Genomic DNA, 72089 nt, shown 5'->3' on the forward strand with positions numbered 1-72089 from the left:
TCACTGTTTGAGTTCAAGCTCTGATATAAAACCCCATGTCATATATCATACTTTATCAATCTATGATCCCATCAGCTAAAAAGCACATGTTCAGTTTGATAAATCTAGTTAAAAATAGTCCTCCATTTAGAGGTAAACTCCCTGTTTGGCAACATATAATTATCACATTCTTGATTGACTAGATTAGTTTGATGTTGAAAGCTAGACATGATAACACACTATAAATATTCAGAGGTTTTTATGACTGAGTTAAGTATCTTCAAGAAGAATTCATATGATAAACTTAACACAGAGTCTGTTTCCCCTTTTTGTTGTTTTAATCCAGTACTAGAGGACTCACCATGTGGCTAAAAGGTCACCATGTGGCTGAAGCCAGGACAGGAGTGATGTGGTCCCATTTCCTGGTTCTGGTCAGTACACGAGCTGCAGCGTTCTGGACCAGTTGAAGAGTCTTTAGGGACTTGCCAGAGCACCCTGACAAAAGAGAGTTACAATAATCCAGTCTTGAGGTAACAAATGCATGAACTAGTTTTTCTGCATCATTTTGCGACAGGATATTCCTGATCTTGGATATATTACGAAGGTGAAAATAGGCTGTTCTTGAAACTTGTCTGATGTGAGAGCTCAAAGACATATCTTGATCAAAAAGAACTCCTAGATTCCTTACAGTGGTGCTAGATGTCAGTCTGATGTCATTAAGGACAGTCAAATCACTAGAAAAAGTCTCTCTGAGGTTCTTAGGGCCTAGCACAATAACTTCAGTCTTGTCTGAGTTAAGTAGCAAAACATTTCTGGTCATCCAGGTCCTAACGTCCTTAAGGCACGTTTCTAGCTGACATAACTGACTGGTGCCATCGGGCTTCATTGATACATACAGCTGAGTATCATCTGCATAACCATGAAACTGTATGGAGTGTTTCCTCATAATATTTCCCAGAGGAAGCATATATAATGTAAAGAGAATTGGTCCAAGCACTGAACTTTGTGGGACTCCATGGCAAACTTTAGTGTGCATAGAGGACTCATCATTAACATGTACAAACTGAGATCGGTCTGATAAGTAGGATTCAAACCAACTTAAAGCAGTCCCTGTAATTCCAAGCAAATGCTCCAGTCTATACAACAGGATCCGATGGTCAATGGTGTCAAAGGCAGCACTTAGACCTAACAAGACGAGCACAGACAGAAGTCCCCTGTCTGAAGCTAGAAGTAGATCGTTTGTAACTCTAACTAGTGCAGTCTCAGTGCTATGGTGGACTCTAAATCCTGACTGAAACTCCTCAAATAAACTGTTGTCATGGAGAAAGTCACACAGCTGTTTAGCTACCACCTTCTCCAGGATCTTCGAGAGAAAAGGAAGGTTGGATATAGGCCTGTAGTTAGCCAGAGTTCCTGAATCCAGAGTAGGCTTTTTAAGTAGAGGTTTGATTACCGTTACTTTAAATGCCTGGGGTACATAGCCTGCCAGTAAAGACGAATTGATCATAACTAATATAGAGTTGTTAACTAAGGGAAAAACTTCCTTAAACAGCTTGGTTGGGATTGGGTCCAAAAGACAGGTTGACGGTTTTGACGCAGAAAAAATGGAATATAGCTCTGAAAGGTCGATTGGAGAAAAACAGTTGAGACTAATATCTGGTCCTGGAACTGTCTCTACTGTATCAGATGTATCCGCACCAGGTAAGGGCAGGAGGTTACCAATTTTGTCTCTGATGTCTAGAATTTTGTTGTTGAAAAAGCTCAGGAAGTCATTACTGCTGAGGGCTAGAGGAATACAAGGTTCAATGGAGCCATGACTCTCTGTCAGCCTGGCTACAGTGCTGAAAAGGTATCTAGGATTGCCTTTGTTTTCCTCGATTAGAGAGGAGTAGTAGGCAGCTCGAGCGTGACGTAGAGCCTTCATATATCTTCTATGACTATCCTGCCAGAAAAAAACGAGATTCTACCATTTTGGTCGAGCGCCATATTCTTTCAAAATTCCGCGACGATTGTTTTAGAGTACAGGTTTCTGATTTGAACCATGGAGCCACTCTCCGCCGCTTGACAACCTTGTGTTTCAGGGGTGCAATCGAATCAAGAGTAACTCTCAGTGAATCCATTGCACTTTCAACAAACTGATCTAGCTGAGAGGGACTAAAGCTATCATAAGAGTTTCCAACTGGGTTGAAACACGGTACTGAATCAAAAACAGCTAAAATAGCTTCCTTAAATCTAGCCACAGCACTATCCGACAAACTTCTAGAGAGCACACCTCTTCCGAGCAGAGGTAATTCTGGTAGGACAAAGTCGAATGTAATAAAAAAAAATGGTCTGATAGAAGAGGATTTTCTAGGAAAACTGTAAGGTTATGGATTTCAATGCCATAAGCTAAAACAAGATCCAAAGTGTGGTTGAAATGATGAGTAAGTTCGTTTCCACCCTGTGTGAAACCAATAGAGTCTAATAGTGACATGAAAGCTGTGCTCAGGCTATCATTATCAACATCCACATGGATATTGAAGTCACCTACAACAATTATTCTATCACTGCTAAGGACTAAATCTGATAAAGATTCTGCAAATTCTGATAGAAGCTCAGAGGAGGACGGTAAACTACAACAACTAGAACTGGCTGAAAGGTTCTTGAGACTGGATGTGAAAAACTAAGAACAAGGCTTTCAAAAGAAGAAAAATTCAGCTTTGGTCGAGGGTTAACTGGAAGTCCAGAATTAAAAATAGCTGCTACTCCACCACCTCGTCCGGTGTCTCGAGGTATATGAGTACAAAAATGACTGGGAGGAGTGGATTCATTGAAACTAACATATTAATCTTGACACAGCCAGGTATCAAATCATTCACTAAAAGAGATTTGGATGCTAAGGACCTAATGTTCAAAAGTCCGCAGTGAATCTTCTGGTTTTTTAGCAAAATCATATTCGTAGTCTTGATTCTGATGAGATTTTGACGATTTACGCCGTTTGGATGACTTATAAAAACGGGTCTGGGCCGGGGGACAGACACAGTACCTATAGTATAACTACAGTTCGATTCAGAATTACAGCTATAGTGACTGGGAGACAGATCTAAGGGAGGCGCAGAGAAGCGTGTAAGACTGCAGCTCTGCCTCCTGGTCTGAACTCTATCATCTGCATGTATCTTTTGCCTAACACTTACACCAAAAATGGATAAAAATGGTGACCAAGTCCTCTACCTAGCCAAGAAGAGTCAACACCTTCTCTTCACAAGACGACTGGACAATGGACGTGCAAGGCCACCCTCAGGTAAACATGAACAGTTGAACAAACCTAAACCTTTCTTGGGAATTGTACATCTTCTGATAATACTGCTCCTGGCTGGTGATGTTGAAATAAATCCTGGACCTTCAATGAACTTAAACCACCTGGATGCTAAACCTTCACAGCTAACTGGGCTACAACCACAGCTAGCAGGGCTACAACCACAGCCAGCCTGGCTACAATCACATCTAATTGGGCTACAACGACAGCCAGCTGGGCTACAACCACAGCTAACTGGGCTACAACCACAGCTAGCAGGGCTACAACCAAAGCTAGCCGGGCTACAACAACAGCTAGCCGGGCTACAACCACAGCTAACTGGGCTACAACCTCAGCCAGCCAGGCTTCAACCACAGCTAATTGGGCTACAACCACAGCTAATTGGGCTACAACCTCAGCCAGCCAGGCTTCAACCACAGCTAATTGGGCTACAACCACAGCTAATTGGGCTACAACCACAGCCAGCCGGGCTTCAACCACAGCTAATTGGGCTACCACCACAGCTAATTGGGCTACAACTACAGCTAACTGGGCTACAACCACAGCTAGCAGGGCTACAACCACAGTTAGCAGGGCTACATCCACAGTTAGCATGGCTACAACCACAGCTAGCAGGGCTGCATCCACAGCTAGCAGGGCTACAACCACAGCTTACTGGGCAACAACCTCAGCCAGCCAGGCTACAACCACAGCCAGCCGGGCTACAACCACAACTGGCAGGGCTGCAACCACAGCTAGCAGATTCACGCCACCAGCAGTGCAAGGATATCAAACTGAGGAACCCAGTAATGAAACAGCATCGCGCTACAAAATTATTTCAAACACTCTATCAAGCTAAAACAGTCTGGGATCCAAAGTGCAAGCCCGTGGCTTATTTGGGGGACACTTAAACATCAGGAGCATGACTCAAAAACGGGAACAACTACAACATATATTAGGCAATTCTAATGTTGACTTTTTAGGACTGACAGAAACATGGCTCACTCGCTCCTCTCCAGAAGCTGTAATAAATATACCTGGATACAACACCTTTAGAAGAGACAGGGTTAAGGGCAGGGGTGGGGGGTTCTCTTATACATTAAAAACACCTTAAAATGTGAGCAAATTGAATGGCCTAGTGAAGTTGGACTTGAATGTATGTGTGTGACTATTTCTCTTTCATATGAAAAGTCATTTATTGTAATTTGTATTTACTGGAAGCCATCTGCAAAGATAGATTTTTATGATCAACTGGAACTTCTTCTGGACTATTGTAACTTAGACAAAGAGTTGATTATCATGGGTGACTTAAATATTAACTGGGATGATAAGAAGGATAGAACAAATCTCAAGCAAATTACTGGCCAATTTAATCTTAAACAAATAATAGATAAACCCACCAGAATAACTCCTCGTTCCTCAACCAGAATAGACTTATTATTTACAAATCATCTTGAAAGAATTAAAAAAAAACTACAATCTACTAACAGGAATCTCAGATCATAATATAATTTTGTTCTCACGAAAACTCTCAAAAACAAGATTTCCCAACTCATACACAACTAGAAGTTGTCATGAGTTCATTCCACAAAACCAAATTCTTCCAAAGTCTGGACGCAGCTCTCAAAGAGAGTGACTGGAGTGAAACTCTCATGAGTGAAAATATAGAAAATGGTTGTGATGTATATTTGGTTTAAAACTAAATTAAATAATGTCACCATTTCTGAGAAAGGGAAAACAAAAAATAAATAAAAGGAATCCACTGCCCTGGATAGATGAAGAATGCATACAACTAATGAAAGACAGAGATATGTTGCTTAAAAAAGCATTAAAATCAGGTCTGACCACAGACAAACAGAGATTTACTTCAATTAGAAATAAAGTAATAAGCACAATGCGGAGGGCGAAGGCAAATTTCTTCATGACCATTATTGAAGATGCAAAAGGAAATAACAAAGTTATATGGCAAAATATTAATAAACTAATTGGTAGGTAACCTAAAAATGGCACTGATAATTTTGAAATAGAACTTAACGTACCTGTGCAAAATCCCTTAACTATAGCCACTGAAATGAACAAATACTTTATAAATTCAGTTAACGAGATAACACAACAGTTCACCCCCCCCAACTGTATACATAGCCTTCCTAATTCCAATCATGCGGCTTTTAAGATAGCGGAAATATCTGAAGTAGAGGTGATGAATATTATTAAATCCCTCAAACGGTCAAAATCCAAAGATGTGTCTGGACTCGACACACATTTTTTTAAATTGTATAAAGAATCATTAATTTTACCAATTACACATTTGCTTAATTTATCCTTTAAACAAAGTGTAGTGCCCTCAGCGTGGAAGCTTGCTGTTATCATCCCAATTTTTAAATCTGGTGATAAAACAGAAATGGCAAATTACCGACCTATCAGTATTCTACCTGTAATCTCCAAAATAGCAGAGAAGTGGCCACACCCCCCTGCATCCGATGCGGTTTGGTTTTCGTAACCAACATTCTATAGAGTCTGCAAACTGCATTTTTGTTGAAAAAAATCAAAAGCCTTCTTGATAGGAATGTCCGTGTAGGTGCTGTATTCCTGGACCTCAAGAAGCTTTTGATACCGTCAACCATAGTGTTCTTATGTCAAAATTAACTTGTTACAATTTTTCCCAGGAAGCTCTACTCTGGTTTGAATCATACTTATCAATTAGAAAACAATGCGTGTCCATCTCTGGCACCAAATCCTCTTACCTTGACTGTCCAACAGGGGTCCCACAAGGCAGTATTTTGGGACCTATTTTATTTACTATTTATATAAATGACCTTCCGGAAGTGTGTAAAAATGTAAACATTCAAATATATGCTGACGATGCCGTTGTTTTTACATAGGGCAGAAATACCCATGAAGTTTCACAAATTTTAACAACAGCCATGACCCAAATGCAAAGCTGGGTCAAAGATTCATGTCTTCAATTAAACGCAAAGAAAACGGTCTGCATGATGTTCACTAAACAGCCAACCAGCCTTCAGCAGTCCGGCGTTTACCTGGAAGGTGTAGAGCTTAGTCTAGCTCATGAGTTGAAATATTTAGGCCTAACATTGGACCCAACATTAACATTTAAAAAACACATCAAACAATTAACAAAGACGGTAAATTTTAATATAAACAGTTTTAGACAGATAAGATCCTTCATGACTATCAATGCTGCTCGAATGTTTTTACACTCAATGATTTTTTCACATATTGAATACTGTATAACCGCATGGTCACTTTCTGCTGGCACAACATTTAAACCAATACAATCTCTTTTTAAAAAGGCCATAAAAATCTTTGACAAAAAGCCATTTTCATTTCACCATTGCACTGTTTTAGATAAACATAATTTACTAAATTTTCATGATTTTGTCCATTTTAAAAATGCATGTTTTATATATAAAACTTTGCACGGACTTGCTCCTCTTCCTTTGAAGGACTTTATAAAGCTGAAGTCTGCCAGTGGGATCGGCAACAGGGCCACAGCCCGAGGAGACTGTGAGGTCCCATACAGACGCACTACATTCGGACAAACTGTTCTGTCAGTCAAAGGAACTGAATATTGGAATATTCTCCCACTCACAATAAGAGACTCACAAACATATGCAACCTTCAAAACGCAACTCAAACAGTGGATAAAAGAAAACCAAATCTGTGACCACCTTTAAACTCTATTATTGTCTTGTGTCACTCGTGCCTTTGTATTTGTATTTTATCTTTCTCTGTTACCTGCCTAGGGACAACAGATGGAAACTAGCACTTCTGCTATAATTTTTTACAGCTGTAATTGTTACAGCTGTTTAATAATATGCACTGTCCCTAACAAATACATTTAAAAAAAATATATTCCTTAAAGATTCAAACTGGGAAAACTTGTGTTTTCCGTGTAAGTCTTTAAAGTTATGACATTTTCACAGAAAATAACATCTTAATGATACTTTATTGCTAGTAGTAATTAAATAAATACTCATTGGAGACAGCAGGGAAAATGCATACATGACATGCACACAAACTTGATGCCATCCCTGCATGCAATAAAAAAAAAGAATCACAGGTATTTACATGATTAAGCAGTTAAAAGGTCAAATGTGATTTAGTTAGACTTTAAATACTCTTAAAATGTGACAATTGATTCTGCACTGTGACTTCTTAAGACATGAAATGTTGAATATGTTTTTTTAATTTTGTTAATAATAGTAATTCTGAAGTTACAGAAGTGTCCACTAGAGTGGACATCATGCAACTCTATAATGCAAAACATTTTTATTTATTTATCTTGTAGTGCATAAACAACGATCAGAATTCTTCCCCTTTCAAAATCACATTTCCTGTTTTCACATGTCAATTGGGGTGGAGAGATCCATTTAAATTTAAGTTTTGAATATAATAATATAAAGTCTTTGAGTTTTTGAGTGTTCCTGTTGAAAAAAGGAAAAACATGTTTGATGAGCTAAAACTGATTGATGAGCTCAGTTTTTTCCTAAAGGATGCCTGAACAGCATTTAATGGGAGGAAATCAATTCATGAAGAGTACCAAAACCATCACAACATCAGTTAGTTTCATGTTTCTGTTTATGATGCTATAAACAGAAACTCCTCAATTCAAGTGGGTATAAGACTTTATTCCATTCTTTATGCTTAGTGGAGAATGTCCTGAACTGTAAATATATAAAGAAATCAGTGTTAGGAAGTGTGAATTCCTATTTAACTGTTCAAATTTTAGACTTCTATCCCTGTGGAGTTGCTGTAGCTTAGTGAGTTCATATTCTGATCATTTCCTAAATCCTGCATCTGTATGGAAGGGAGTAAAACCCTTTATAAATTCAATGCAAGTTAGTTCCGAGATTGCAAACCAAAAGATGCTTTTACTTTCGTCCACATATTTGGTGTGACTCTGGTCCATTTAACCATTTGAATGTCCCCTAATGGGACGTCTATGAAGCTAAGGCCTGTTGGGGAGTAACAAAAACTTTTTTCAATGCTGAGCCAGAGTGTGTCTGACGGCCAAATTCCACCAGCTTCCACTGTCTCAGCTCGGCCAGTCCGGAGCAATCCGTAGCAGTTACACAAGGCTTCTATTTTTGCCAGATGCCGGAGCACGGTGCATCAATTATCCACAGAAAAGACTGGGAGGGGAAGTCATTTTCCATTTAATAATAAATTGTAGTTAAATTTGATGGTGAAGACATGTTTGAAACAGTTGGGACAGTGGCAACAAAATAGTATAAAAGTTGTAAAATGCTTTAAATAACAGCTGATGGAAGAGCATTGCAGAGTGGCTTGTCTTTGTGAAGTCAAGATGCGGTCGATGTTTTCTTGTCCACTGACATCCACATATTAAATCCCTTGCAATCCTGTAACTTCTTTTCTTGTGTAGAGATCATGGCAGTGTATTTGAAAAATCTTCCATCCTCTTTTAGTTTAAATTAGTCCATTTGTTTGATACATCGTTGTAACCATCCTCCTTTTTTTCGACCCCTTGTCAGATTAATTTTTCATCTTCCTCAAGAAAGTGTTGGGGTTGTATCAAGTCAACTTTGGTTATATTCTTTAATACTTATATAGAATTATTAATAATTAAATAACAATATCATTAAACTATGTTTAATCTCGTTTGGGGCACCACCCTGTAATCAGGGAAATATAACCAAAATATCACTCAGATCAGTCTCAAATTAGTTACTTAATTACTAATATTATTAATAACTATATTTAATAAATTGAAGGCGTGAAATCCGTACACAAAGCCCTCGCACCCAGCTTATATCACAATGTAAATACACCAGTAATCACAAACAACTGCTCTCTTAAAATTATAACAGAATTTATTTAAACAAAGCAACATCAATCCAAAATTGATGAACTTTATAAAAAAAAAGAACTATTATAAACTAATCTAAGCAAACAAACATTATCATGCAAGGCTTGTGGAAGAAGTGTAAAAGTGTAGTTGTGTGTGTGTGTGTGTGTGTGTGTGTGTGAGAGAGAGAGAGAGTTAGAGTGAGAGAATGAGAAAAAGCCATGTGGTGATGTCACATGGGGATAAAATGGTGGACAAAGAACAGGGAGCCGTGTGGCTCGGCCTTCTTGAACTCTCCGAGATAAGTTCAGTAACTATAACTTACACACTAGAAAGCCAGTGGCCGGACTTTGATTCAGCGGCGGGTACACTGGTCGTTCTGATGGGAAGCTAGCACAGCGGTGAATAAAACACACAGTTAGGCGAACACAGCAGTTCAGCAACAATAAAAGAAATGTAGCAGCTAACAACAGATAACAGGACAATTATCAGTTGTTACCATAACAAACACTTCCTAAAACTATTTCTGCCCCAACAAAAGCCTCTTAACACTGGGATCACTTTCCTGGTGATTGTTGCAAGGTTGATCTTCAATGGTAAGATGAGCTTATATAGCACTTTTCTAGTCTTCCGACTACACTACACTTTTACACCACCTAATCCCATTCATACACCGCCGCTGAAGCAGCAGGAGCAATTCAGGGTTAAGTGTCTTGCCCAAGGACACATCAAACATGTTGCTCAACCCTCGACCTTCCGGTTGAGAGGCGACGACTCTACCAACTGAGCCACAGCTGCCCTGGCTATTCTGTTCAACAGATTTGGGCAGCTTTTCCGTGGCAGATGAAGAGGGAAATGGCAGCAGGAGTCAATGCAATATTGTATTTCTGGTTTCAGGAGGCGATTTCCTTGTGTTTTCTTGTGATGGATTAATACTGGGTCTTTTGAGATAACAAAGAGCAAGGCCTTTAACCTACTATTTGGTAAATTGTCTTGAGATAACATTTGGTATGAATTAGCTCTATACAAATAAAGATTAATTGATTGAGATATTAACTCTCTCTCTGAACAAATGCACATCTATTAGCCCTATTTGGTGCATATGTAGGACAAGAGAATGTCAATCATATTCTTAACAATAGGACGGCCTGGGTGAATGTTGTGAGGCAGGTGGTGGGCCAGAGTCATCTCCCAAGCGTCCACTAGTCGAACATTAAATCCTTTGAACACAGCTCTGAGCACCTTGTCCAGCTGTAGTGTGTACCAGTCACTGTAGTTTAACGATTCAGAAGGTGTTAAACCTCTGAGGTTTGCAGTCCTGATGACCACCAGCGTGTCTGGAGCCCTGTTCAACAGACGAATCACCGCCCTGCGGATGCTCTGAAGTCGTCTGATGTAGAGCTCAATTGGGAAAGGGCTGAAGTGGGCCCAGACGCTAAAAACTACAACTGTGTTGGTGCCACCTACCAACCCGTCAATTTCATTTGCAATGTAACGCAGCTCACTGGTTGGGATGTAGATAAAACTAAGAGGAGGACCATGGACACGGTATGTTACCAAGATGTTTTTTGCATTGTCCCATATCATGTAAGGTCCAGTTTGCTTCGGACTATTCTGGTTAATCTCCTTAGCATCTGAAAGTATGACAGAAGGAACAAGTTTAGCTGTTATATAAATAATAAACTTTCACCTGAAATTACTGTGAATCAACTACCTGGAAGTGAAGCATCAAAGTACTCAAACCACTGCCTGACGGTGGAGTCTCCATACATGTGGACCACCTTTCCTTTCAGACACTGACTGATGGCAGAGGAGTTGTTGAATTGGTGGACTTTGGTGCCACCTAGTGATCGCCACACACCCTGGTAGTAATACCCAGAGAGTCCAGACTTCCCACTGCCTTGATCGACCTCAGGTTGCCCTAAGACATATTGATCAAGCTTTTGGTTATTAAAGTCATTGTTTTGTCATGTAACAGATCCCATAAAAAGACCAAAACATGGTCTCTCCTTTACCTTGCTTATTTCACTTGAGACAACATCATAATATAACACAAAAAAGTATTCATTCAAATTTTTACCCAAGACTCAGTTTTAGCTTTTTTCCAGTGCAGATAAGTGTATTTATTGGATTTGTCTGAGCAGCAGAAAAATATGCATTAAAGTGCTCAGCAGGACAGTGTATGTCTCGAATGCACATGTTTATTGTGGTTAAGGTAAATGATACCAAATTCATTTTATAAGAAAATGTTGATTATTGAAAGCTAAATATTTACAGATGTTAATTAGTTTAGTATTTTTAAAGGGGACATTTTATGACAAATCCACTTGTACAGTGTTTTTGAACATATATTTGGGTAACCTGAGAGTCTACTGACCCACAAAATATGAAACAAATCCATCCCGTCCTTTGTTTGTAGTTTGCATAAGTCTTACAAGACAGAGAATAATGCTCCGTTTCAAATTTTCTCAGCTTGTGATGTCAAAAGCTGGATTCTGGTAAAAAAAAAAAGAATACCCTCCCTACCCCTGATATCTCCACCCATGGACTCCATCCCCAGCCTAGAACAAAACCTTTGCGCAGGTCTGCCATTTTAAGTCTTTCTACAGAGGATTGATGTCTACCAGGAAAACTCAAGGCGGCTCATTGCATTTAAAGAGACACACACACCAAACCGGAGCGTTCTGAGAGAGCTGGTTTCTACAGGATCACAAACCTCCTCTGGTGCTTGATTCATGTTATATTTTGACCGAAGCACAGCACAGATGTTTCATTTAGACCACAGAGGACTGTTTGAAAAGGGCTATAATATGTCCTCTTTAATAGTACTTAAAATAAATCCTGTTTTGAGCGTAAATGAAATAAATGCTTGCAGCTCTATCTCAGTTTTGTAGATAGAATCTGGTTAGTTTATTTATTTTTTCTTTATATGGGATATCTTTTCTACAAGGCAAAGAGATAAACAGCTATTGTCACTTTATTTTTTTATTGTGTAGTACTTCATTCCGCCAATGCTCTGGCTGGAATACAAAGAGGAAGGTTTTATTTATTTTTACCAAACCATTTTTCTTCTCAAGTTCACATGGATATCTTTAAAATATCTCTCTGGTGAAAGTCGAAAAGTTGTGCTTTACCTTTCATTGGAGGCAGCACCATGACATTGGCCGGTCCTGAAGAGTGAATGAAGACTTTCAGGTTGACTTTGCTGGGGGGAAAAAACTCCCATTATTAAGAATCTTCTAAACACACTACATTATGTAAATGTCAAACGTGATTTAACAAATGGTAACACTTTAGTTTTATTAAATTACTCTGCCTCCATATTTGGACTGAAAATATACACTTCATAGTTTTGTTGATGAGTGTCAACTTTAATTGTTCAGATTAAGTATTTTGGTAGGTATTATCTTACACTATTAACATCTTCAGATTTCATCTTTCCCACCTGTAGTTACAAACACAATATTTTCCAGCAGGTGACACATACTATATACTTACAGTCATTACAAAACTAGATGCAGCTTTTCTACTGCTGTGCTCCCTCACCTTTGGAAAAGCTTCTCCTCTTTGTCCTTGAGTCTTACATTGAATCCGTCTCTCATGTGGTTAATCCTGTCATCACAGCTCAGCTTCTTTGGCTTGTAGCAGAACCAAGGCTCGCCTGTACGGAGGTCAGAGTAGTTGCACTGTGGCTGGTTGGTTTGACGTAGGCAAACATTACAGGAGGTAGTTTCAGAGCTTGAACCTGAGCGGAAGAGGCTTTTAAAGAGAACCCTTTCAGGATGTTCTCTATTCAGCCTGTGCAGAACTGTGACAGCCTCGCTTGAGTGGACAAGCGTCACCTGATAAAACAAAACACAAGAGCTTTAAAGGTATAGCATATACCCTTTGCATGCTATTTTTTATGTGTATAATTTGATTGTTAAAACAATGTTTTCAAGATAATTAATTTCTATTTTTGGTGTCAGCTGACTGAAGTTAATAATTTATTTAATGTAAACGATAAGATTGAAGGAAATGGTAAACTCTCTACTAGCTGGAAAGTTGAACTTAAAGTCATATTTTTTCACCTGTCTCGCCTTTAGTAGATAGGACAGATGACAACAGACAGGAAATGTTGGGAGGATGTAGAGGGGGATGACATTCGGCAATGAGCCAAGGTCACATTCCCCCCCAGGCTGCTACAAAGAGGACCATCTCCTCTGTAAAGGGGGCATGTGTATAACTGCTCGGCTATCAGGAGCCCGGTATAACTTTTTTTTCTTACCACTGTAGGCAGCCATCTTCTCAAACAATAGATTTGCCTGTTTTCTATCAAACAATTCACAATCTACCTTAGTATCAACTTCAACTTATTAGTACTTTTAATGCAGTTCTGAAAGCGTCTTGTACTTTAAATCAATATCCTGAGTGTGTGCATAAATAAATCACCCTGACGTATTGCCAGTCAGTGTTTCGCCTTACTATGGTAGTATTTTCTCTTCTTTGTCACTATGTCCACGTCCGTCATGTTTGCCTGTTTAAAATCGCGTCCAATCACTGAATTCCTTTCCATTCCTAAACACCTAATTCCTACACCCTGACATTGACTTGGGGAAACCCCCCCCCCCCCCCAAAAAAAAACCATTAAAATACAGGCATAGGACAGGGTCTCTGCAGGCACAGTCACCACCACACATGTATGCAGGTGGCAAGTATATATATTTATTTTTTAGAAAAAAGCTAGACTATCTTTGAGGAGTTAATACATGTAACTCTTATGGTGAATACATTCCCTCAATGTAAAGTAGTCCAGAAATGAGGAATACCATTTTGTACAAAACTGGTAAAGATGGGCATTTTAACACAGGAATCAATGGGGATTAAGTCATTAGAGTGTGTGACTAAACACACACACACACACACACACAGTCAAAGGCACAAATACACTCATACACATGCAACACTATAAAATAATAAATGACACTTTTTTTTCATTATTAGAATATTTAATTGCTTATAATTACTTTTCATTACTATTATTATAGTATTATGTGTTGTTATATGCTTTGGTAATATATTTTACACATTAATGCCAATAAAGCTATTTTAATTTAATTGACTGCCTCAAGAGGTAACTGGAGGAACTGCAGTTTTTAAAACTTCCACAATGTCTTTTTTTTTTTACTTTTTATGTTGTTGTTTGTTGGCAAAAGTAAGTCAGGGAAAATGGTTTCGATTCCATTAATTAAATGACCTACAGGACAATCACATTGCAATAGGTGATTCCTTTACCATCACTTGTTTTACAATACCATTTTAGTAGAAAGCCTTGAACTATACCTCAACATGTGCACTTCCTTCCCAGAGTAAAGGGAATACAGCAGAGTAGGAGCCATTAAGGTGATCCACCACTCGTCCAGCCACACCTGCTTCAAGTGCCCTGTTGTGCAACCGAGCAAGTAAGACATCTCCTCCAGACTTCTTGGGGTTACCTTGGAAGTCGTATATTTGTACCATAACTTCCAGCTGGTCTCCTACATGCCGGTCTACTCCACCCCTCCCTGGGAGAATGGTGAAAATGCTGTGGGCGGGATCACTTGTCTGGTCAAATAAAAAAGGAGCTTGCAGAAGAGGAGTTTCAGGCCAAGCAATGGAGTCTAATAACATGCGTTCCTCCTTAGCATCTGCCAAGGACAGCGGCTCGAAGGTGCAGAAGTTGTCAGTGTGAGGAGCAGTGCGAGGAACAGTGCGAGGAGCAGAGGTCACTTTCTTGAGGACGATGCCAAAGTTTTCTTCATAATTTAGCTGGCAAGGGGTTAAAAAAAGAGAGATGGTGACAGAGAGGCATCAAACAAATTTCGTAAGATAAAATAAACTGAAGAAAGATGAGGGTAGTTTACATTTTTTGATCTTAAGTGCATGATTGACACGGCCTGCTCCATTCCACTTTTTCTAAGTTCCATTGCATAATGGTGGCACAACCAAATAACATGTTTTTTTTTTCTTCAACTAGATTGTCTACCTCTGGCCACATTGCTAATTTGATGGAAGACATTTAGATAAACCAGGCCCTGGTTGGACACTCTTCACACTCCACTCTTCAAATGTGATTCTGTATGACATCTTTCTATCAAACAAGGTATGCTTTAAAAATATAACACTGCACTATTGACTTTAGACCAGGTTTATATAAGTGATGGGTTAATCATGCACCAGAAATGGGCTTTAAACACAAATTCCAATATTTAAATTTCAAGAGGAACAGGGGTGAAGAAATTGGCCCGAGTACCTTGTTCAGTGTTTCCCCTAGGTTTACAGCGTTGGGGGGGTGGGGACAAGTCGACATGCCGACACAAACACTTGAAGGAATCTTGGTGTTCATGGGTTACTTTTAATGACAGCTTTCCTTTTCTATCGGAAAGGTCCTTAAATTACTTCTCTGATTTCCGACTCTATCCACTATCCTACAATAAAGGCACAGAAAGCCCAAAAATAAATCTTCAAAAACAAAAAAAAATGTTTTTAAAGATTGGGCTACTCTGCGATGTTCTTTTTGTACCCAATCATGTTACTCACTTTTGAATCTGAAATGGTGTTTCAACCTTTAACAAATCATCATCAGAAGAAGGCCGGAACAGAACAGCATCTGCCCCCGGACCTAGCGGTATACCCTACAAAGTATGTAATTAGTGCGAGATGCTCCTTACAAGGCTATGGAAGCTGTTGTGAGGATCTGGAAAAAAGGCAGTATTCCATCATGCTTGAAGAAAGCTGAGGGAACGCCCAAATTTCCCCTCTGGGAATCAATAAAGTACTATCCTAGCCTATCTATACAGAAAGGTGGGATACCAGGTGTCTGTGGATGCAGGTGCCTGGAACACACATCAGTCAAAATGATCCCGGAGGCCAAAGCAGGCAAGGACAACCTGACAGTGGTGTGGTATGATTTGGCAAACGCATATACGGATCATTTCATCATGCCTTCATCTACGCAGCATTAGACCACAACCACATCCCCGAGCACATCAATGAAATTATCACCAGCTACTTTGAGACATCCAGTTACGGTTCCGAACAGACCAGTTGACAACTCTGTGATAAGACTTGGAAAAGGGTATTTTTACTGGCTGCACAACCTCCCTATAACAGCTGCAGGGAAAGATGTTTGAGGGCCAAGAATGGAGTTGGACATATGACAACCCCCAAAAAGAGGTTTTATGGATGACCTCCCAGTGACCACCACAACCCAAACAGATGGCGCCATGACAAGGTGCTCATGACACTAGCTAACACCTTGGAGCAGGAGAGACTCAAGAGACGCCATATTCAAAAGAAGCCAACATTGGGAAGAAGTCTACGACCTTGCCTTTGAAACAAAGAGCGCAAAATACCAAGACCTTTTGCAAGACTGTTGGGGAAAAGGTTGGCAGGCGTGGCTATTCCCAATCGAAGTCAGATGTAGAGGATTCCTGGCTCAGTCAGTGTAGAGGATTATCACAGCCATGGGTGTGACAGGAAAGGAGAGGAAGACTGCAGACCGCAGGATGGGGGAGGTGGCTGAGAGAGCCTCTTGTTTGTTGGAGAGAGGAGACAGTCAGGAGGAAGAGGGTAGAAACACCTGATGAAAGTTAGCCACAGTCTGTTGACATCAACTCTTCCTGACCGAGGCTACACTTACCACAGGTGAGTGAAGGACTTAAGATCTGACCTCTATAATCACCTATTTTTATTTCCATTTTACACAGTGTCCCAACTTTTAGGAATCAGGGTTGTAATAATTAACAATATGAAAACTCGACTTGAAAAGTTATTTGCATGATTCGTTATGCGGGACTATGCACCCCAAAAGAAAGACTGGGCCCTAAATCTTTTCTGAAGATCAGTTGAACATTAAAAAAGTCATGATACCTCCCTGATATCATCAGGTCCCGGTAGTAAAGTAATCCAACAGGATTAAAGCTATTGATATGATCATATTTTGTTGTTGTTTAAAAAAACAACAACAAGAACTGTGCTCAGATAATTCTTGAACTCAGGCGCCCCTAAAATAAATGTTACACATAGCACCCAATGTCCAAAAATTGGACACAGAAATTAAACAGCTAAAAATGATTACATGCTTTTATCAATTTCTAATCAAAGTTACTTCAATCTATTAACTAGCTTCTGCCCTAACCATAACTCTCATTTTCATTCATTTTCACACTTATAACCCTTTCACTACCACTTTGTATACACACCATCACCGATTTTTCAAAGGTAAATAAAAATTATTTCCTGCACAATAAGTGCCAGATGGGAAATTATTTTCTGGATGCCAGTCTGGGACATGTCATTGATAACCAAAATGCGACACATAGCACCCAATGTCCAAAAAGTTGACACAATAATAAAATGATGAATAAATACTTTAAGCAATTTCTAATCAAAGTGACTTCAAGGTATGTAAAAAGACCATTGTTGTTTCGATATGATCACCAATATGTTAGTCATTATTATGATCCTATAAAGTCTCCCCCCCATCTAATTCCCAAACAAATAATATAGGATAACTTTGAACAAGAAATAAATCTGCGATCTTATTCTGACGTTCACATTTGGAAACCCTCTTCCCCTCGGCTGCACATTGAGATCCTGTCCATGAAAACCGCAAACATAAGCAGTGACAAGAGGCAACCCTGGCAAAGGCCAACGACCAGCATCATTCGCTCCAAAGCTTCCTGTGTTGTATATGTTTTCATGGTTTCAGGAGTGAAATGACCAGTACCACAAGGTGCATGTATTTATGTGGCTGCAACTGAATCTGCATAAACATGTAGAGGTTGTTTTCAAAACAAATTTTGCCTTTTCACGGTTTGCTCTGCAGGTGCATCTTTGATGCATTGTACATCTAAAAATCTGTGTTTAGTTCCCCATTCACAGAGTCCTTGACTGTATATTACATCACAAATATTTGTCGATTGTTTTAGAGTTGAGATCAAAGTCAAGGTGTCAAGGTTGCCTCTCTAAACTAAAATAAGGCTGGAGGAGAAACTCCGGGTGAAGTATGAGTGAAAATTTTTGCAGTTTTGCAGAAGTGTGAAAGCACTATAAGAAACATAATTCAGATTGAAAGTGAAAAAACAACCTGAGAAACATGACCCCTCCCACACACACAGGCACACAATACACACACACAAACATACACGCACACACACCACAGACACACAAACTACTTCAAAGAATTGGCAATATCATTTTTTTTACTCCATTTGCACACATGCATACACACATATGCACAGACAATAACTTAATTTTACACACATACATCACTCTGACAACCACATTTACATTCACATATCATTTTAGTCCAACTCATTTATTATTATGGGCTGTATGAGCTTCAACACTGTTCCTTGTGGTTACTAGAAAAAATGCATGTATTTGTGCTGTTGGGCTAAAATTTAAAAATGTGATAAAAAAATGGTAAAATCTACAAATTTGAAGTATGGTCTACAGATTGATTGCCTATAACAACAAAACTTACGTTTCTATGCTACTATGGCCATAAGTTCAAAAATAATTATTGTAGTGGGTTTAAATGGGTCCAAAAAGTGGACAGGGGTGACTAATGTTGCTTTTTTTGTTCTACAGAGCATTATAGACCTTTTATAACTGACCTTACATTTGACCTTTTAACTACTCAATAAAGTAAAACATTTTCTGTTTCTTGAAGTTGATGTCTTTTGTTAGCAAGGTCGTGTTCAGACTTTTTGTGACAGGTGGCCCAAGGTGCAAATTATGCAGGGATGGCATCAAGTATGTGTGTATGTCATTAATGCATTCACAGCTTTTCACCCCATTACCCCATCCTCCAGTGATTCAGAGAATCACTGAGCAAAATGTTTTAAGCAACATAACCTTGAAATTGTGTTTATTTGCAAATAAAAACCATGAATGTTGTGAAGAGTACATTGAAAGACACTGTTGAAAATAATCCCCTGTAATCATCAGTCCATCTTCAAAGTGTTGCCACTAATCCCAGTTCTCACCTGCAGCAGGTCCATGTTTCTTAGTACAAAGAACAACACAGTCAGAAGGAGAAGGATGACACAGGTCTTCAGAAGTTTCATGTTGACATGGTTACTCATAAATCCTTTTAGGCACATGGTGAGTCCTCCTCTGGTACTGGATGAAAACAACAAAAAGGGGAAACAGACTCTGTTAGGTTTATCATGAATCCTTCTTGAAGACACTGAAGTTAGTCACAGATTATTAACAGAAGTTTTATTTATTTTAAATGTTTGTACTGTCTTAAGTTGAGAGTACTTGCTGTTTGAATTCGACCCTGCTTTTATTTTGGTATAAAGTAAGGATCACCTTGTGGATCAGAAAAAGCCAACTCGTTACAGGTCAAAAACCAAATATAACAGCTAAAATGAACAGTAAGAATAGTGAAATGTTGATGTCAAACGGTGGATATTACATTTGACTTTTAAACTGAGCTGTCTACAATTGAAATGAGACATTCAAAGACGCAGCTGTGTTGTTCTTTCCATCACTGTGCCTACAGAGAGACAACGACGGAGGCTTATCCAGTGTGACCAAAGGGACAAAATATCATCAGATTGCATTAATTTGGGACCTCGGTTAATCTAAAACAATTCACTTCTGCTGACAGCCCTAGTTCACACTAAGCGTCAAATTGTCACAGTCAGGTGTGCTAATGTTACATTATCATGAAATCTGATCTCATGAAGTAGTGAAGTAATTTGTGGAAAATAGGTTGCATGCAAGGTAGGGTTAGTTTCCCTTCAGGCACACAGTAATGCTTGCATGAAGGAAACATACATTTAGCCTAACTAAAGATTATTTTTAAATTAACTTTTTAAATTGGTTCTATTTTGTTACTTTATACTTTAACACAATCACATTTCAGATTCTAATTCTGTTCCATTTATTCCTCAATGTTTTTTCTTCAGTTTCACTTGTTACTTTGTTGATTAAAAAAAATCATGATGTGTAATTTTAGATATTATATATTTAATTAACCTGATCAACTCTGTGACTCACATGTGTACGGTGGCCGGTAGGGGTCAAACAATCAGCAACTGATGAAACGACATACATTTAGAAAAACGTGCAGCATCTACAGAAACGCTGCACATTCAAAAGCAAATGCAAACTACCACAACAAATGCAAAGGCTGAAACGCGCTGCAAAGACACAAATGTGCTGCAAATAGGCAAAACAACTGCATAATCATCAAACACGCTGCAAACACAGAAACGCTGTAAGTTCAGCCTTAAACAGAAGCGCTCCAGGCCTGTAGGGGCGCTGTGGAACTGTTTATTTATGGGAGAGAGTCAGAGAGACAGCTAGGATCAGAAAGTTATCTTTAGATAGGGGAAGTTGTATCGTTAAAACACACGATAACTTCAATGTTACTGAATAAAGAACATCATGTCTTACCTCAGTAGAGATCAATATGGAGAGAACACAGTGGTGAAATCTTAATGTGATGGTGATCAAATGATAAAAAGAAGTTCATCTCTGTGAGTTTTAGTACAATGATAGAATCCTTCACTAACATACAGACACTAACAGACAACCTGTCCTAACAAGAAGCATCAAGACGACACAAAAAGTCATTGGGTTTTCAGAGGGAGGGTTTCACTGCCATGAATGTTGCCGAAGATACAGGAACAGGAAGATACAGTTACTGATAGGAACATACACTAGCTATATATATTCTCAAACCCTGCAGGCGGTATCCTGAATCAAACCAGTTTTACAGGTTTTTTTGTTCTCTAAAAGGTTAGCATTGTTCTCGCCCAGGTTGCTACGCTGAGTTTCAACTGAATTTTCCAAACTGGACTCACTGAATGTGAAAAAAGAACAAACTCCATCCAAGAGGAAAGAGCCTTCAACTAGATTGGTAGTTGTTGTAGTTACTGTAACATCCCTCCTAGATGCTCTGACAACAAGATACAAATTGTCATGACTGGTTGGAAAACAAGGAGAGGTGGACCCAAGTGCAGAATAAACTAAAAGTATTTAATAATCAAAAAAGGCAAACAAAAACTTGCTAGCAAAATCCAAAACAAAAAAACAAGGAGACACTAGTAGACTGACAACTACCATGAATCAATGAACTGACATGGAAGGGAAGAAACACAGAGACGAAATAGACACAGTGGTAATCAAACACAGGTGAGACTAATGACACAGGTGAAGACAATGAGGGCAATCACACTGGAGGGAAACACACAGAGGAAGGAATGAACACAAGACAAGAAACACTGAGGACAACTACAAAATAAATACATGAAACACTGAAGACACTGTAGAATGAAAAATTAAGAAACACTAGAACATAGAGGGAAACACCAGGGAAGAATGAGACCTAAAAGATAAAAACTATCTGAACTGTGAAAAACTAAACTAAACAGAACAAATCATGATACAAATGTGTTTTTGAGTAAAATTGCAAATACCTTTAATTATAAATATATATATATATATGTATATCATATAATTGTGGATTTCTATTACATATATATATATATATATATAACAATAATATTTGTGTGTGAAATATGTTTGTGAATCTTACTTTTTTGTATTTGTGGATTTGTTTTACATTTATATAGAACTATAAATATTTTGTGTGTGCATTGAAATACATTTGTGAATCTTTATGTGTGCAATCATGAATATTGAGACTGATCTAACTCCATACTCATCTCTCTCTCTCTCTCTCTCTTCTCTCTCTCTCTCTCTCTCTCTCTCTCTCTCTCTCTCTCTCTCTCTCTGAAGTTGATGTGATACTGCTTTCTTGATATTGCTGTGTCTTTTCTCTCCTCAGGAGTCGAGAGGGATTTCTTTTTCAAACAGGAGTTTTGTTATGTTGCACTGATGCACTCTCTTTTGCGCTCTCTCTCTCCCGTTTTGTCTCTCTCTCTCTCTCTTGTGCGTGCAGCAAATACATTTAAATAAAAACAGGTTGGAAATGTACTTGGATGTCCATAAATATACTTGGGCGCTGGTTCGTTTAACTGTAGTGAAAGGTGAGACTGTTCAGAGCGGTGCTTGTTCATTGTTCAGGTGTTCTTGTATGAGTAGTTGAAGTTATGCAGATGACTGCACCACAGTCATTTGAAACATCTGTAATTAAACCTCTTCTTAAAAAGCCTGCTCTTGATTCAATAACATTAGCTAACTATAGACATATATCTAGCCTTCCTTTAATCTCAATTAAATGACTTTACATCTACTGGAATGTTTGTGATTTTGCGTTTGGATCATCATTTATTTTTTGGGCCCTTAAGTGTCCCCTGAACTGGAGATTATGAATTGATATGTGTGCTGGAAATTTCTGTAATGAGAGATTGTTTAATAAAAGATCTTTGAGTCATTCAGTTGTGTTTGTTGCCATTTTATTATTCCTTTTGCAAATAGGAAGAGCAAATGTACAGATTGAAAGATAAGTCTGCAGCAAAGCCCAGAGAAGGGCAGTCCAACTCCACACTATATAGACATTCAGTTACAAAGTTATGACGCACTCACTGTGGCTATGCTAAGATAAAAAAGAAACCTGATAAGGACAGTTCTCGGTGCGGATCCAGGGAGGATCTGTAATTATAATCTTCGTGTGCATCACTAACAGTCTAGCAACATTTCCAGGAGGCACATAAATTTCCTGTTACATTTGTTTTTTAGAATTGCATGTTTAGGCTTTTGTTGTTTTGGAACTTGATGTTTATTTGTTGATTCAGAGCTCACGTCATAATGATGATTGGTTGCAGGCTTGTAGCCACTGATACTGGGTGCAGCACAACTCAAATAGTGGGTTTACACTTTTCTCTTGAAGCAAAGAAATCAAAATAAACCCTTAAATTAACCTCAGATCATTTACTAAACCAAATTAACTTTCAACAATTAAGTGATATTGCACCAGTAACTTAAATATAAAAGAAACAATTAGAAAGAAAACATTTCTCAGAATTAAAACCCCTTCAGTTGGTCTGCCCCAGTGATGTCAGCGATGATATCATCAATCAGAAATTGTCGACTCCCTATTGGAAAAAGAGGTCAAAGAAGGATTCATGATCAGTCCATTTGACAATCCCCCATTTCCAGTATTCAGAGTCAGTCATAGCCACCAAGAAATACTATGTAAAATAGAGGCCCACAAAGCTCACACATTCCATCAACAGTGTCATTTCTTGTCCTGACTTCTCTATTCAATATGCATCTTTTATCACACCCCCTCAAACACGGAAATCCAGTTGGAAAGTCAATATGAAATGTTCAGTCTACATGGTACTATGCAACCCTGCTGGATTTCCACCTACCTGGGCTTCTCCACCGAACCCTGCGGGGGGTCTTTTCCCGTCCCACTATGCACCGTTTGAAGCTGAACTACACTCTGGCTTTGCGGCGATCTGCAGCAAATCATCCTCCCTCACCTGCTTCCTTGCAGCGAGCGGATCCTGCATCGCTAGCGATGGAGCCGAACACCTTGGTTATTGGTGATTCCATAGTGGGGCATGTCAGGAGAAGATCAGCGGTGACATACTGTTTTCAAGGCGCTATGGTCTTGGACATATTGGATAGGATCCCCAGTCTCTTGACAAAACACCCACGCGTTACTAACATCATCTTACAGATCGGCTGCAATGATGTTTCGATCTTCAATATTAAAATATGACTTTAGCAGACTCCTTTGCTCGCTGGATTCATGTGGCAGGCGTGTTTTTGTCTCCGGCCCTATTCCTCCACTAGGCCGAGGTGCCGGTCGTTTTTGCCGCATCCTCAGTCTCCACACATGGCTGCAGTCTACCTGGGCAGTCCATAATAGTCCTGCTTTCATTGATCATTTTAACCTCTTTTGGAATCGCCCCTCCTTTTATGGGAGAGATGGAATACATCCTAGCAGTTTGGGTGTACATACTTTGACACACATGTTTTTTATAGTCACAACCCCATCCTGAAAAATACTCACCACCTCCCTCATGTGGCATTCTCTGTCAACTACCAGCTGTTAGCCCTATACTCCCTTAAGTCTAAATACAACGACATTTGATACACATGTTGTAATCAACAATAGGCCTTAAGAAATAACATCAATATGCCTACAGCCCCTAGGATCTGTAACTTAGTCCCTATAGAGACCACCCCCTCTGGCCACCAAAGTATCCCTGTGGAATTGGCTCTCTTGAATGTAAGGTCTCTCTCCAAAAAAGGTTTCATTCTGAACGATTTTATTTCCTCCAAGAATCTAGACTTTTTATTTTTAACTGAGACCTGGCTGTTACCTGCATGGCAACCACAGCCAGATGCTTGAGCTATACTTGCTGCACTTCACCCGTCCTCTGTTTAATGATCTTCTGCCCGCCTGGACACAATGGTAGTTTTTTTTTTTGTTTTTTTTTACTTGAGCTTTCTTTCAAAGTTGCTTTGCTCATTTCAATCATATCAAAATACATACATGTACAAAAACAAACAAAATATGGGTCATACAGCAGGTGAAAAAACAAAACATAAGACACTGATAATCTTTTATCTGGTCAGTCCATAAATGTACCACATGCACAGGTATCTCTCAAAACTTCAATTCAGCCAATACTTAATACCCCAAATGTTTAAGCATATGTATCCTCATATTCTTGACTTCCTCCGTCCAACACCTATTGCATGTAGAAAGTACATTATGCATTTGTGATCTTAATCTATCTTGGAAAATGAAGTAGTACCAGTTCCCATTTATTTTTGAAAACATCTGTCTTTAGTTGAAGTCAGGCTGTTATGCTCTCCATCTCATAAACACTTTTGAACCTTTCCCTCCATTGTTGTACAGTAGGTGGCTTTACATTTCTCCACAACACCGTAATCACTTTTTGCGATCAACAGCAACACTCAGTAAATATGTCTGTTTTTTTTGTGTTTATTTCTTCTTGAGTGTTCCTAAGTATAAAAAAATGCTGGTTCTAATGACAAATCAAGCCCCAGAATTTTCTTGATCTCTGCCTGAATATGTCTCCAGTATTTATTCAATTTGGGACAATCCCAGATTTTATGAGTATGGTCTCCTATCTTCCTGCACTCTCTCCAGCAAAGCTCAGATGTGTTGCTGTATCTCACCATCAAAGGAGGGGTTTTAAATATTCTCCTTCAGACTCCCTCCAGGTAGGACTACTTGTTAGTTTATGCACAGAAAGACATGTTTTTTTTTCCACATTTCATCAGTAATAATAGTATTCATTTCTAATGCCCATTTCTGTTTCGTTTGTAAAGTGTCTCCTGTGTCCTTACCCTGAAACCATCTGTAGAGATGGGAAATCAGATTCTTTTTCAACACTCCCTCCACAGTCAACATAAAGATTCTTTCTAAACTCGATGGTAACTTAGGGCGCGGTCACACTGGCCATCTGTAGCGTGCTGTACTCAAGGACGATTGGCCCCCCGCTGTGCCATACCCACACTGGCCGGCACAGCCCGCGGTCACACTGGCCAGGACTAACCGTGCCTAAAAGCACGATTACCTCTTGTACATAACATCGTAATACAACACATGCACGCTTTATGTTATTATGAAGCGTGCTCAGTTTAAAAACAGGCGGACGAGAGAGAGAGAGAGAGAGAGAGAGAGAGAGAGAGAGAGAGAGAAAAAGAGACGCGCAGTCGAGTCCGTGTCTGCACCTCAGAGAAAAACACAGAGAGCATGACAGCTACTTTACTGACTTTGCAGCTCATTTTAAAGAGCCCATATTATGCCCTTTTTGGGGTTCATATATTTAATCTATGTACCTACTAAAGTATGTTCACAATAGCTAAAGTTCTAAAAAAGTGTCAGTTTTCATGTTCTGTCGCTCCATGCACCGGCTCACTTCTGACTCTCTCTCTAAGGCTCTGAAGTGCCCACGTTCAGAGTCCCCACGTGTGCCAAGTCTGATCTGATTGGTCGGCCTGTCGGCTCTGCCGTAATTGGTCAGTCGCTCAGCACGGTTCTCGGAAATGTCCCGCCTCTTTTACCATATTGGGAATGCAGCCACTGGCTCCGTCCGAGGGGAGCATAAACATTAGCACCTTAGCGCTACGGCATATCGTGGGCGTGCTACAGAAGTTAACGGGCGTGCAACATGAGCTGCTGGGCTTGCCACAACGAGCCAATGGGCTTAGATCAGTGATCTCACACTGACAAGACGTCACACTGGCAAATGTTTTCCGAGGGGGGCTAGAACCGAGCATTACATGCAGCTAATGCTACAGCTAACAGGAGGACAAGGGAGAAGCCACGTTTCTGCGGACTTTGAATTTTTGCAAATAGATGTGCCTAAACATGCACAGGACACTTGGAAAACACACTAAAGAGCATATAAAACCAGAAAAAGCATAATATGGGCCCTTTAAGCCATTTTAATCAGACACAGCCATAAATGAATAAAAAAATAAAATATACGCGCGGCCGAGTCCACAGGCGAGTCCACGTACGCACATTGGAGAAGAACAAAGAGAACATGACAGCTACTTTACTGACTTTGCGGCTATTTTTAAGCCATTTTAATCAGACACAGCCATAAATAATTACACAGCCATTAAATAATGAACAACACAGAGAACATGACAGCTTCTTTGTGTCTTATATTGTTTCATGTTAGTCAGATACAGACATGAAACTCTGGATTTCTCCATAATGAAGGCTGTCAGCGTTGTGTACCCGCGTGCTTGTGCTCGTGCATGAAGTGTACCGTGCTGAAGCACACCTCTCCAAAGTGTGCCAAAGCCAAGGAAGTGTACCGTGCCTGAGTAAGATATGGAGCGGTCACACTGGTCAAAAAAACTGTAATAGCTACAATTTTAAATGTCCTGGATATAGAAGTAAAAAGATGAAAAAAAAATGTTAATACCCAGCTAAGTCTTCATCGTGAATTTTATCCATTCATTCTCTATTTTTAACTTCGGTAACTCACCGGAACTGCACTCAGATGGTTTGGGTCATACCTGTCAAATAGAGGATTCTCTGTCTCAATTGGTCATTTGTTTCTTCCTCGGCCCGCATGACGTACGGTCTGCCACAGGACTCAATTCTTGGTCCAGTCTTGTTTTCCCTTCATATGCTCCCACTTGGAAATATTATGAATTACTTTGAGGGGGTCTCCTATCACTGTTATGCTGATAATGCACAAATATATCTGACAATCAGACAATATCAGCTGCTTAAACAATTTAGTAGAGTGCATGGCCCCCATTGAGAAATGGATGAGCTGTCATTGTCTGCAGCTTAATACAGGGAAGACAGAGGTCATTTTCTTTGGCCCCTGATCATATAGCAAGCAAATTGAAGCTGCTCTTTGGTCCTCTAACACCCAATATAAAATCTACAGGTAGAACTGCAGGTATTACATTTGATTCACAGCTTAACTTCACTCTGCACATCAATAATCTCATTAAATCCTGTTACTACCAGCTAAGAAACATTAGTAAATTAAATCAACTCTGTCTTTCCCTGATCTAGAGAAGCTTATTCATGCCTTTGTCTTTTCACGTTTGGGCTACTGCAACTCGCTTTTCACTTGCCTGAGTCAGTCCTCAATGGCCAGACTCCAACAAGTGCAGAATGCTGCTGCTCGGATTTTAACAAATGCAAACTGCAGGTCCAACATTACCCCAATCCTTTCCTCCCTCCATTTGCGGCCCGTTACTTACAGGGTTGATTTAAAAATGAGTTTAAAAACTTTTAAAACACAACACGGTCTAGCCCCCCCCCCCCCCCCCCCCCTTACATTAAAGAACGTTTAACCCCTTATGCTCCGAGCCAAATCTTAGATCATCAAGAGTCGTTCCTAGATCTAGGCTGGTTACCAAGGGCGACCGGGCATTTGCCATCAGAGCACTTAAACTCTGGAACTCCTTACCCGTAGAGGCTGGCAAACTGTTCCTATTTTTAAATCCTTGCTCCAAACACATTTTTATAAGAAGGCCTTTTTAACGATTTATTAGTAATTAATGTCCTGCTTTAATTAATTTAATCAATTTTTATAACTCACCAAGGTTTTATCCTGATTCTTTTGTGAAGCACTTTTCATGTATGTTTCATTTTGTTTGATTGACTGCATTCTGTAAAGCACTTTGTAACCTTGTTTAGATAAGTGCTATATCAATAAAGTTATTATTATTATTAAATGCACTATTGGGGGCACATGTGGGACAATATAATGTTAATTATATTCTTAATGATGGGAGGAGGTGGGTGAATGTAGTGAGGCAGGTGGTGGGCCAGAACCATCTCCCAGGCATCCACCAGCTGAACATTAAGTCCTTTGAACACAGCTCTGACCACCTTGTCCTGTTGAATAGCATACCAGTCATTAAAGGCAAATATATAGGGGTTTGTACCTCTGAGGTTTGGAGTCCTGATGACCACCAGCGTGTCTGGAGCCCTGTTTAACAGACGAATCACCGCCCTGCGGATGCCGTAAAGCCTTCTGATGTAGAATTGCATTGGGAAAGGAGTGAGGTGGGCCCAGATGCCAAAAATTACAACTGTGTTGGTGCCACCAACTACATCATCTATTTCATTGGCAATGTAACGCAGCTCACTGGTTGGGATATGGACGGAAACACTAAGAGGAGGACCGTGGAAGTGGAACTTCACCAAGATGTTTTTTGCATTGTCCCATATCATGAAAGGTCCTGATTTCTTCGGATTATTCCGGTTAATCTCTTTAGCATCTGAAAGTATGAAAAAAGGAGCAGATTAAGCTGTGATATAAATACAATTAAACTGTTGCCTGAAATCACTGTGAATCAACTACCTGGAAGTGAAGCATCAAGGTACTCAAACCACTGCCTGACGGTGGAGTCTCCATACATGTGGACCACCTTTCCTTTCAGACACTGACTGATGGCAGAGGAGTTGTTGAATTGGTGGACTTTGGTGCCACCTAGTGATCGCCACACACCCTGGTAGTAATACCCAGAGAGTCCAGACTTCCCACTGCCCAGACTATCCATGGGTTGCTCTGAGAATTGTTGATCAAAATAAGCATTTGGTTATTAAACGATTGTTGTATCATTTGTCAACAGATCCCCTAAAAAGACCAAAACAAGGTCTCTGCTTTACCTTACTCATTTTACTTTACACTAATGAGGACATTATACATATGTCACAAAAGCATTTGTAGTGGCAACTTTCATAAACAGTTTTTTATCACTTAGTAGGAGCCAATCTGTTACTTGATTCTGAAATATTTACTGTAAATGATATTCTTATTTCTTATGATCTAAATGTTGTGTTTTACTAACATGAACTGAAATCAAAATTCTTAAATTAAATGGACCATGATTAAAATGGCTTCTACAGAGTTCTTTGATGTTTTTAAAAAGATTAAGTTTATGCTTTACTACAATATAGTGAGTGTATGTCTCGAATGCACATGTTTATTGTGGTTAAGGAAAATGCTACCAAATGCTTTTTATTTGACAATGTTAATTATTTAAAGTAAATTATTTACACATGTTAAGTGATTTGAGTTTTTTGTCAGTACACTGGTACTGTTTTTTTATTTTTTATTTTTTTAGCGTAAATGAGATAAGCACTTGCAGCTCTTCCTCAGTTTTATAGATAGAAGCTGGTTTATTTTTATTTATTTTTTGCCTTATATGTATATCTGCTTGAATACAGAGAGTTAGGTTGTATACATTTTTATTTTCAAGGTCACATGGAGATTGTTTTTTAGTTGAAAGTAGAAAAGTTGTGCTTTACCTTTCCTTTGAGGCAGCACAGTAACATTGGCCGGTCCTGAAGCCTGAATGAAGACTTGCATGTTGACATTGCTGGGGGGAAAAAGCTCCCATGATTAAGAATCTCTTAAACACACTACAATATGTAAATGTCAAATGTGATTTAGTCACCATAAATGACTTTGCCTACATATTTGGACTCCATGGATACACTTAGTTTTGTTAATGAGAGAGACTTTAATTGTGTTTTGATAGGTATTATCTTACACTATAAACATCTTAAGATTTCATCTTTGCCTCCTGTAGTTACAAACATGACATTTCCCCCCAGGAGATACATACTTTACACTTTGATTATAGTCATTACATGTAAAACTAGATGCATCGTTTCTATTGCTGTGCTCCCTCACCTTTTGAAAAGGTTCGCCTCATTAGCCTTGAGTTTTATACGCATTCCTCCGTTTATGTGGTTCATCCTGTCATCACAGCTCAGTTTCTTTGGCTTGTAGCAGAACCACGGGTCACCAGTATGGAGGTCAGTGTAGTTGCACTGTGGCTGGTTGGTTTGACGTAGACAAATATTACAGATGGTAGTTTCAGAGACTGAACCTGAGCGGAAGAGGCTCTTTAAGATAGTCCTATCAGGATGTTCTCTGTTTAGTCTACGGAGGACTGTGATAGCCTCGCTTGAGTGGACAAGCGTCACCTGATAAAACAAAGAACAAGAGTTTAAAGTTATAGCATACAAGTCATGCCTACTAATTATTAATTGAATAATTAGAAAACAAAGTTGTATTTTTGGTGTCAGCTGACTGGAGTTGTTCATTTATTTTAAATTAGAAGCTTAAGAGACATTGATGCAAATGGTCAACTCCCCACTAGCTGGCCAGTAGAACTTGTTTACATCAACATGTATATTTTTGGACCTGTCTCGTCTTAATTGGATTGGACAGCTGACAACAACAGGAAATGTTGGGAGAAGAGAGTTGGGGATGACATTAAGAAAAGGGCAAAGGTCAGATTTGAACCCCATACCGCAGCAAAGGGGACTTTACCCGATGTAAATTGGGTGCACATCATACCCAATAGGCTACGGAACCTACATAGAATTTGTTGTCTTACAATTATAGAAACTCCACTTGTCTGTGGAGTAAAGCATTCAACAATCCTCACACCATTCTCTGGCCCACAGGAAACAGTTTTACATACAGTCACATCAAATGACAAACATTTGCATGAAAATATCTCCAAAAGGATCCAACAACAACAACCTCTTTAGTTCAGTAATTCAACTCAACAAAAAGGTTAATTAAAGTGTTCTACTGATGTCTTATGTAAAGGTAGAGTCAGTGGCATTGTTTGTTGCAGCTTGTGAACACAACATCCAAATTGGGTCCCTCCTCCTGCGCTCAACGTCCCCAGAAGCACACACTCACTGCAGGTGAGTAGTGTGTAAGTTTCCTGCTTGTACACTGCAATACCACATGCTAGCACAAGCTAACCACCGATGTATGACATCTGCATGTCCAACAGAATGCAGGCCAATTCTGTAAGAGAGTGAGAGACAACCCTCGTTTTTGAGCAAGGTTTATCCGTGTAGCGTTTCGTCTCACCTCACTATGATTATATTTTAAGTTATTGCTGCTACTTCCACATCAATCTTATTAGCGGGGGGCTGAATCACAACCAATAACTGAACTGTATCCACTCCTAAACACACCTGCACACTGACATTGGCAGGGGGAAGCACATCCACTCCACACCCAGAAAACCAAAACATTAAAATGCAGGCAAAGGACAGGCTGTCTGGAGACACAGTCACCACTACAGATGTATGGAGGCCCACTCAAGTGATGATTGAGTAGCATTACTTTTGTTTAAAGTCTATATTTTATTTTTCAGGTAAAAGCTACTGGCTTAATAACGTTAAACCGTTGTGGTAAATACATTTCCTCAATGTTAAGTTTTCCAGAATAGAAGAAGAAAATAACATTTTGTAAGACTGCTTGTAGACGCTTCACTCATCACTGTGACCTGTACACTAACTCAGATTGGCCATCTTTGAAGGTGCGCAGGCATATACACTGGCTGAAGCTTATTCATAAAGCTCTTCTTGGTTTGGTGCCTTCTTATCTATGTTCATACCTTCAAAGAACCAGAAGCCACTATGCCTTGTGTTCCTGTGATATCTTTAAACTGTCTGTGCCTCGTGTCCGCACTGAGCTCGGGAAAAGAGCGTTTAGTTTTGCTGCTCCCACCGCATGGAACTTTCTCCAAAATGACTTGAAAATGGCGGAGCTCTTGAAGCCTTTGGCTCGATCTTAAAAGATAAAAAACACGAGACAATTGGACAGTATCTGTGTTTCTGAATTGTACTCTGTGATCAAGATTCTGCACTTTATCTGTAAATCAATTTGCAATTTGTAAATTGTTGTTCTCTCCTAACTTATTGATTGTAAACTGTCTCTTTATCATGTAATGCTTTTTATGACGTGTGCTGCTGCCCTCTTGGCCAAGTCACCCTTGTGAAAGAGATCCTGATCTCAATGAGTTATTTATCTGGTTAAATTAAAAAATTAAAAAAACATGTTTATTTGTGTTGTAAAGTTGGGCATTTTGACAACGGGATCAAAGGTGAATGACTCATTAGAGACCGCCAGAAGAGGCAATTGGAGGAACAGCAGTTTTTAAGACTTCCACAATGTCTTTTCTTTTTTCTTACTTTTTATGTTGTTGTTTGTTTGCAAAAGTAAGTTAGGGGGAAAGGTTTAGATTTCATGAATTAAATGACCTACAGGACATTGTATTAGGGAATTATTTTGGCATTACTTATTGTACATTAACAATTTAAAGATATAGCCTTGAACTTTACCTCAACCTGTGCACTTCCTTCCCAGAGTAAAGGGAATACAGCAGAGTAGGAGCCATTAAGGTGATCCACCACTCGTCCAGCCACACCTGCTTCAAGTGCCCTGTTGTGCAAACGGGCAACAATTGCATCTCCTCCAGACTTCTTGGGGTTACCTTGGAAGTCGTACATTTTTATCATAACTTCCAGCTGGTCTCCTACATGCCGCTCGTCTCCAATCCCCCCTGGGAGAATGGTGAAGGTGCTGTGGGCGGCGTGACTTGTCTGATTCAATGAAAAAGGAGCTGGCAGAGGAGGAGTTTCAGGCCAAGCAATGGAGTCCAATATGAGACGTTCCTCCTCAGCTTCTACAGAAGACAGTGGCTTGAAGGTGCAGAAGTTGTCAGGCACTGGAGAAGCAGTGGGAAGAGCAGTGTGGGGAGCAGTGGGAGGAGCAGTGGGAGGAGCAGTGTGGGGAGCAGTGGGCTGAGTAGAGTTCACTTTCTTGTTGATGATGGCAGAGTTTTCTTTATAATTTAGCTGGCAAGGAGTTGAAAAAGAAGGATGGTGACAAAGCAACCCAGTCTCATGTCAAAATGTGTAATACCTACGTTGGTCCACAGCGCAAAACGTAGTAGTTTCACAATAAGGGCTCTAAAATTGTGACTTGTCTACGTTTCCTTTTGTCTATTCTTTTGTATAGGCACACCTCAGGTCACGTGACTGCCCAGTTTTCCCTGGTGAAAAAAAAAACATGGCGGACATCCCTTCTATTTTCGGTGGAAAATGCAATATTTTAAGATAGTTTGAGGCTTAAGTGTCGTTTTGATAACTTTCTGACGACAAGTGTACATTGTATCTTCATAATCTTTGTTCGGTTTATGTTTATGATCTTTAGTTTGTTCGTTTCTACGAAGATTCTTTCAGGTCTCGATAGAAAAACGTTGGACTGTTACGTTTTCTACTGTTTCTATGGTAATAGCTACGGACGCTATCAACAACGAACCAGAAAGGAGTGGACGTTCGGTTCGCGGCTCTTTTTTCGGCTGCTCTGGTTCCGGAATTAAATTTTCCCATTCAAATCCTCCATTGATTTTTCACAAAATCCTTATATCAAGAGATTGGCGCCTGGGACCAGGACAACAAGCTACCCCAACACTTGTGACTATAGTACATTCAATTCGGCACCAAAACGGCGTTAAAAACGAAAACAAAGGTATAGGTTCGAGACTGTGTACATCATTTTCGTCCGGAGTCAAGGAACTACCCATCTCACAATCCATTGCGAATAATATCGTTTATTCAGTCTTTCAGGTCTCGCCAGAAAAGACGTTGGGTTGTTACGTTTTCTACTGTTGCTATGGTGATAGCTATGGACGCTATCAACAACGAACCGGAAGGAAGTGGACGTTCGGTTCGCGGCTCTTAAAACGGGTTACATCAGACCCTAGACATCAAACTAAACTCCTATGCGATAAATAATGATTTCTGTTACATTTTTATGGATGTCTTTCATTACAACCAAATTTAATAAAACGATTGGAACAGATCGATGCATATTAGCAACATTATAAACTATAAAATGTAACAATACATAAAGACAATACTGTACAAATTGTGTGATTTATATGATTTTATTTAACAAAATAATCCTGACAGATTAATACTATCTTTTAAAACAGGTTTGATTTGACCACTTTTTTACAATATATATAGTCTAGATTATTTTAATATTTTAAAAGTAGATATACATTTTTTACAACCCTAATTATGTTCCCTCTGTGCACAACGCCAGACATAACTACCAAAATTCCCGTTTCTAGAATAACATTCAAAATATCCAAAATGAACTGATATATGTACTTTATTTTAACATAGATTATATATCACCTGCCATTACTGTTGTTGTTTACGTCCCACCATCAGCTGTAGCCGCTAGCGCGAGTGACGTCATCCACACTATGATCGCGGGACCACAAACCCAGCATCCCAGCGCCCTCATACTGATCAGCGGGGACTTTAATCATGTCTCTCTCTCCCCTGTCCTGACGAACTTTAAACAGTATGTGCACTGTGCTACAAGAGGGAATAAAACCCTGGACCTCCTGTATGCCAACGTGAAGGGAGCATACAGCTCTTCTTCTCTCCCCCCTCTTGGGGAATCAGACCACAACCTCATCCACCTTGAGACCACCTACAGGCCCCTGGTGAAGCAGCAGAGGGCCAACACAAGGACTTTGAAGGTTTGGTCTAAGGATACAGAGGAGGCCCTGCAGGAGTGCTTCAATGTCACAGACTGGGAACTGTTTAAGGAGGAATATGGTGATGACATTGAAGGCCTCTCTCACTGTATTACAGTCTACATCCATTTCTGTGAGGACACCATAGTCCCTACCAAAACGGTCTGCTGCTTCTCAAATAACAAACCATGGATCAATAAAGACATTAAAGCTCTCCTCAACAGAAAGAAGAGGGCCTTCATGACTAAGGATCGTGAGGAGCTCAAGGCTGTCCAAAGGGAGTTAAAGAAGAAGCTGAGAGAGGCCAAGAACAACTACAAGGACAGGATTGAGGCCAAGATGGGACAGAACAACTCAAATGAGGTGTGGAATGGCATGAAGCAGATGACGGGCTGCAGCAGGCCGGAACCCAGAATTAAAGGAGACCCAGTATTTGCTACTGAGTTGAACCTATTTTTAAATAGGTTTGACACATCCCCCGACCCAGTGGGCTCAAATACTGGGTCTAGGTCTCCCCCCACCACCTCAGCCTTCATTCACACCTCTGCTGGAGACTCTGCTCTTCCTCCCATCAAGGTCCTGACCACCTCCCCCCCCCTCTCTCAGCTCCTCACCAGCAGCTTCAAAAGACAGCCCCCCCTCATCCCCCAGCTCCCTCCCTTCAGGTACCTGCATGACAATAGACAGTTCTCCACACCCCTCCCCCGCTCACTGTCCCACTCTCACTCTTACTACCAGCCAGGTACAAAGAGAACTCTCCAGACTCCACATTAGAAAAGCCAATGGACCAGACAACATCAGTCTCAGGATCCTCAAGGTGTGTGCTGGGCAGCTTGCAGGAGTCTTTCAGCACCTCTTCAACTTCTCCCTGAGGCTGATGAAGGTGCCTGACCTGTGGAAGACCTCCTGCATCGTCCCGATACCAAAGAAAGGTCGTCCCAGCGCTCTCAATGACTGGGAATGAAGACATTTGAGAGGCTGGTTCTCCAGCACCTGAGGACCCTGCTCACTGCTTTCCAGGATCCGTTGCAGTTTGCATATCAGAGGCACATTGGTGTGGAGGATGCTATCATCTTCCTGACCCACAAAGCCCTGTCACACCTGGAGACGAAGGGAAGCACGAGTCATGTGAGAGTCACCTTGGTCACCTATACCTTGGCTGGTGACCAAGATGGCGGCGCGAGCGCATCGCGAGGCCCAGCGTCTCTCTCAGATTTGCAATTTTGCAGTAATTTTATTGTTAATTTCGGGTCTGTTCGCACGGAACAGCCTCGCCTTAACATCCTACACCCGACAGAAACTTTTGGATATTGGAATACACCTCCCTGACGATCTAATCAACAATCTTTGACTCATACCCGAGATCGCCAAAACACCCGAGGCTACGCACTCTACCCGGCCGGGCGGAAGTGCTCGCAGGCGGCGTCGAGACCGTAAACAAAGGCGGGGGAAGCGCGGAGGTATAAGGGCTAAGCTAAAGCTAACACCGCACCGTCTCCCGTTACCCAGCATTTTCCTCGCTAATGTGCGGTCTTTGGTGAACAAAATGGACGAGTTACGACTTCGCATCATCCACAATAAGAGAATTATGGACTGTAATGTCATGATCTTCATGGAAACATGGCTAAACAACGGAGTACCGGACGATGCTATCAAGCTAGCCGGTCGCCACACACACCGAGCAGACAGAATAGCAGAGGACTCCGGTAAGACCAGAGGAGGAGGGCTGTGCATTTATATTAACAAAGCTTGGTGTACAGACTCTGTCATTACTGGGAGACACTGCTCAGCTAACATTGAGTTTCTCATGGTTAAATGTAGACCTTTCTATCAGCCAAGGGAGCTCAGCTCCACCATTGTAACTGCAGCCTACATCCCCCCTGATGCCGATGCTAAAGCTGCTATGAAGGAACTTTACACCGCTATCAGTAAACAACAGACTGCTCACCCGGAGGCTGCATTTATAGTTGCAGGTGATTTTAATCACTCAAACTTAAAGACAGTGCTCCCTAAATTTCACCAGCATGTTTCCTGCAATACAAGAGGAAACAAAACTCTGGACCATGTTTACACAAACATCGCAAGAGCCTACACCACGACCCCCCTCCCCCACCTGGGACAGTCAGACCACCTTTCTTTGTTCCTCATCCCCAAGTACTCCCCACTCATCCAACGTGTGAAGCCATCAGTAACAACGATTAAAGTGTGGCCAGCGGGGACAGACTCTGTACTTCAGGACAAGTTCCATCACACAGACTGGAGTATGTTTGCTTCTCAGGCTACCTTGGGCTCTCACACAGACATTGACACCTACACTTCTTCTGTGTTGGATTATATCAACACCGCCATCGACAGCGTTACAACATGGAAGCAGATCACCACGTACCCAAATCAGAAGCCATGGATGAACAAGGAGGTGCGTCTCCTGCTGAAGGCCCGCAACACCGCCTTCAGATCAGATGATGCAATGGCCTACAGCGTATCCAGGGCAAACCTGAGGAGGGGCATCATCAAGGCCAAGCACTGCTACAAGCTGAAGGTTGAGGAACACTTCTCCAACTCCGACCCCAGACGCATGTGGCAGGGCATCCAGGCCATCAGTGACTATAAACCCAGAAACTCCACCCCGATAACCACAGATGTCTCCTTCCTGAACGAGCTAAATCACTTTTATGCTCGTTTCGATAGAGACAACAGAGAGACACAGACCACGAACAGACCTCCTGCAGACAACCAGCCCCTCTCACTCACCTCCACAGACGTCCACGCTGCACTGAGCCGGATCAACGCTCGAAAGGCTGCTGGTCCAGACGGCACCCCCGGGCGCGTGCTTAGGGCATGTGCGGAGCAGCTCACTGGGGTTTTTACAGACATCTTCAACCTGTCCCTCGCCCAAGCAGCTGTGCCAGCATGCTTCAAAGCTACCTCCATTGTCCCAGTGCCGAAACACTCCAGCCCGACAGGCCTGAACGACTACCGCCCTGTGGCACTCACACCCATCATAATGAAGTGCTTTGAGCGACTGGTCCTAGCACACCTGAAAAACTGCCTCCCACCCACACTGGACCCATTCCAGTTTGCCTACCGCAGCAATAGGAGTACAGAGGATGCAGCCTCCACTGCGCTGCACTCTGTGCTCACTCATCTGGACAATAACAACACATACGCACGAATGCTGTTTGTTGATTTTAGCTCAGCATTCAACTCTGTCATCCCCTCCAAGTTAAACACTAAACTCGGAGACCTGGGCTTCAACACCTCCCTCCGTCACTGGATAATGGACTTTCTGACCAACAGACCCCAGTATGTTAGGTCAGGACACACCTGCTCCACCACCATCACACTCAACACAGGTGTACCACAGGGCTGTGTGCTGAGCCCATTCCTCTACTCCCTCTTCACCCACGACTGCAGACCTGTACATGGATCCAACACCATCATCAAGTTTGCGGACGATACGGCGGTGATTGGCCTCATCAGCAACAACGATGACACGGCCTACAGGGAGGAGGTACAGCATCTGGCCGCCTGGTGTGCTGACAACAACCTGCTCCTCAACACCAGCAAGACAAAGGAGATCATCGTGGACTTCAGGAGAGAAAGAGGAAGCACGCACAACCCCATTCACATCAACGGGATGGCTGTTGAACGTGTCTCCAGCTTCAAGTTCCTGGGGACCCACATCACAGAGGACCTCTCCTGGTCCACTAACACCTCCAGTCTGGTTAAGAAGGCTCATCAACGCCTCTTTTTCCTGAGGACACTGAAGAGACACCACCTGTCTTCAGCTGTACTGATGAACTTCTACCGCTGTGTGATCGAGAGCATCCTGACCAGCAGTGTCTCAGTCTGGTACGGAAACTGCTCTGTCGCAGACCGTAAGGCGCTACAGCGGGTGGTAAAAACCGCCCAGCGCATCACAAGGTGTCCACTTCCTGCCATTGAGGATGTCCAAAGAAAACGCTGTCTGCGGCGAGCTCATGGCATCCTTAAAGATTCCTCCCACCCTGCCCACAGACTGTTTACCCTCCTGCCCTCCGGCAGGCGCTTCAGAAGCCTCCGGACCCCCCTGAACTCTGTCTCTCTCTCTCTCTCCCTCTCTCTCTCCGCACCCTGCTGACCCCCCTTTCCCCTCCATATCACCTCACACCCTTCATCACCCCACCACTCCTCCTGGTCACACACACACATCTCTCATCCATCTGTATTATTGTATTATAGTATGCTCATATTATCCATCTGTATTATTGTATTATAGTATGTTCATATTATGTCCATATTCTTATATTATCCGTAAACTAGTATAACATGCTCACTGCATCTTAATCTGTATATTATTAGTATAGCATGCTCACTGCATCTTAATCTGTATATTATTAGTATAGCATGCTCACTGCACCTTAATCTGTATATTATCTGTATATTATTAGTATAGCATGCTCACTGCACCTTAATCTGTATATTATCTGTATATTATTAGTATAGCATGCTCACTGCATCTTAATCTGTATATTATAATCCTAAGAACACACTTATTTTGTAGCATTACTTATATATAGCATTTATTTATATTTATTGCATCCCATTAATCCAGCCATCCAGATTTACCTAATAATTCACTTTCTTGTCTACATTTGTAAATTTTGCAATTACTGTACATAGCACAGAATTACTGTACATAGCACAGACTCTTGCACTCAATTACTGTACATAGCACAGACTCTTGCACTTTCTGCTTATTTGCACTTCTGGTGAGATGCCAAACCTCATTTCGTTACTCTATACTTGTATATGTGTAATGACAATAAAGTTGAATCTCATCTCATCTCATCTCTCATCTCATGTTCTTTGACTTCTCCAGTGCTTTCAATACCATCCAGCCCTGCCTCCTGAGGGACAAACTGCTGGATATGCAGCTGCACCCTGACATCTCAGCCTGGATCTTCAACTACCTCACGGGCCGGCCACAGTATGTCAGAGTCGATGGCTGTGTCTCTGATGTAGTAACGGGCAACACAGGAGTACCTCAAGGAACTGTTCTGGCGCCTTTTCTCTTCACTCTCTTCACATCAGACTTCAGGTTTAACTCTGGTTCCTGCCACCTCCAAAAGCTTTCCAACGACTCCTCCATTGTTGGGTGCATCACTGATGACGAGAAGGAGTACAGAGGACTGTTAGAGAGCTTCGTCACATGGTGCGAAAGCAACCACCTGAAGCTCAACATCAGCAAAACAAAGGAGGTGGTAGTGGACTACCGGGAGAAGAAGAGGCCCCTTGCCCCAGTCATCATCCAGGGGGAGGAGTGGAGAGGGTGGACTCATACAAGTACCTTGGGGTCCACATCAACAATAAACTGGACTGGTCCCACAACTCTGACGCCCTCTTCAGGAAGGGACAGAGCAGGATGTTCTTCCTGAGGAGACTCAGATCGTTCAGTGTCTGCAACACACTCCTGAAGACCTTCTACCAGTCTGTGGTGGCCAGGGCCCTCTTCTTTGCTGTGGCGTGCTGATGGGGTGGTATCAAGACTGGTGAGGCAAACGGGCTGAACAAGCTGGTGAGGAAGGCCCGCTCTGTAGTGGGTCTGGATCTGGACAGTTTGGAGACAGTGGGTGAGAGGAGGATGAAGGACAAAATCTTATCCATCCTGGATAACTCCTCTCACCCTCTACATGGTGAGCTGTGACAGATGGGCAGCTCCTTCAGCCAATGCCTCAATCCCCCCCAGGTGCAAAACAGAGCGCTTCAGGCGCTCCTTTGTGCCCACTGCCATAAGACTGTACAACAGCAGCCTTTGACAACAATAACAGTCCATCCTTGACACTAAACTTCACCCACATAAAACACTACCCACATGACCTGCTTCATTATTATCATTGTATTATTGTATTATTATTACTACTTAGGTCAATATATATATACATATATACTGTACATTCTATATATTTATTATTATACTAGTATATATTATATAACATTTCATTATATTACTCCGCACCCTGCTGACCCCCCTTTCCCCTCCATATCACCTCACACCCTTCATCACCCCACCACTCCTCCTGGTCACACACACACATCTCTCATCCATCTGTATTATTGTATTATAGTATGCTCATATTATCCATCTGTATTATTGTATTATAGTATGTTCATATTATGTCCATATTCTTATATTATCTGTAAACTAGTATAACATGCTCACTGCATCTTAATCTGTATATTATTAGTATAGCATGCTCACTGCATCTTAATCTGTATATTATTAGTATAGCATGCTCACTGCACCTTAATCTGTATATTATCTGTATATTATTAGTATAGCATGCTCACTGCATCTTAATCTGTATATTATAATCCTAAGAACACACTTATTTTGTAGCATTACTTATTTATAGCATTTATTTATATTTATTGCATCCCATTAATCCAGCCATCCAGATTTACCTAATAATTCACTTTCTTGTCTACATTTGTAAATTTTGCAATTACTGTACATAGCACAGAATTACTGTACATAGCACAGACTCTTGCACTCAATTACTGTACATAGCACAGACTCTTGCACTTTCTGCTTATTTGCACTTCTGGTGAGATGCCAAACCTCATTTCGTTACTCTATACTTGTATATGTGTAATGACAATAAAGTTGAATCTCATCTCATCTCATCTCTCATCTCATGTTCTTTGACTTCTCCAGTGCTTTCAATACCATCCAGCCCTGCCTCCTGAGGGACAAACTGCTGGATATGCAGCTGCACCCTGACATCTCAGCCTGGATCTTCAACTACCTCACGGGCCGGCCACAGTATGTCAGAGTCGATGGCTGTGTCTCTGATGTAGTAACGGGCAACACAGGAGTACCTCAAGGAACTGTTCTGGCGCCTTTTCTCTTCACTCTCTTCACATCAGACTTCAGGTTTAACTCTGGTTCCTGCCACCTCCAAAAGTTTTCCAACGACTCCTCCATTGTTGGGTGCATCACTGATGACGAGAAGGAGTACAGAGGACTGTTAGAGAGCTTCGTCACATGGTGCGAAAGCAACCACCTGAAGCTCAACATCAGCAAAACAAAGGAGGTGGTAGTGGACTACCGGGAGAAGAAGAGGCCCCTTGCCCCAGTCATCATCCAGGGGGAGGAGTGGAGAGGGTGGACTCATACAAGTACCTTGGGGTCCACATCAACAATAAACTGGACTGGTCCCACAACTCTGACGCCCTCTTCAGGAAGGGACAGAGCAGGATGTTCTTCCTGAGGAGACTCAGATCGTTCAGTGTCTGCAACACACTCCTGAAGACCTTCTACCAGTCTGTGGTGGCCAGGGCCCTCTTCTTTGCTGTGGCGTGCTGATGGGGTGGTATCAAGACTGGTGAGGCAAACAGGCTGAACAAGCTGGTGAGGAAGGCCCGCTCTGTAGTGGGTCTGGATCTGGACAGTTTGGAGACAGTGGGTGAGAGGAGGATGAAGGACAAAATCTTATCCATCCTGGATAACTCCTCTCACCCTCTACATGGTGATCCTTCAGCCAATGCCTCAATCCCCCCCAGGTGCAAAACAGAGCGCTTCAGGCGCTCCTTTGTGCCCACTGCCATAAGACTGTACAACAGCAGCCTTTGACAACAATAACAGTCCATCCTTGACACTAAACTTCACCCCCATAAAACACTACCCACATGACCTGCTTCATTATTATCATTGTATTATTGTATTATTATTACTACTTAGGTCAATATATATATACATATATACTGTACATTCTATATATTTATTATTATACTAGTATATATTATATAACATTTCATTATATTACACTATATTGTTCATATTGCACTATATTATATTATTACATTATATTATATAACTGCACTCTGCATTACTGTGGTACAACACTGCCTCTCTTCTCTGCTGTTTACATTACTTGCTGCTATTTATTTATCATACCAAGTCACTTTAATCATCACTTGTCACTTTAACTTGTCATTCTCTTTAAATACTGTCTCAATTTTCAATTCTCCCAGTTAACTTCATTAATTCATTTTTGTACTGTATATACCCCCTGTTTTTATTTTTAATTTTAATTTTAATTTATCTTATCTATTCTGTTTTATGTGTATTTGAGCTTTCTTGTCTGTGCTGCTGTAACGCCCGAATTTCCCCTCTGGGGATCAATAAAATACTATCCTATCCTATCCTATATGTACTATACAATAAATACTTCGGCCACACATGATCCGTGACATAGTCAGTGAATATATCTTTTGTAAACCTTTTATAATCCTAGTTACAACCTTTTTTTGGAAACGGAAAGGACTACAATTATGGCGCCATTCAGTATCAAGCTGTATGACTTGACTCTGAGGAATTGTAGTCTTTTAGACAAATCTCAGTGTTTCCCTTACCTAAGAAGTTATAAATATTTAATTGAGGGTACACAGGGGAGTTTAATTGAATGGTTAACACATTTATGTTATCAGATATTTAAAAAATAATTGATACATTTGTTAAAATGTATCATAATCATATATAGCAGCTCCCCCTGTTGTTTTGGTGAGCTGACTACCCTCACATGGTACTTTGTTCCAAGACCTCTCTAAAACAGTTATTCCCATGTCTGTAGCCCCTTTTGTTGCTGAGGTATAAGCCTTCAAACATGCCCTTGGTTCAAGGTTCAAAGGTCATTATTTCAAAACAGGGGTCATGTTGAAACCTCATCTTCACATATGTTACTCTCCAGGATGAGACCTTTCCAACAATGTATGTCGTTCAGCTCTAAGCCAAAAACTTGAATATTCTCATTTCATAGGCAAGGGGTCTTGCAGTCATACTTTCATAGAACTCTTTCAAAGCCCAGTACATAAAATGTTGTTTTATTTTTTTTATTTTGTATGTTTGTTTGTTTGTTTTGGTGTAAGTATATCATAAAATCTGGGGAACTATAGGCTTGGAGGACAGCCTGAAGTGCCTGGTTTAGAATTATGGCTAAAAGTAAAAATCTCTTATGCTCTTGTCCATGTTAATTCATCCTAGTATTTTTTTTTATCCTTCTTTCCTTATAGAAGAGTTAATCTAATTTGTCATCATTCATTGTTTTAATATTCAGTTTAATGTCTTTCATAGAGCAACAGGGTTGAACAGGTCAAAAGGCTTCATGTCTCTGCTAGGCCTCAAATGGTCAAATTAGCTCTTTTAAGCACCTTTAAGATGAGTTTTTAACATCAGTCTTGTTCACAAAGCATGCAGCATATAGTGGAGAATGACCCTCTGTCTTTTGGAACATTTTCACACTTTTTAACACCCTTTTTTGATGTTTTGATAAAAGTGTTTCAATTGTTAAAAGGTTTGGCAAATTGAGAGTGGGGCCTTAAGTGACTTGTGGGTTCTAGGTCAAACGTAAGTGTATGAAAAAGGGATTTAAAATGTGAGTCTACGGAGAGGAGGGAGAGGGGGGGCGGGGGACGCCCTCGGCCTTTAAACCGACAGTGGGCGTGACTGCACGATTGCGCATGTCAGCAGCACACTGGCAGACCATAGCATAATGGGCTTTTTGAATGGGTTTTTGCTTAGATTCCTGGAATGGGATCTTTGGTTAACACAGATTTAAGATGTGTTTTTGCAACCACCCTTAAAAAATATCAGTAAATACCCCCTGAAAGATCGAATAAAGAGGTCGCTCACAAGTGACGATTATCAATACGTCATTATCTGATGTCAGTGTCATGCGGCCGTTTGTAGTTATTATCGCCGGTCGTTTACTTTATTGATTGCATTTTATGGTATTAATCTAATCCATTAGGATTATTTTGTTAAATAAAATTGTTTAATCATATAAATCACACAGACTGTACAGCATTGTCTTTATGTATTGTTACATGTTATAGTTTATAATGTTGCTAATATGCATCGATCTGTTCCAATCGTTTTATTAAATTTGGTTGTAATGAAAGACATCCATAAAAATGTAACAGAAATCATTATTTATTGTATAGGAGCTTAGTTTGATGTCTAGGGTCTGATGTAACCCGTTTTAAGAGCCGCGAGCCGAACGTCCACTTCCTTCTGGTTCGTTGTTGATAGCGTCCATAGCTATCACCATAGCAACAGTAGAAAACGTAACAACCCAACCGTTCTCTATCGAGACCTGAAAGAATCTTCATAGAAACGAACAAACTAAAGCTCATAAACATAAACCGAACAAAGATTATGAAGATACAAAGTACATTTGTCACCAGAAAGGTTATCAAAACGACACTTAAGCCTCAAACTATCTTAAAATATTGCATTTTCCGCCAAAAATAGAAGGGATGTCCGCCATGTTTTTTTTTTCGCCAGGGGAAAACCGGGCAGTCACGTGACCTGAGGTGTGCCTATACAAAAGAATAGACAAAAGGAAACGTAGACAAGTCACAATTTTAGAGCCCTTATTGTGAAACTACTACGTTTTGCGCTGTGGACCAACGTAGGTATTACACATTTTGACATGAGACTGGGTTGTGACAAAGATGCATCGAACAAATTTACAAAAATAAAATAAACCAAAAAAAAGATGGAATATTTATCCAAATAAATTTGTATTATTAATAACTGATTATTTTTAAAACTTTAATCTGCTGGAAGTCACTTTGGAATTATTCTTAACTTGACCTAAGGACAATAGTCGTTTACATTTCTTGATCTTACAGCATGCTCTCCCCTTATGAACATTTCATTTACAATTGTTCTCTTATTTACTCTTTTCAGTGATCAAAGTTGTGTTTTAATATTTTCTAATTATATATTGTCTACTTTTCCCTCTCAAAGTTAGGTGTTTCTGTATCTGGCGCATTATTAATTTAAAGGCGGATTATAGACATTTTATAAGACCAGGCCGATACACTGAGGGCCACTCTATAAAATACTGAAGTAATATCCACTGCAATGATCTCAACATGGGAAAAAAAGTGTTTCGGGACAGAATTGCTCGGGATCTAATATGATGATGTCAGGGGACAAAAAAACAAAGGATCCTTACTTCTGCCCCTTCATCAACTCCGTTTTCCATTGTATGAGCAATTGCACTGCTACATAACTGTCAGTCTGAGTGAGACAACAACTAGCAAGATGTGTGAGTCACTTGAGACAACAGAGTGCCACCAAGATGTCACTCTGTTAGTTATGTGATTCTCCACACCTTTCTATCAAACCAGGAGTGTACAGGAAAGGTACAATATGTCACATTTTTTTACGCTCTTTACACTAAAATATCTAAATTAATTAAAAATTGACTAAGCTTGTGTTGTAATAACTTTATTTCTATTGTTATGGACTAAGCCTGTTATATATTTGTCACATCTAACAACAATCTAACAATCTACAATCTTACAATACCCACTGCCCCCTAACCTCCCCCCCCCCCCCCATGCAGGAATAAGATAAAACAATAATATACAATTTATATCAGATTGAAATGAACTCTGTTATACAGCTGCACAGCATAATTTATATGGCAAGGTACAGCAGCTGTCTGAATGGAGCTAGTTCAAATTTATAAAGAGTCTGTGCATACTTTAAAGGCTGAATGTGCAACATTTTACACATAAATCCAGCAGAAATCAAGTATATCCTCTGAAAATAACTCTGAGTCATGACTGTCTACAAGGAGTGTGACACCCGTGTCCCTCTGTCTGTGATGTTTTCAGAGCCGTATCTACAGCGTGTTCACATGGACGGGATGGCCGGCCAGCTGCTCCCCTCACTCAGTATTAATCTATTGCATATAGCTCTGTTTACATTTGTCAATAATTCAGTTTACTTAGTCCGATCACTGTCCACTTATATCTATATTCTACTGCATCTATTTTGTATTTTAACTTTAGTATTTAATTTGGTATTTTATATTTTTAGTTCAAAGTTTTTAGCCTTCTTTGTTATGCTCCTGCTCTGGGTGCCTTTGAATTGCCCCCAGGGGAAAAACAAAGTTTCTTGAAATTAATAGAATTGAATTTATCCTGCTTCATGGAATACCCCTCTGGTCCTCACAGTTATGACATTATTACCCTCCTGATGTCACTTGTTGATGAATAGCCAGCCTGTCTCCTCAACACAAACTCTTTCAATCAGGACTTTAGCATTCGTCCCCAAACATTTCAGCTTGGGACCCTCAAAATAACTGTGCTGGAGACTGGGGTGCCCCACTGTCCATATTTTAGTAATTCATTGTAAGAAAGGCTAGAAGCAGAACCCAAGTAATCTCCATGTATAAACTTAAGGACTGAGTGGACATACAAAATGTAATAATCAAGCAGACAGCTGATATCTGTGTGTTTTTATTTGTAGGGAGTAGATGAACACCTTCATTGTTGCACTTCTGTACAAACTTACATTTAATGGATTTTTTTACATATCACTTTCATTTCAGCATAAATCTTACTTAAAAACTAACGTTGTTTTTTAAATTCAACTACTTTTTGTATGTATTTTCACAATAATGGGTGAAATATGCATTTTGCAAATCCTAAAACTTTTATTTGTTTATGGAAAGCATCTCGCGAACCCCCTTTCAGTGTCTCAGGAGCCCCCAGGGGGGCCCAATCCCCACTTTAGTACATTGAAAGACACTCAATGACCACCTTTAAAGTGTTACCAATAATCCCAGTTCTCACCTGCAGCAGGTCCATGTTTCTTAGTGTAAAGAACAACACAGTCAGAAGGAGAAGGATGACACAGGTCTTCAGAAGTTTCATGTTGACATGGTTACTTATAAAACCTTTTAGCCACATGGTGAGTCCTCTGGTACTGGAATAAAACAACCAAAAGGGGAAACAGACTCTGTGTTAAGTTTATCATATGAATTCTTCTTGAAGACACTTAACTCAGTCATAAAAAACCTCTGAATATTTATAGTTTGTCATCATGTCTAGATTTCAACATCAAACTAATCTAGTCAATTGAGAATGTGATAATTATCTGTTACCAAACAGGGAGTTTACAACAAAACAAGTTTTTGGTACTTGAGGTTTGACAGGAACATAATTACAATGTTCATACTGATGGTCAAATTCTCACAATCAGGTGTGCCAAGGTTACATGGTCTTATGAAATGTACTGACGTCACTTGAGGACAAAAGGTTGACTTAAGGTAGGGTTAGTTTACCTGCAGGCACGCAGTAATGGAGGCACGAAGGAAACATGTACATTTAGTCTAATCAATCAATCAATCAATCAGTCAATTTAATTTCTATAACCTCAACTCATAACAAGTGTTATCTCGACACACTTTACAAAAACAGGTAAAAGACCTTACTTGATGCCTAACTGAAGATTGTTTCTAAGAAAACGTTTTAATTGGTACTATTTTGTTACTTTATACTGAAACACATTGAAGTCCATGGATGTTGTCAATTATTGGGTATGTGACGTAATAGGCCAACTGTAACAAAGTCCAAGTGTAACTAACTGAAAACTGATAACTGAAAATCGCCACCCACCTGTGGCGGAGTCGGACACACACAAAGTGCCGTACTAGTGTACTGAGACAAATACAGGAGGCCAGTTAAATGGCTGTGAGTTATTGATTATACTGTGACATCAATAAGGAAGTGAAGATAAAAAACATATATTATACCTGAACATAAGCCAGCCAGGTTGAACTAAATCCAGAGGAATCCATCACAGCAGAGGAGGCAGATATGAGATGGGTGAGACAATAATCTGAATCGTTTTTTTTTATTGCCACGTACATTTACACATAGAAGGAACTTGACTTGAGGTTTTGGTGCAAAACAATTAGGAAAATTCAATTAAAATATTAAAACCCAAAAATGTAGCCTACAGAAGGTTCAATGAAGGAGTTGGGCAGTCGACAGTGAAATAATCTTACAGTTTAGATAGATCTACTAACAGAGTGCATGTTGAATAAATAAATGGCTGTGTTTCATTGGAAACACCTAAAGTCAACACAAGTAGGAAGTTAATCAACCACCAGATCCTGCCAGAACAGGATCTGAGAGAGAGAGAGAGAGGGGGGAGAGGGAGAGAGCGAGAGAGAGAAAGAGAGAGAGAGAAAGAGAGAGAGAGAGGGAGACGGATGAAGCTCTTACTGCTCTTTAAACATGCTGCAATGGTCACTGTGCAATAACTAGCTTACTATTCTTGTACATTTTGTATATACTGTGTGTTACTTTATCTTGTCTTTAATCTGCTGTCTGCATATTTTTTATATTTATTTTATTTGTATCTCGTACATTGCTGATTATTGTGAATGCTCCGGTGTGCCCGAAGATCTGTGTATTCAGGGACATGTTTTTTTGTCTCCTCCCCGCTCTGGCACTTCAGGAATTACTAATTAACCACGGGATGTGCGCACACTACATTTATCTAGAAATGATGGCATTATTATATTTGTGAAAACACGTTTTCCAGCTCCTGGAGCGGGGATGTTAAAACGATTATTAAACTTAAAAGGAAGGTTTAAAAAAATAAAATAAAATCATCACAGGAACTTCTTCAATCACCCTGCCTCCCTGTAGAGTTCAAGCGCCAAAGATTCTCTTACAATCATTCTATGTCACATATGTAAAAGAAACCTTTCATCTTTCAATCATTTACTTGTCTCTCCTGATTGAACTGCATGTTAACGCATAAAATGTAAAAGTGATTAAGCAGAGGGGTTAACTCTGTCATTGCAAACTGCATGTTGGCACATGGAAATATTTAAATGTACCACATTACAGAAGAAAACATCAACAATTATGTTTTGTTTGAGATTATTATATTATGTTTTAATATTGCTGTTCAAGGTTATAGAAACTTTGAAACTTATTCTACCTGCCCTGGTATCAGTGCATTACTAGAGAAAGACAGAGAGACAGAGAGAGAGAGAGAGAGAGAGAGAGAGACTTTAGATCTGTGTGTGTCAGGCCACAGCACAGTTTGCACTCCTTAAGGTTCATTACAGATAAAACCTGCTCACATGAATAAGTTATCTCAAACACACAGAGTGTCTTTGATGCAAACAGTCATCTTCAGGTATTTTAGTGTGAGGCATTCTAAAATGATAACATGTTTCCAAACCAACAGACTTGAATTGATCCTTCAGCGTTGCGCACTGCAGTCTGATCAGCTCCGTGTGGAGTGCACGTTCTTCAACTAAGTAAACTCAGTTAAAAGACTTTTGATATCAGTCTGGCTGTCCGTTCTTCTCCGTGTCCGTACTATCGTGATCTAACTCTGTCACTGACTTTTTATGCGTCATGAATCTGTGCCATCTCCGTGCGTAATTCGAGGAAGCATTTTAGCGCTGCTCCTCGGTTAAACCAGCGGACCTCTGTATGATCGGGCAGCCTGTGCGTGATATCGTATTTGGATAAGAATGAAATGTTCAGTAATAGTTATATTTTTACAGTCTGATGAGAGCTGGTGATAAAGGCGCAACAGCAGGCTACTGCATTTAGAAGTGATGAAACTTTTAGATGATCAACACAACACTTTCACATCTGGGTGACCTAAAAATGAACCATCTGTAATTAAAATCAGTTAATGTTCATTTTAATTTACTGTTTAATAACCAGAGGTAAAATAAGTCGGGAGATGCATCAGTCTCAACGCCGGTGTCCACAACCTACACTTAGTCTGGATGTGAGGAGACGGTCTGGGCCGTTACGCATGGAGGATTGCTTTTTATTTACACGAGCTGCTCTTTGTAGCTCACTCCATAGGAAGCTTTGTTATTATTAGTCAACATTTTGTTTTACATCAGTCAAGACAGGAGAAGCTGGTAAGAAGTGTGCACAGAACTGAAGACCGTCATGATGCGCGCGCAGTGCAGCGGTTAAGTCCCGTAGCTTTGATACGATTCTGGCAACTTGTGAGCAAATAAAACTAAAGAAATATCGCTCCTTCGATCTCTCTTGAAAACCTGCATTCTGTGTCACCTCTCTCAGGTGTTCAGCCTGTTTGCTGATGTGATGTATTACCAGCGTAATGCAGGAGCAGCTCGTGCGCTCGGCCACTCGTCTTTTTGATGATACTCCCTGCTGAGAAGATAGTTCAAAGTGCCCCGTTTAATTCATTTTCGTATCATGACATCAACCTTTACGTTGCTCATTATACAAAGGTTTTTAATAAAATTCGGGGAAAATAAGTATTACAAATATTGAATTTATACGGATACGGATACGGCCCGCAGTTCGTTTGTTTGACATCCCTGCTCTAAGAAGTGGAGCAAGTTTACATTTAGATAAATGAAACTGAAAAAACAAATCCAAGTAGCTACAGTATCTGCATTCACCTGACTTTTAAAACAGAGCAGATTTGTATTTTCTCATGTTAATGCAATATGCTTCCATGTGTTTTTCACTCTTATTGGACGCTTTCTTTACCTTTAAAAACAGTGCAGGCAGAGGTTTGACTTCCTTAATGCTCAGTTTGAGCAGAAATATAACCTTGTAGCCTCATGAGGATTAATCATCATTTCAAAGTTAAAAACAGGTCGAATGACTGATCATATCGGTTGCCTGAGACAATTGATTTAAAAATGAACGGTCACTTCTTTCATTTAGAGCTCTTTGATTGACTTTATTAGTCACTCCTGTAGATTCCCCTTTAAATTCATGAATTATAAATAAATGACCCTCTTACACCTGCGTGTTTAAAGCAGACTCACCTCCAAACAGATGGGCTGTAGTCCAGGGAGTAGCCTAATGGACAGGAGATGTTGCTCTGCAGTGTTTGAAAGATGGTGAGGCTGTAGTCGGATCATATGACAGTGGTGGTTTGTTGTAGGTTATAATATCTATGAGGTAAATCAGGGTGTAACTGCTCCTGTGTGACTTCCTCCCTGACATAAAACATGGAAGCGTTACACCACAAAACACTTCCTAAAATGTATGCGAGACCTGACGTAACTCCTCGAATTTGGAGATTTTGGTTTGATTCGATGCACTGTAGATCAGTGGTTCTTGTGTTCATTTTTGGGTTTATTCTGAATTATTTAAAGTTCCTGTGATGGATTATTTTTTTAAACCTTCCTTTTAAGTTTAATAATCGTTTTAACATCCCCGCTACAGGAGCTGGAAAACGTGTTTTCACAAATATAATAATGCCATCATTTCTAGATAAATGTAGTGTGCGCACATCCCGTGGTTAATTAGTAATTCCTGAAGTGCCAGAGCGGGGAGGAGACAAAAAAACATGTCCCTGAATACACAGATCTTCGGGCACACCGGAGCATTCACAATAATCAGCAATGTACGAGATACAAATAAAATAAAATATAAAAAATATGCAGACAGCAGATTAAAGACAAGATAAAGTAACACACAGTATATACAAAATGTACAAGAATAGTAAGCTAGTTATTGCACAGTGACCATTGCAGCATGTTTAAAGAGCAGTAAGAGCTTCATTATTTTCTATCAAGTGGGGAGAAGTGCGTAAAATCACGACGTGCATCCGTCTCCCTCTCTCTCCCCCCTCTGTCTCTCTCTCTCTCTCTCTCTGTCTCTCTCTCGCTCTCTCTCTCTCTCATAACCCATAAAAGAGGTTTTATTGACCATTTGTTTTTTTATCCCCCTCCTCCTGCTTTTCTTTTAGTAACTGCCATTTCCCAGTAAACAGCACCTCGATGAGCCTTATTAGGTTCGTCATGATGCACCATTGGCTGAATTTAATATCCTGATCCGGCTTCTTTTAATTCTAAAAAAAACACATTGTTTTCTTAATTAAAATTGAAAGGCATATGACTCACATGTAAATAAATTAGATACGAAAAAATTATTAAATCGCATACACTTTTTGAGGGTACTTTAGATACCCTATAGGGGTAGCTTCAGCACCCCCACGCCCTGGCCCCACCTATAACTAGAATGACCCATGAAGCACAGGGACCCTCCCCAGCCATAACAAGGTCAGGTGGAAGTGGCTCACCAATTTCTGTCAAACAGGTCTTGAGGCGCATCCTTTGACACATTGTCTGGGCCAGGCTATATATAGGAAGCTTTATAAATTTGTTTGAAAATACAAAACTCACTTTATCGAAAAAAAAAAACTGTGATCAAGAACACTTTAGACTGGTGGAGGATGTGAACAGCTAGGTCAGGAGAATATCTGGAGCAGTCCTCCCGTAATTATCTAGATATTATCCGGCGTGCATATGTGACAACGGCTATTAAGTCCAAAAGTGGATATACCTCTAAATATCATAGATGGGGTAACCTCAAAAGAATAACAACACTTGATTGGATTAGCTTTTGGAATTGGTATCTATGGAGCAAGCCGCATCCCTTCTGGAAGATCTGGGCAGTGACCAAGGACGTTCTCTTAGCCTTATCCTGTCTGGATTAAAGGGATACTTCAGCCATTTGCATTAATCTTTGTATCATTAGAAACCTGGTAGTATTTCTGAATGGTCGTGCATCCCACCCTCATTTTCCCCTGAGATGGGAAATCTTTGTATTTTTAAGTCTGAAAAGGAGCTTCTGATGATGCAAAATAACAATTTTTGCGTCACTGGAAGCTGTTGTGGTTAGCGGGGTGAAACTACAACGCTAGTTCCTCATATTTTCGACCACTGAAGCTACAGACCAATCACAGATCAGTGGGTGGGAACTCACTCCCAGAATCGAAACTTAACGTCCACCATATTGCTTGGAAGCTATGCTAACAGGCTCTATGGAGAAAGTTGATCATGGTGAAAAAATATAAATATAGTGACGAGATGACTGCTGCCGACAGGCCGGTCTTCTGCTTCGGCCGCTGGCCGTCTCGCAGCTATATTGCTATACTGCTGGTCGCTGCCAGCCGCTGCCAGCTCAGCAGCCGAGGCATAAGGCCTGCCTGTCAGTGGCTGTGAGGACGAGGAGCCGGGGCCGGCTCAAGCTGGGGCGGACTGGTAGTGTCGGTGCTCTCACTGTTTGTCTATGGACACAGACATAGAGTCTGTTTTCTGTCAGGAATTTCCAAGATCAATTCTGGAAGAAATCTCTGAATCAGTTGAGGAAACGGCCGCATGTGTTGAAGGAAATATGTCTGTAAACCTGACCTTAGTGGGAGTGGCCTGTGGTGCTGTGCATTCTGGGATTTGGTGTCTTTCATACACATGAGCCAAAAAGACACTTTCTGCCTTTTCTCTCCCAAGAAGGCACCAACTTCAAAATGTATTTCACATTTCTAGATATATGACCCAATGTCAATACAGATTCATGTTTCAACAGGTGAAGTATCCCTTTAAGTAAAAGGTTAAGAATGTAATTGTACAATTCGATGTTGGTGTTTAACACCCTGGAGGTTATTATGGAGATGTATAGAGGTATGTGTACGTGTGTGTATATATGTATATGAATATGTAAATATTTTCTCTTTTTCTCACACAGACCCTTTTTTATCTCAATCTGAAATTAATATATATTTGGTAAATTATGGTATGTATGTTATTATTTTTGTAACCATGCAATTCAGAATAGGCACCCCCCATCCCCTCTCCTTCCATGTTCAAGCCACATCCTGTTTAGGGACAGCTGGGCATCTGATCTGAGGAGTGTTGGGTTAGATCCTCAGTACCTTCCTCCCAGGACGAGGCTATCACTATTGTCTTGTTTGTTTTGTTTTGTTCTGTCTGGTTTGGTTGCATATGGTTGTCTTTGTGTGTTTATATACATATATATTGTTGAAAGATCAGAAAGAGTTATGCAATTGTTGAATTTGTTTTTGTCTTTTTTCTTTTATTATCCTTTAATTCTTTCATTATTTAATACATAGGTCATAAAGTCATAACTTTTTTCTGCTTTCAACATTTCCTGTTAAACTTACACACACTCGTAGTGCCTACTCTCCTGTGAGGTCAAAATAAGTGTGCCATATATTGAAGCAAAACCACATAGGAGCTTGTAGGCGTATAGCGTTTCTGTGTATCGGCTCTTCTGTGTATCTGCTCGGTTCATGGTCTTCGAGCTGAAACACACTGTAAGTGTTGATGTTGTTTTTCAGATTAAATAAATATTTCTATATAAATGCACTCCTTTATGTCTACTTATGTGTATACATTTCAGATTAATGCTCAACTCAATAGCTTAGGGAAGGAAGTCTACTTTTACGCAACTTTTTATTCTTTTGACATTTTTTTTTACCAAATACTAATGTAGTTAATTTCTGAAAGTGGGATGGAACAGAGTCATTGCAAAAATATGCCCTTAAACACAGCCCCACTCTTAAATCAAGATACATGGAGAGTAAATAAGATCAATAAGTTGTGAATAAAAACACAGTTAAAAATGATTTAGAAATGTAGTCTTCCCTGATCTATATCACATAACATCAACTTCTCCCATCTAAACTGGACAAAGGGTTTTAAAATGGGAAGAAAATGGTTTGATTGCAAGTTGTTTGGAGGAGATCTAGTTTTATTTGAACAGCTGAAGCATGAATACAGTCTTCCAAGGTGCAAACCCTCCTCCTCCTCCTGAAGCCTGTGGAGCTCGTTGATGTACTGCTGTCTTATCTGCTGGCCATCTTCTCTCAGCAGAACTTCAACTGTTGAAAAGTCATTCAGAAGAAGCTCGAGCATGTGACATGGATCCAGGAGAACATGGACTTTTAGTGAGGGGTCTTCAGGATGGCAAAGAAAGAGAGAAAATATCAGTTATTCATTAAATCATTTTTTTGTTCTCATCTATTTTTCTGTATTCATCTGTGTGTAAGAGCACATTTATAAATTCAACAGTGTACTACCCAGACAACAAAGGTACAGTATTAAGATAATCAACATCTATTTAAAGTTAAGAAGATAAACCTTGTTGTAATCATGCTATGTTCAGCTCTCTCACTCACACAATGATATTCCACATCAAATTGTCTCAGATTTTGTGTGAGGAAAAATTAAGCAGTTTCTTGTGGATAGTACTTCATCTTAACATGAAACAAATATAATCAGAATTATTTAAATCATTAACAGGTCCCAACTCTCTGTGCTTTAGTACAGAACATACAGTAACTCATTTATTATTAACATGAGCTCAGTACATGGCTGTATTCTTCAAACTATTTCTTATACTTTATATCTATGTGCTTTATATCTTATTTTCATTCCATATGTTATTTATATTTTATATTTCTACTGCTATATTCTGTGTATGAGTTCAGTGAGAGTCCTGCTACTTTGTAACATTGTTTAGCCTAATCCCTACAGGTTCCGTTATCACAACAGGTGAGCTTCAGGTGGAGAGGATGATAGTAACTTTTCAAAACTGAGAGAGAGCAGAAAACACCGACAGCAACATTTTAAACACCGGGGTTATAGCTCCCCTCACTGTCTGTCTGAGCTCCACTCTGTCTGACTCTGAGTGTTAACGTCTCTCCGTGTCGCTATCTGAGATGTAGACTAGTCTTAAATGTGCACATTATGCAGATAAGTTAACTGTTGCTCACAGCGTGTCAGTTTTTGCGGACTTTACTTTTAAGTTTCGTTTTCACCGGGGGGGGGGGAGACACGCGTCTGTGTCGGAGCATAAACTGCAGAATGAGAAAATAAACACATAAGCCCGGTTCTACGATCTCTCTGCTTTGGCAGATCGTCAGCAAGTTAAAATCCTTCACGATCTAAGATCGTTATATCGCCCACCACTACTTGAAGGTGCGCATCGCTGTCAACTATTGTTTATAACGCTCAAGCCAAGGAGGAAAGAAAGCTTACCCGCCTAAAACCATATAGAAAGAATAGGAGACATATATTTGAATTAATCAACATTGAAAAGGCAGAATAGAGTAAATTAGGATCTGATTTGGAACAGAATAGAAAGAAATGTCAGGAAGGAGGAGGATTGCTGCCACAGAGGCTCCAGAGCCTTGATGAGGCAGAGTCTGATGGAGGCGCAGGTTCAGATACGGAAAGTGATGTCTCCTGGTCTCTCGAAACTTCATCTGACACTGGCTCTGAGATTGAACCTGAGAATGATACAGAGATCATTTCCATTCGCAAAAAATGCTGGCTGCTGTTCCCGTGGTTGTCGATAAACTATTCAAATTTCAAATTCATTAGAATTTAATGTTTGTGTCCTGAAGTTTATTATACCTTTCACAACATTACAGATCCATTTATTCTTATATTTGATATTGATTATTGAAATGATATGCAAATAATTCGTAAACAGTCAAAATGACCACTATGGCCTTTCTAGTAGTGATAGAATGCCGGTCGTTCTAGTGTTAAGGATAAAACAAAGGCCCACCAAGCAGACGGCCAAAAACTGGTGGCTGTCTGTGGCGTCGGCTTTTCATTTTGTCTTGGCCAAAAACCACTGTCGCTCAACACTCGTAGTAGTATAGGAACTTCTAATGGAGAATAATGTCTGATAAAAAGTTGAAAATGGCACTGGCATTGTTAGCCCTTGATGTGTGCGATCATTAAGATTTTAAGTTTGGGAGATCCTCGCACTTAGTAAGACCTAGGGCAGATAGACTCATGAAGGTAACTAGCATGATATCAGACCGAGGTGTTAATATCTGCCTTACATGAAGCAGAGAATCATGGAGAGTAGGCAGGCAAACCATCCATCCATCCATCTATTTTCTTCTGCTTATCTGAGGTTGGGTCGTGGTGGAGACAAGCACATTAAGTCAACCCAGACTTTCCTCTCACAGCAGTAATGTTTTCCAGCTCCTCCTCCTGGGGGATTCTGAGGCGTTCTCAGGCTAGATGGGATATATAATCCCTCCAGCGTAGCATGGAACACCTCAATTGACTTCTTTCGATGCAAAGGAGTAGTGCCACCCCAATATCTGAGCACCTCGCCCTATCTCTAAGGCTGAGCCCAATAGGAAACAGCATTCAATCTTCCCTTTAAATCTAGATACATTGGACTAACTTGGCTGATGTGGTCGCCATGGAAATGGTCAATTTTTTGTTCTCTGAAGGAAAAAAAATTGAGTTTATAAAAACGTAATTGCTCACAGTTTACCGCGTATAAAACCATGCCCACTGATTGCAAATCAGCAGACACGGTGCGCAGAGATTTGTAAATCAACAGTACAGATTTACACATGGCTCTTTGTTCCTCCTCAGCTGACACCAGGGGGCTCCATAACATTTAGTTTTGTAATAGGGTTGAACAAAACCATCCTCCAGACCCAAAATAAAATCAGTTTGCTTTTATCTCCATGGTTTCTCCTTTGTTTGTTTGCTTTGTTGTAGTTCTTCTCTTTTTTCTTTTTCTCTCTTTGGATGAGCAAATGTTCACATAAATACTATCAACTAAATATGTTTTAACAAATTTGTTGATGCTTATGTTGACATGCTTTGGGGTTTTTCTCCCAAATATATAAATAAATACAAGTATATAAAATAAAATAAAACAAATGTGTAAATCAAAATTTCTCAAATGTCTCATACAAAAGATACTTAATAAATTTATAACAGCTGTGTTATTGTTAGGATATATATACTGCTACGGTGCTAAAAAAAAAAAAAAGCAATCAGTGTGGTGTGTAATATTATTTTAATGAGTGCCTGCAGAGAAATATGCTCCCAGTAAGGAAAACATCAATACAGAAACAAATATGTAACTCCTACATCAGACCCCCCTCCTATGAAAGAACCCATGGAGTATTTCTTTCTTCACATTTATGTTCTGAAAGGGCTAAAATATGTTTCAAAAATAAATAAATAAATAAAGTGGTTGGAAACCCGTATCAGGTTCCACTGTGTTTTAAAGCAAGTTGTAGAGTACTGCTAAAGACGACATGGGGCGGTGTCGCTCCTTTCTTGATGGGTTGAAAGCGGATGTAATTTAAGTGATCACTGCGAGTTTGGGTGCATTGCCTTCAAAATAAAAGCCAAAAAGTCGTTTGTTGAAATGTGTTCAAAATATTGTCTTTTATTTGTCATCCGCCAAAAGCTCAGATGATATAAATGAGAATACCGTTATGTATGTTCTTATAAACTTTATGGTTAACAGTTACATGACTAAAGCAGTAAATGAGTGGGCTTCAAGGAAATAAATAGCACACTAGGCTATTTGATTTAGTTTTTTCTTCTTATCGAGTATGTTCCAAATCATCCAGTATATTAACTTTGTCTCAATTCAAAGAAATACACAATTGTTGCATTTCCTCAAAAAGTCCTGAATAAAAGTAACATATGACCAAGCGAGACCTCCGGTGTTGAAAAATGAAGCCAATGCAGAGCTCCTGAAGTCACATACACAAAACATTCAAAAATGTGAGTTTTATTAGCATACATAAACATGTTTACAGCCTGGTACCAAAAACAAAATAGGTCTGATTAGTTATTGGCATCATGAGCACATACTGTACGGGGGTGACTTTTTTAAATAACGCATCTGTTTTGATTTTGTTTTAATTTCCTGAGGTGACTGACATTTTGGATGGAACATTTTCAATGCTGTAAAACAGGCTTGTATGCCGTGGTTGATTTAATAATTTTTTTCATTATATTTTGTTATTGCACAGTCTGCAGCCTACAGCACGACCAAGTCAAACCTTTTACATCCACAGAAATCAGACAGTAATACGTTAAGATACTAGTCACATGTGGTCATTCTAGTTTTAGAAGAAAATCTCTAAAACCTCAGTAAAGTTATGACCTGACAACCTCTAAAGTTCTAAAGACTCCCAAAGGTCACCACTTCTAAGTAACCACCTGTCGGACAGTATTACGCCCGTAAAACTTCAACTCCTCTTACACTTTTCTTACAAATCAAACATTGCAGTTTTGACATGTTTACTGGTGAGCCAGATATCACATTTGTAAAGCCGGCTGCCACAGCGACCACATTGTCACTGCAGGCTTTATTTAGCCAACAAACCTGATCTTCTCATCTCACTTTCTATGAAAAATCACTGTATGACAAATATTTGCACATTTCATGATCAGCATAGAGAGGATTTCTTCTTCACTTGAGCTAGCCCGAGGATAGACACAGCAGAACGGTGACCTGAGGTTGTTCTCTCGCTCTTCCAGTAACCTAACCCAGGAACACAGGGAAACAACAACAACAAACAAAACAAGCCCATTATGAATTTAATGAAACAAGAAACCACACAATCCCCATGTCTTGTTCATTGGAGTCAAGTATTTTTGATGTTCCTGTATTCCAATGTATTTGGGATGCATGTGGTCTATTAGTGCTCATTAATTTTGTATTGTGATAGGTCCACACTTGACCAAAGTAACAATACCCTTGTTAACTTTGTTTGACATGATGGAACAGATACATGATGTCGTCTCCAGCATTCACTAAGGGGTGTGATCAGAACAAATTAACCACAACCTCCAACATTAGAGGGCATTAAGAGAAGCCACTGCTTCCAGAAATACACTCAAGTGTGCAAATTGATCTGACCATAACATGTTTGTTTTTCTACTCTCAAGAAAGCAGAACATGATAATGTCTTTGGAATAAACTCGAAAGTCCCTGTGCTAGGAAAAGTATCTCACTGGAGTCAAGCAGGCTAATGTGTTCATCTTTTATGAAAAGGACAAAAACACAAAACTATCTATTATACATATACGATCTGATATGAATCAGTAGCCTATAGTTTGAACGTTGCTAAGAGATATATTAAGACAGAAGAAGGTGGTTGGATGGATGGAGATAGGTCCTGTTAATATAAGCCATACTGTTTAATTTGAAGGCCCGTCTGGGGGCTAACATCGAAAATTTGCTGAGGCTACTTATGCTGTGGGATGTAGAATCGGTTTATAGATGTGGCTCATTGCTACAGTTGGTCGTCTTTAAACCTAATGGTCGGGGGTTCAATCCTCAGCTCCTGCAATCACATGTCGAAGTGTCCTCGGGCAAGGCACTTAACCCCAGTTTTCTCTTGCTGCTGTGTCTGCAGCATGTGAATGTATATAAATGGGAATCATATCAAATCACAGTCTGTATTTTTAAGAATAGACTTAAAACTTTCGTTTTGATAAATCTTATAGTTAGTGCTGGTGTAGACCAGCTCTTAGTTATGCTGCTATAGACTTAGACTACCGGGGGAACTGGCACCTTGAGCTCCTCTCTCTCTCTCTCTCTCTCTGTGCATATACAGTACATCATATTACTGCATGTATCTATCTGTAAATCTCAGTCACTAACCACCCACTTTCCTGAGAGCTCTTGAGCTCTCTTAGGCTCCTCAAGATCGTTGGTTGGCGGCCTGTCAGAACAACCCCCCCCCCCACCGGATTGTTGATTGTTGATGGACGGTTTGCCTCCCCCCACCCCCTTGCTCCCTTATCCCATCTCTCCCCCTATCCCTTTCCAAGCCCGGCACAGTCTAGGCCTGTGAAGGCTGTTTCGTAATGAGCCGGGGATCCGGCCGAAGATTTCTGCCTTTTAATAAGGCAGTTTTTTCTTACCACTTTCTTGTCACTTTTGCTGCTTTGCTAAAGTGCTCATGATGGATAGGCCGGATCTTTGTAACATAGCAATAAGTAAAGTCTTTTACCTGCTTACTTGGGTTGGGAACCAGAGGGTTGTTGGTTCAAGTCCTCGTGCAGACTAAGTCTGGAAATTGGTCTGGTAGCTGGAGAGGTGCCAGCTCACTTCCTGAGTACTGCAGAGCCAGGAGACCTTGCTGTGGGCAGCTACTCACTCAGACACCTTTCCATTACTGAGTCCATTGTGGCATGTTCAACAACAGAGTGTAAGAATGTGATTTCCCCTCGTGGGATTAATAAATTATACATCTTAATCTTGTTTTATTAAAGAAACCCAGGGTATACACTGCAGTTAAAATGTAGAAACAAACACCCTTAACTTCATACCCCCTTTTCATTAATTAACTCCCCTCCAAACCCACCCCCATGACCTCTGCATAGCACATTAACCAAGGTCAACTTTATTTATTCAGTGTTTAAAACAAACATGGTTTACAGCAAGCATTAAAACAAAACACACGTATAATTAACAGAAGTTAAAAGCATATAAAACCATAAATTAAAAGACATGACAAGTAAAAGACAAGTAAATTTGTGCCCATACTTACATATACATAGAGGCAACCTCAGCTGAATATTATTTTGATCATCATAACGACAACAACAATTATTATAATAATAATTATTATTATGATTCTTGTTGTTAGTGTTGTTGTTGTTATTGTTGATTTTATTGTTGATTTTATTTGTATTTATTTTCTATCCTAAACGTCCAGCCAAAGAAGATTAAAGACGACGTCTGATGGCTTTATTTTGAAAGGTCCACCCCAGAAGTCCCGGTGACGTCATTGCAGCGCAGTTCCTGCACAGCTGTTTGAGGGAGGTAGAGGCGATATTTAGCTTCCTACTACAGCGTTGTTTAGTTTTGTATTTTTAGCCTGGTTAACGGGACACTTCCCCCTCCTCCGTGTCCAGACTCTTCAGCCTCAGCTCGCAGCACATTTTGGTTTACAGGCGTTGGTGTTGACGATGGTTTTGTCAACATCCCATCAAGTCGCCCTGGCGTTCACGGCCGTGCTCTTCACGTTTGTCGTCCTGCCCAGGATGTTTGGTGTCGGCGGCGGCTCCGGGACGAAGGAGTCCAGATTTGACCCCCGGTACAGCCGTAAAGGTAACGAAAACTTCACTGTCCCCTCAGAAGGAAACATCATGCAGCGACATGCTTCCTTGACAGAGCATTAGCTGTCTATTTTACATGGAAAGAGGTTATGCTATAAGTCTTCTCTGCCGACATGAAGCAATTTAATATCGCGATATAGACTATCCTTAGCTAGTGTTACATTGTTGTTGTTAGTCTGTAATAAACCTCAATCTAAACACTTTGAATGCAGGCCAGTCACAGTTGCGTCTGCAGCTTCTTACAACATTAACTTTTAGAGGCTTACTTTCCTGTAACCTGCACTAAGAACTAGGGCTGGGAAATATATGGAGTTTTTAAGATACATTGATATATTTTCCAAGAAGATATAGGGTAAGACAATATCGTTAATATCGATATAGGTTATGTTGCATTAAAATAACGTTACAGAGGTGCCAGGCCACCTTTTTCTCATCTCACTGATGATGACTGACTGTCTGCTCCTCCTCTCTCTCTCTCTTTTATTGTATTTAAGCAACATTTTTATTTTATAATATTACTTTTTTAAATTCACAAACAGGTAGTTTATTTTTCCATGTGTTTTCACTGTTAATAAAATACATAACCATATATATCGAGTATCGCCATTCAGCTAATCCATATCAAGATATGAGTGTTGGTCCATATCGCCCAGTCCTACTAAGAACTAGCCAAGGGGTTTCCAAACTCCACCATGCCAACGACCCCCCATATAGCATTCACCTCTGGTGGGGACCCCACATCTAAATCATTTTCATAAATTCATTTCACGATATGTTTGCGAGTATTAAAAAATGAAATGATCGGCCTCTTCATATGTTGCCTTGTTTTTCTACTTCGTTTATCATTCATTACATTCAATATGCAGTTGTGTTGTGTGTTACTCTATAATATTGAAATATTTTAGTTAGTTTATTTGTATTTTTGTCACACTTTTGTCCTTGACTGGTAAATGATGTTTTCCATTTGTACTCCGTGTACAATGTTGTTTCTGTGTTTGTAGATTTTGTACTAAAACAGAGGGAGCTCTTATCAGGTCTCAGATCAGATCATATTTGGCATGACTTTGTCGTCATCTTGGATTGTTGTTATTTATTATTACTCCCTTTCTTGTCTCCTGAGACCCCCCCCCCCCCCCCCCCTCCCCTGTCTGACAAGGGAAACTCATGCTGTGAGGGACATGTGTGAACAAGCTCTTCAGGCAGCTTTGTGCGATACATTCTCTGGGGAAAGCTTTTATCCAGGTGTAGTTTCTCCTGGATTCCTCACCACCTGTCCCGCTGTGGTATTGTGTTCACAGCAGCGGGTTCGAGCGCGGTGAAAGGTCAGTCCATCAACGTGAACGCCCCTGGTTCCCCTCAGAGCCCTGAGAACGTGCAGCAGATGAAGAAGCTGATGGAACAAGAGCTGAAGAACGACAAGTACAAGACCAACAACAACAACAGCAAAGGCTACGTGTTCACACTGATGCCCCTCTATGCCATCGGGGTGGGAGTGTTTGCAGCGTACAAGTTTTTGAAGGTATTTAAAGATACGAAACGGCAAATTATAGAGAGAATTTAATCGTTTTTTAAGAGCCGACACTAAGTGCAAAATGTGTTTTAATCATATTTCATACAGATCAAGTCCTCAGATGAGCAGGCACAGAAGACCAAATTAACAAAAGGAGCCAAAAAGTCTGTGGAGGCAGGTGTGTATGGCATGCACAGGGGTTCTCTGTTTGCATATGTGTGTTTTCTTTGGTCAAACATATATTTGTTTACAGAGAGTAAGTCAGATGTGTGGTGTGTGTGTGTGTGTGTGTGTGTGTGGGTGTGTGTGTGTGTGTGTGTGTAGAAAACCAGTTGAACGAGCTGGAACAAAGGTTAGCACAGACCGAGAGGATGCTCAACTCCATCCTCACGCAGCTGGACCCGCTCACTAACTGGTGAGTCATGATCACGGCCAGTCGTTACACACACACTTGGTGGACTCGTGTGTGTGTGTGTGTGTGTGTGTGTGCACAACGCCTTGGCTGTATACTTTGTGTAAACAATCATGGAACATGAACCTCACTTACCTGTGCTCTCCTCTCTCTATGGCTTCTTCTTTGTCAGGCCTGCAGTTTAAATAAGATCACTGTCAGGTGATGTTAGGATTCAGAGTGGTGGGAGCGATTCTGACAGTTAACTATCACACTGTTTGATCATTCAGTCTGTTGTGCAATATTGAAATATCTCTACTGCTCAATGCTGAACACATCTCTCCAGCTACCAGATTCCAAACCCAAGTCCCTACAGACTGAGCTGCTGCCACCCCAGAAGTGAGACCTGCGGTATAGGGGCGCTTTGAGTAGTCAGAAAACTAGATAATATCCTTTTTTAAAATCATATTTCTAATTGTACTTTTATATATAAGTGTTGTCACTAGGGCTGGGAATCTTTGGGTGTCTCACGAGTCGATTCAGGATCCTGTTAAAGGGCAGCGTGATCACTATACTTGATCAGAGTAACTCCTCTGAGGGTCATTAGTTCTTTATCCTCATGTAGTTTGTGTCTCTTCTCTCCGCAGTGTGAAGTCGGTGGCTCAGGAGCAGAAGAACGAGATCATGTCTCAACTCCAGACCATCCGGTACCTGATGAAGAAGAGGGGAATGGAATGTCCGCCCCTGAACCTCAACGGTAGGCGGATGCTTTGTTCACAATGTGATGAATGCAGTTAACTGTTCACACCGCTGCACCGTGGTTTGTCTGTGACTCCGTTTGAAACAGCAGCTCAAGCATGAAAAGAATCTTCACACAAACAGACAGTATTATAACAGATTGGGAGATTTTTTCCAATAATAACCAAATAAATTGCAAAACGTGTAGTAAAATGCAGCCGCGCTTCACGCTGCAGCCACGGCTTGCAGAATGAGTCGGCGTGCCATCAGTGTTGCGCGTCGTGTTGAGACAAACCAACATTTGAATTTTGACCACTGCAGCCACATTGAAATACATCTAAAGAAAAGTGTTTGCATCTGATTTTCATCTGATGAATGTGGTGGAAGTCTCAATTTTAAAAAGATGAAAATAAAACTTGAGTGGTAGCGTGTGTAGAGAAATGATAATATAACATGTGACTGACTTTTGACTTCTTGTTACATTTATATAAAGATAACATAGGTAATTTAAAACTCATGGTTATATCTGAATAAGGATGTGTGTCCAATAAGGACGTGTTTGTGCTGGCTGCGCCCACATTCACGCTCATTGTTGCTAGGTTATGAAAACTATCTTCTGTGTCGCTAAGAAAACATGAGAGTAGTGTAAAGGAATCATGTCGTGGCATTAGCAGCAGCAGCTGGAAATTGAACCCCTGAAAAGAAATTGAACCCCTGAAAAGACGAGTCGGACTAGTTTCTCCTCCACAATGTATGTGGACAAAGCTGATATCATTAGCCCCGTCCATATTTTATTTGGATTGGTCAGTGAGGGAGATGTGACCTGTTGGTGAGTTTCATTTGATCTCGTACGTCGGAGTTGCCGGTCTGATATGTCATCAGTTTTTTACCGGGAGTCGAACATAAATCAATCAGAGATTAAATCATTTAAAAGAAAAGGTTTATTTTTACAATCAAACAAAGAAACAAAAAAACTATGAGCTGAAAACCTGGGGTACAAAACAAAAAAGAAAGGTCAGCCACCCAAGCCAGCCCACACCGGGGCCGTCGGACCGGGCACTCACCCTCTACCACCAAAACCACAGGATCCCTTAAAACAATGAACAAAAGCCGCGATAAAGGGATAAACACTCTACCAGGTTACTCGGACAACATTGATACTGAATAGACATTCTGTTGTGACTCTCAGAGCCAAGAAGAGAGATGCATGAGAGCCGGGCAGTTTCTGCCTACTTATTTGCACCGTCCTCAATCACCCCCAACCATACACACCCTAGAGAGAGACAAAAGCATTTAGTCAACAGGTTACAAACAGTTACAAAGTACAACCAGCAACCATACAACGTAACAATCATTGTGTTTATTAGCAGTCTAGTCTTCTTTTAGTGTAATTAAATCAAACACACGGATAGGATCGTGCAAGTTATATCTGTGGACATGTTCTACAATTCTACAATTCACTTATCAGACCCTTTTATCCAAAGAGACGTACGTCAGAGAGTAAGAACAACACAAGCAAGGATCTAGAAAAAAGGGAACAATGTCAGTAAGAGCAAACGATCAGCTTTGAGTCTGATTGGACACACAGGTGCTGACAGGAAGTGACCAGAGGCAAAGCACAACATTGAGGGCAGTTCTTGAGAGCTCTAATCAGTATAGAAACCATCTTATAAGTCATCGTTAACAAACAAAAACCATCGTCATTACCATCATCATCATCAATAATAATGTGGAGACCATCATCATTAAGTTAGTAGGTATTCATGAAAGAGCTGGGTCTTTAGCTTTTTCTTAAAGGTGCAGAGGACTCTGCAGATCCAATGGAGTTTGGTTGTTCGTTCCACCACCGGGGGGCGACAGAGGAGAAGAGTCCAGTTAGCATCTGTTGCTGATGCTGAGGGCGTTTCAGTGCTCAGGACGCTGAGCACTGAAAAAGCTGAGCTGCATTGGTTTTGTTTAAAAATGGGTGTTGCCTGCGCAAAGAAACATCCTATGTGGACCCAGACTCTAACAGAATACAAAATCAGAAAACATTGTTGTTGTTTTTCCATTTCAAACAATAGAAACACGTCAGTGCTCTTTGGTCAGAACTGATGTAAGGGAACACTACTTTCACTAAACCGTTTTCCGGATTGCGTTCATTTATTTTGTGATGCCCTTTGCTCTGATGGTTTTATTTTGATTGAAAGTGTGGACGACATGGATCACAAATAGGCTGATTAACAACTTGAGCATTCTGACACTAACCCCTTTTTTTTATACGCCGGATTGTTTTCCGCTCACAATCTGCGGTCGTTCATAGCAGTGAAACTCTCCAGCTGCTGCTTGAACTGTGACACCGTAAAACAAACACAATCCACCTGCTGCTGATGTGTTTGCTTTTAATGGACACATGCACAGGCTGGAGCTCAAACTGCACCACACAGCACAATATATATAACTTTAAAATGTTGAAATGTGCTGTACATTTCTTTATAAACCTTCCTGCACTTCAGTCAGGATGAAAGAAGTTTAATTATCTGCTCCTGTTTTAATTCAATGTTTATTCTGTTTTATTCTAACTCTGCACCTCCTCCTTGTTTGTTGGTGGAATTGTCAGTCTGTGCTTTATGTACACAATGTTCCACTGCTCTCAGTTCATTAGCACAATGACCCTACTGCAATCTGATATCAGGCCGTTCACTTCACATTTCCCGTTGCTTCCATTGTCCTCTCCTCGGATGCGGTTTTCTATTAAACTTCCTGCCTCATTGTTCAAATTAAAAGCTGCAGAGTGGATTCAAATCAGAGAATTTCATCCTCATTTCACATCTGTGTGAAACACGAGTGTGAGAGTTACTTCACTGCGGGCAGGAAAAATCAGAGTGGAGCTGAGTGAAGCATCAGGGCAACAGTCAAACTGCCAAACTCATTTCAACATTAAAGTCCACGCACCGAAAGTCTTTATTTCTAGTGCAGTTTTTTATTTTCAGACCACAATTCATCCATATTAAATGCCAGGTTTTAGTAGAAATTCCACATGTATTTTCCCTGTTGATTAACTATTGATTATTGTTGTTTGTTTTCATTTTTTTTATATATATAGATCTTTTAATATTTTCATTTCATTGTACAATGTTCCCCTTTGTTATTTTGTTGTATTATATCTTTACTTTAATACAGTGTATAACTTCTGCACAGTTTATTTTAATTTACTTAGCTGTTATTACATTTTTTATTTTATTTGTACTTTTCTACTCTTTTTTTCTTATAATCTTATTCTATTTTATATATAATTTTAACTTTTTTGTAGAAGCTGACTCAGGGAGAAACGCACAAAAATTCCAATGTACCTGTACTGTCCTGTACAAATGGCAATAAAAACATCTATTCTGTTCTTTCTGACTTTCAGAGGCGTCCTGCGGGCGTAATCTGGATGAGCTCATCGAGTCGCTCGGAGCCAGAGAAACCTTGATGGCGGCGGAAGCTTCTCTGGCAGAGAATCAAACCTCTGGAGGAACAGCGGAGGCTCCTGGGAAAGACTATGTAAAGCATGTGGAAGCTGAAGATGAAGCTGCGACAGAAGGGGAGGAGATGAAGGAGCTCAGTCCAGAGAAATCTGAAGGGGAGGAAGAGGAAGATGGAAAAGAGGAAGGTGTAGAAGAGGAGGAGGAGGGGGAAGGGGAAGGGGTGGAGGACCCGCAGCTGATGCCTTCGTTAGAGAGCTCGTGTGAGACAAACATTGAGGAGATCGGAGCGGAGCAGGCGGCGTCGGGCCTCAGGAGACGCAACAGACCTGAATGAACTCCCTGCAGGACTCCTGCACCGCACAGACATGTGACAGATTATTGTGATTATTTATTATCAGAGAAGCTTTCACTCCAAAAGGCTTTTTGCATACACATCAAAACACATATTGCATTTAGATGACACATGAAAAGCTCTCTAAACAGCAAGACATCGGGCTCTATTTTCTTGTTGTAGCACAAAGTTCACTTCATGCAGGACATGTCCACGTCTGTCTGCTGTTATCGCATGTACAGGTTCAGCGTACTGTGTGCAGAGGCTTTGGCTCGGTAATTATTCATCATCCTCTCAGTCAATCACAAACATGAGGGAGAGGGGGTAACTCCAGGTTAAACACTCAGAGCTTCAATGGTGGACATGCCTAACCTCAGACAAAGCAGGTAAAGTTCCAGATAAGAGATGAACCCGTGTTAAATCACCGCCTAACTACCATCGCTTCTCTTGACCCTGAACCAAACAGAGACCCCAATAACTCTCTCTTGTGATTTCTTTCATATGTTTCCAGGTGTATTCATTCTCCAGGTACTGACTTCAAATCTACTTCTAAGACAGGAGCGGAAACTAGTTTTGATTTAGTGTAAGTCATTGTGTTATTTGATTGCCATCATGTGAAAGCTCTGCTGCAGCAGCTGAAAGAGTAAGCCTCAAACAGAATCCCTCATTTATAGGAGTAACGTCTGATCTACTTCCTAATGATGGAGGAGTGTTTCAGAAGCCGAGCTTACCCGCTTGCACAGTTTGTGATTTTATTCTGCGCAAGTTGTGCTTCCTGAATTTTTTTCAGCTCTTCCCTTCTAGCCTTGAATACGTGTTCACGTATGCGTTATTTATTAATTTACTGTCATTTGTGGAAGTGGGCTGGCTGCTGCTGGTCGTGCTTGTGATTGGTAATTGACTTCAAACATCATCCCTCTTCTGTGAGCGTGCTCACAGCCAGACGTGGAAACAGCAGGGTCTACTAACAGCACTGATAACCTCTCGGTGTGACCACTTAGTTTGGGCTTATTGGAGCAGTTAGAGTAAACATATCCGGCGGGGGTGTTTGACTTGCTTCATAATACAAGCATGTGGCGCTTTAGACTAAATTCGGAAAGAACTAACAATTTGTTTTATTATCTTATTTTTCATCCTCTTCTATGCTCATCATCTCCTGATAGGTTTAAAGAAACGCACGTTTTGCATAATCGCCACACATTGTGTTTTCATTAACACCACTACACTACTACATGAGTGGGAGATGGTGTTGTTTCTGCAAACATATTGTTTGTATATCTGTCCACAGGTGTTTAGATATCAATCATAATGCGACAACATAAAGGGAAGACATACTTTATCAATCCCTGAGAGGATTGATAAATCGATCCTCTGTTCCATTGTTCTCTTGCAGTCGACCAAACTTACCTGGACACATAGTGCAGTGGTTTGCGCTGTTGCCTCACAGCTAGAAGGTTCCTTGTTCAAATCCCTGTTGGCAGTTTGCATGTTCTCCCCTGTGCATGCAGGGGTTCTCTCCAGCTTCCTCCCACAGTCCATAGCTGTTCCTGTTGGGTTAAATGGTGATTTAAACAAGGGGTGAGCTGTCAAAAACTGGAGAGAAGGAGACTTTTTTTCAATCATGCTACATGCACTTAGACCAGGAATACACACATGCACAAACAGGATCCTGTGGACATGCTCTAATGGGGGAGATGTCGGAGTGAGGGAGCTGCACAGCAGTGGGTTTGGTGAGACTTTGGTCCGTACAGGGACCTGAAGTCCCTACAGGCTGAGCCACTGATGCACAAACACATAAGGCGTTACCTGTTTTAGACTTTGTGCTGACATGAAAATAGAGCCCGTAATGTTCAACAGACACATTTTTCTAACATTAATAATAACTTTTTAATATTGCCTGTTTTTGGAATGACATTTATAGATATTTTGACAAATTGTATTTATCGTTTTAGGTTGCACCTGCTGTAATGCTGAAGCCAAACATTTAAAGTATATATGCTACATTACAGGTAGAAGGTGTGGGGTGCTCTTAAACTAAATATGAACACACGTTTTGTGTAATGACAAGAAAAGAGGTTTGATTTATTTATTTATTTTTTTTGTTTCAATGTTTTGGTTTTTTCTGGCTAACAGCACCAAGTCCCCCTCTTCACTCTCTCTAAATCTGACCTCTGCTGCTCTTCCTGTAACTTTCAACGGTGCAATTTGCTGCTTGCATTTAGCCATAAATTCTACTCATTCTGCCTTTACAGTCAGCAACAGTCACCTGCTTATTTCCTTTATCAATAACTTAATAGACACAAATGAACTCAGACTCACTACTGTCCATTTTTCTCTTGCAGTTAAACTTAAATAGAGATGCTTTGACAAGACTTAGCAGCACACATGGTGCAGCAGTTAGCACTGTTGCCTCACAGCCTGAAGGTTCCTGGTTCAAATCCTCATTGGGCAGGAGCTCCATGCATGCGTGGGCCCTCTCTGGCTTCCTCACACAGTCCAAAGACATCTTTAGAGTTTAAAGGTGTCTCTAAATTGTAGATGTGGCTGGTTGTCTGTCCCTATATGTCAGCCCTGTGATTTACTTGCTGGGGTCGGCTCCAGCCCCCCAAGCAACCTCGAACAGGAAAAGAGGTTTAGATGATGTGTGGATATATACCTGGACACAGTATATTGAAGACATGTTGAAAAATGAATACGTTAGCATTGAAAAGGGTTTTCTAATATAATTCTTATTGTTAGCATGGATAGCGTTGATGACGCAGCGTCTGTCTTTGTGTGGAGGAACTGTGCTGTCATTTTAAATTGCAATTTTTTTTGATCCAGCAGATGTCGCCCCTGAGCACCATCATGAAACCAAAACAGCTCGCGCTGCATTGTTGTGTTAGCATGCTAATGCTAGTGATCTTTATTATGCTCGTATCTTCACACTGCATGTGAAATGAGCGTGATCTAGAAACACAGTTAAGCAGTGAGTACAGTATGTTATTCTTCTTTTCTCTAGTCCCTCAATTAAACAACTTTTATACATGAGGGGAGGAGTCAGCCGGCCGTCCTGGCGATGTAAACAAACTGAAGATAGGACTCTGAAAACATTACAGACAGTGGGACTCGGGTGTTACACCCATTGTAGACAGTCATGACTCACAGAGTTATTTTCAGAGGATATACTTCATTTCTATTACATTGAAGTGTGAAAAATTACATATAAAGACTTTAACCTCTTTAACACCACTACTCTTTTGAACTTATCAGGAAAA

The 72089-nt window shown here is 40.4% G+C and overlaps 3 protein-coding genes and 1 long non-coding RNA gene across 7 annotated transcripts in view; 1 reads left to right on the plus strand and 3 right to left on the minus strand.

The window, feature by feature from the left end:
- Positions 1-9087: 9087 nt before the first annotated feature.
- Positions 9088-20824, minus strand: LOC110005914 (NXPE family member 3-like). Of its 2 annotated transcripts, XM_065951345.1 has the most exons (7): positions 20514-20824; positions 19094-19229; positions 14403-14867; positions 12627-12922; positions 12215-12285; positions 10795-11001; positions 9088-10714 (listed from the first exon to the last, which is right to left on the minus strand). In XM_065951345.1, exons 2-7 carry the CDS (start codon positions 19208-19210, stop codon positions 10170-10172), a joined length of 1701 nt encoding a protein of 566 aa, XP_065807417.1. In that variant the 5' UTR covers positions 19211-19229; positions 20514-20824; the 3' UTR covers positions 9088-10169. The 2 variants fall into 2 exon arrangements, with proteins under 2 accessions (XP_065807417.1, XP_065807418.1); XM_065951346.1 differs by lacking the exons at positions 19094-19229; positions 20514-20824 and adding an exon at positions 16460-16704.
- A 1639-nt stretch (positions 20825-22463) lies between these two features.
- On the minus strand, positions 22464-27807 carry LOC136177639 (uncharacterized). Its single transcript, XR_010665149.1, has 2 exons — positions 27048-27807; positions 22464-26912 (listed from the first exon to the last, which is right to left on the minus strand). It is a non-coding gene; the product is annotated as an uncharacterized lncRNA (long non-coding RNA).
- A 1469-nt stretch (positions 27808-29276) lies between these two features.
- LOC110003549 (NXPE family member 4-like) lies at positions 29277-51794 on the minus strand. Of its 2 annotated transcripts, XM_065951347.1 has the most exons (7): positions 51515-51794; positions 48476-48500; positions 47514-47646; positions 32662-33177; positions 31935-32109; positions 30200-30495; positions 29277-29882 (listed from the first exon to the last, which is right to left on the minus strand). In XM_065951347.1, exons 2-5 carry the CDS (start codon positions 48481-48483, stop codon positions 32029-32031), a joined length of 738 nt encoding a protein of 245 aa, XP_065807419.1. In that variant the 5' UTR covers positions 48484-48500; positions 51515-51794; the 3' UTR covers positions 29277-29882; positions 30200-30495; positions 31935-32028. The 2 variants fall into 2 exon arrangements, with proteins under 2 accessions (XP_065807419.1, XP_065807420.1); XM_065951348.1 differs by lacking the exon at positions 48476-48500.
- A 10289-nt stretch (positions 51795-62083) lies between these two features.
- ccdc107 (coiled-coil domain containing 107) overlaps positions 62084-72089 on the plus strand; it is an 11447-nt gene continuing 1441 nt past the window's right edge. The window contains exons 1-6 of one of the 2 annotated variants that reach the window (XM_020647159.3): positions 62084-62405; positions 63712-63932; positions 64032-64101; positions 64248-64338; positions 64962-65071; positions 68444-72089. The exon at positions 68444-72089 is cut by the window's right edge and continues 1441 nt beyond it. In XM_020647159.3, coding sequence (XP_020502815.2) covers positions 62264-62405; positions 63712-63932; positions 64032-64101; positions 64248-64338; positions 64962-65071; positions 68444-68835 — 1026 coding nt within the window. In that variant the 5' untranslated portion in view covers positions 62084-62263 and the 3' untranslated portion in view covers positions 68836-72089. The remainder of the gene's footprint in view (positions 62406-63711; positions 63933-64031; positions 64102-64247; positions 64339-64961; positions 65072-68443) is intronic. The other variant, XM_029279935.2, reaches the window with a different exon arrangement.

This window comes from Labrus bergylta, chromosome 23 (genome assembly GCF_963930695.1).
Source record: "Labrus bergylta chromosome 23, fLabBer1.1, whole genome shotgun sequence".
Lineage (NCBI taxonomy): Eukaryota > Metazoa > Chordata > Actinopteri > Labriformes > Labridae > Labrus > Labrus bergylta.

Coding starts and splice junctions, on each gene's coding strand:
- LOC110005914 (XM_065951345.1), bottom strand. CDS start 19,210: ATGTGCCTAAAAGGATTTATGAGTAACCATGTCAACATGAAACTTCTG. Junction 14,868..19,093: donor GAAACATGGACCTGCTGCAG/GTGAGAACTGGG, acceptor ACCCCTTGCCAG/CTAAATTATGAAGAAAACTT. Junction 10,715..10,794: donor CTTTGATGCTTCACTTCCAG/GTAGTTGATTCA, acceptor TCATACTTTCAG/ATGCTAAGGAGATTAACCAG.
- LOC110003549 (XM_065951347.1), bottom strand. Junction 33,178..47,513: donor GAAACATGGACCTGCTGCAG/GTGAGAACTGGG, acceptor ACTCCTTGCCAG/CTAAATTATAAAGAAAACTC. Junction 32,110..32,661: donor AAGGAAGTGCACAGGTTGAG/GTAAAGTTCAAG, acceptor TTATCTTTTAAG/ATCGAGCCAAAGGCTTCAAG.